Source organism: Hibiscus syriacus, unplaced genomic scaffold, assembly GCF_006381635.1.
Source record: "Hibiscus syriacus cultivar Baekdansim isolate YM2019G1 unplaced genomic scaffold, ASM638163v2 tig00000340_pilon, whole genome shotgun sequence".
Taxonomy (NCBI): domain Eukaryota; kingdom Viridiplantae; phylum Streptophyta; class Magnoliopsida; order Malvales; family Malvaceae; genus Hibiscus; species Hibiscus syriacus.
In genome coordinates, this window is record NW_024061783.1 from 4,786,606 (window position 1) to 4,858,694 (window position 72,089).

The 72,089-nt window shown below is 33.2% G+C and overlaps 1 protein-coding gene and 4 pseudogenes across 1 annotated transcript; 3 read left to right on the top strand and 2 right to left on the bottom strand.

Annotated features, from left to right (window-relative positions):
• LOC120203612 overlaps positions 1–903 on the top strand; it is an 11,902-nt pseudogene extending 10,999 nt beyond the window's left edge.
• Positions 904–22,815: 21,912 nt separating this feature from the next.
• LOC120203621 lies at positions 22,816–26,949 on the top strand (annotated as a pseudogene).
• Positions 26,950–34,967: 8,018 nt separating this feature from the next.
• Positions 34,968–36,587, bottom strand: LOC120199329 (ABSCISIC ACID-INSENSITIVE 5-like protein 1). The gene is made up of 4 exons (XM_039200445.1): positions 35,540–36,587; positions 35,386–35,457; positions 35,268–35,297; positions 34,968–35,150 (listed from the first exon to the last, which is right to left on the bottom strand). Exons 1-4 carry the CDS (start codon positions 36,512–36,514, stop codon positions 34,968–34,970), a joined length of 1,260 nt encoding a protein of 419 aa, XP_039056376.1. The 5' UTR covers positions 36,515–36,587.
• A 1,197-nt stretch (positions 36,588–37,784) lies between these two features.
• LOC120203637 lies at positions 37,785–53,388 on the bottom strand (annotated as a pseudogene).
• A 5,019-nt stretch (positions 53,389–58,407) lies between these two features.
• On the top strand, positions 58,408–60,337 carry LOC120197636 (annotated as a pseudogene).
• Positions 60,338–72,089: the final 11,752 nt, after the last annotated feature.

A 72,089-nucleotide genomic window follows, 5' to 3' on the forward strand; every position in this document is an offset into this window, starting at 1 on the left:
CGATTTCTGAGATCTGCTTATCTGATATCTGAATTATTGATTTGAATTCTGATTTCCGTATTTCTGCATATGGTTTCTAAGTATGAAATATTTGTTATGTTTTAAGTGATTAATCATTGTTTTCAATTTAATACATTCATTGTCATTTGGGGGGTATTGTTGAAGGAAGATTATCTGCAGACTTCTCGGCTTTGTGCTCAGGGTCTAAATGGCATGTGCGGTTGGGTGTATGGTTCTGGGGAACCTACACAACTATGATGTGAACGGATGGGGGTAGTGTTCATGTTTTAAAAATAAAAATAAAAACATATTGCATAAACCGATTTCATTGAAAGATTTTATCTGTATATTTTTCTTATATACTGTATGGAGCACACTGAGCTTTTTAGCTCATTCTGTAGTTTTTACCCTTTTTCAGATAGTAGCAGACAATAAGCTAGCAGATTTGGCATCAGTGGAAATCAACTACTTATTTTGTACGAACATATATTTCTATATGTTTTTCAGTTATGTTTGGTGACATGTATTTGCTATAATTTTGGACATATCTGTATTATTAATATAATGTATTGTAAGATATAAAAAAAAAAAAAAACCTCTGAATGGGATATGTGACCACTTAGGTTTGAGTCTAACTCACAGACCGGGTCTAGGGGTTACATGGTTACAGGTTCAGCTCATGAGGAAGTATATACAAGTAGAGGTGCAGTTTGAGTACGAGTAAAAAATTTCTCAACGACATTTCTAAAGTCAAGCTCTGTATCAATTGTAGCAGATATACAGGTAGAATTTACAGAAAGTAAATCCCAAACATCTTTCCTTTTTGTGCCTTATGATACATTGATGGTGTTTCTTCAGTTTGATAGGAAATCATATGCTATCAAACGAATACTGCTGTTTTTTCACTCGGTCGTTCTGCTCCTTTGCGGTATGTTTTTGGCATAAATACTGTAAGCATGCAAGAGATTGTTATATTCACTTGCAATCTTATTCCTATTAAACTGCAAATCTGCAATGAAGGAGCTTATTGGCATTAGGCAAGTGGCGATGCCTGCAATTACACTTGTTTGGCTAACTTACCTACTCGAAGAATTGTTTCTTACTACATTTCGATTTCAGCTGAAGAATGAATTCATGTTGTAAATCTGCACGAGTGTTCCCTTGTCGATGAACACTAATACCCCTTTTTTTTACTTGGTATTCAAAGGAAACCAATGGAATTTGACAGCGGCAACACCATGTAAGTACGCACACACCTGCAGACATGCATGTGCATTAAAAAGGAAGAAAGTATACTACAATTGAGAAGGAAAAAAAAAACTCCCGACTCTGTCGGTGCCGCACTTCTCTTTGTGTTCTTGAAAAGAAGTTGCAGATGCTGAAATCCGAATTTATGCCAATTCGATGAAAACACTTTCCTTCTTCTTCACGTTAAATCATTAGAATTCTACTTATCTAAGGTGTTTTTTTTTTTTAATTTGAACTTTGACGAGTATTAGGCGAATGCTCGAGTTTGAAGGGATGATTGACAATTCAAAAGATATACTTTGATTATATAAATTTAGTTGTATTTGAACTTTATCCAATAATATTTTAATAACAAAGTCGTTGGTTTATACCAAATGATAAGATGATGATGATAATAATAATCAAAATAAGATTTTGAAGTAATAACAACTACATTTGGTGCTGCTTGCCATGTCTTATTCATATTGGTTATATTAGATAATATAATTATTATTGGTATAGTTGTATCAGATAATACTTAAGTGAGTTGGTACTGTGCCATAAAAAAATTAAAATGTAAACAACACAAGAAGGTTTGTTTACGCGATTCAGATCAATCGATCAATGATCTTATCTTTATAGAGAAACGTTCACTATAATATTTTCTGTACAAAATTCATCACTCGTGAACTGTAATCGTTTTCCGTATAATATTATACTAACTATTCTCTCCTCTGTGTGCTTGGGGTATGATGGGGGTCCAATGCCAATGATTGATTTACATGAACATGATAATATCCCCCGAGCGATGGAAGGTCAAGATTGTCGTAACCAGTTTTCGTCCGGGCACGAAATATTATACTTGGCGGGAAAATTGATATGAATAAATGGTTTTGAAAATAATTTGAGAGTCGCCATCGGCCTTTTGGGTCAGGTAGGTCGAATACCTAAAAATTATTTTTTTTAAAAGAGTTTTAAGAAAACATCAATTAAAAAAAATGAACTGATCTGCGTTTATAACCAAAAATTCGTTCTTTTTAATAATAAAAAGGGGTTCGTGGTCGGTTACGTTTAGGGAAGGATTAACACCCCTACAACGCCTAAAATTGGTACTTTTTAATTATAAATTGTCTCTATTATTAAAATTTAAAAATTCAAAATATATTTAATTTATAATCCTATTATTTCAAAATTATATAAAAAATATTTAAAAATATTGGAAAAGGACTTCTAGGTGCCTTAAGACAGCTCTTTTCTTTGATATTAATAAATATTAATTTGAATAAAATTAAATAATAATTTTTTACAATATTTAATTTTAAAATACCAGAATAGGACATCCAGTTGTATTAAGACTGCCCTTTTCTTTGATATTGACAAATAAATGTTAAAATAATTTATTAAAAAATAAATTATTATTTATTATATATATATTTATGACTACATAATAATAATAAAAATATTTAAATATATAAACAAGTAAAATTAAAACAATAAAAATACAATTAGAACTATATATTTAAAAGCAATAAAATAAATGAAAAGATTTAAAATTAGTGACTAAATTATAGGAAAATTAAATTAAAACCTAATTCATAATTAATCAAAATTAGGGATTAAACATACTATTTTTTATTTTTTTAATTTAGTGACTAAAATAAAACTATATAAAATTCGGATATTAGATTAAAATAAATTAAAACATATTATTCAGATTAAAATATTAATTATTAAAATTATAGGACTAAATCTGTTATTTATCCTATATATATTATTTTAATATAAAGGACTAAAACAAATAAAAATGAAATTAAAGAACCGAATTAAAAGGATTATAAACTCGATTTAGTGACTAAAATGTAAAAGTTACAAGTTATAATGGCTGCGGACGGGATTTAACAATTTAAATTTGCACAAATAGTCCTTCCCGAAACGACGTCGTTCGGGAAGGCCTATTTAAGGTCTGAAACGGCTGGCCCGAAGGGCCAGCCTTCATTTCTCATTTTCTCCTCTTTCTCTCTTCTCTGAGAGAGAATTTTCTCTCTCGCTTTCTCTCTAAAACAGAGAGAAGCCAGCCGGACGGTAGCCGTCAGCCGGCGTTCTTCCACCGCCGGCCACCGTCAAAACCGCCGCCGGCCACCACATCCGGTGGCTGGAAATTACAAAACCCACCCCAAATTAAAGCCTGGTTTCCCCTAAAGCTAAATCCGAAGGTTTTTTAGCCTAAAATACTACTGAAATGCGTAGATCTAAAATCTATACCTTTGACCTTTGACTTTCCGACGGCTCCAAAGAGGCTCTGATGACCAACTGTTCCCTCGGTAAGTTTCTCTTCTCTCTTTTCCTTACTGTTTTAGTGATTTGTGGTTGCTGGATGTGTTTTTTTCTTTCTCTCTGTTGGGGTTGTTGTTCTCTGTCTTGTGGTTTTTGCTCTTGGTATTATTTATCTCGCTCTATCTCGGTCTGTTGTCTCCTCTTTCTTCTTTGCAGGTTGGGTGATGGCTTTATAGCCATCACCGGTGCTCATCTCGGACTAGTCCGAAGGGTAGAGTTCGGTGAGTCACCAAACCGTAGGTGGTGACTCACCCCATGGTTGGAACGTGGACGGCGTTCCTTGTTTCCTCTAGATGTTTCTGTTGAAGCGTGGCAGCAGTTGATGAAGGGGTCAGAGAGGCGGCCGGCGTCGTGGCCCTAGGGTATCATAACCCTAGGGTTTCCTGCTGGAACCATCTGGATCGTTGGATCTTGCCAGATCCAACGGTAGCAGGCTGAGGCGGCTGGGGAAGAGGGAAACCCTAATCTGGTTTAGGGTTTCCATTAGGCTTCTGGATTTGGGCCAGTTGGGTCCTTTGTAATTGGGCCGGTCCAATCTGGGCCTGTTTGTAATATTAATAAATAATATATATTAATAATAATAATAATAATTATAATAATAATAATTATAATAATACTAATAATAATAATAAAATGAGTAAAAAAAATTTTTTTGGTATCTTCAGCTGCCCCTCTTTGCTCATTCTTGTGTTAACAAGAATATGGCAAAGACGAAAAGATAAATTTTTTTTTATCCAATTGGCTTCACTTGATAGCAATGTTGAATAAATTCTTCTCTTTCTTCAGATGAGTTCTTCTCATTATGAACTTTCCGTTGGGGATGATGTTGACATATTTCCTTCTGTGATAGAGTCATTCCAAAGGTTGAATAAGTTCTTCTCATTATGAACTTCTTCTTTCTTTTTCAGATGAATTCTTCTCATTATGAATTTTCTCTGTAAAGGTGATCTATTAAGTGATGAATTCAAGCAAAAGTTGAACAAATTCTTCTCATTATGAATTTCTTCTTTCATATGAGTTCTTCTCATTATGAACTTCTTCTTTCTTTTTCAGATGAATTCTTCTCATTATGAACTTCTTCTTCCTTCTTCAGATGAGTTCTTCTCATTATGAACTTTCTCTGGAAAAGCTGATCCATCAAGTGATGGATTTGAGCATAAGGTTGAACAAATTCTTCTCATTATGAATTTTTTCTTCCTCCTTCAGATGAGTTCTTCTCATTATGAACTTTTTCTGGAAAAGCTGATCCATCAAGTGATGGATTTGAGCATAAGGTTGAACAAATTCTTCTCATTATGAATTTCTTCTTCCTCCTTCAGACGAGTTCTTCTTATTATGAACTTCTCTGGAAAAGCTGATCCATCAAGTGATGGATTTAAGCAAAAGGTTGAACAAGCTCTTCTCATTATGAACTTCTTCTTCCTTCTTCAGATGAGTTCTTCTTATTATGAACTTCTTCTGGAAAAGCTGATCCATTAAGTGATGGATTTGAGCAAAAGGTTGAACAAGCTCTTCTCATTATGAACTTCTTCTTCCTTCTTCAGATGAGTTCTTCTTATTATGAACTTCTTCTGGAAAAGATGATCCATCAAGTGATGGATTTGAGCATAAGGTTGAACAAATTCTTCTCATTATGAATTTATTCTTCCTCCTTCAAGTAATGAGTTCTTCTCATTATGAACTCTACCTGGAAATTTTAATCCATCACATGATGAATTCAAACAAAAGGTTAAACAAATTCCTCTCATTATGAACTTCTTCTTCCTTCTTCAGATGAGTTCTTCTCATTATGAACTTTCTCTGGAAAAGTTGATCCATCAAGTGATGGATTTAAATCTTTGCTAAAATCTTTGAAATTCCTGTCAAAATTCAACATGGATGAGAATGAATGAAAATGCACCTATTTTTGCAAATGCCTAAATATGATGCATGATTGTTAAGTTATTTGATTTCAGATTGGTGAACTGAATATTTCTTCAGTTGTAGAAACCTAATAGATCTTTCTTCTACAAATCAGATAATCTATCATATTGACAAATGTAGATGTAGATATAATGTCACAAAACCTCTTGAGAATAAAACTCAATAGTATAGGCTCTTGAAAAGCTTGCATTCATGCAACATGTTGATTCTGATAACAACTCATCTGATTATGAAGTGACCTTTTCAGATGATTTCACAGATATCGATAGTTCTTTTAATATCGAGAAATCTTGAATTCTGATTCTGATGATGAGAATAAACTGTTATTCTTGACAAAAAATGGGATTCTCAGAGGCTGAAACTTCAATAACCATGGAGAGATGTGGTTCAGATTCATCAATTGCAAAATTGACAAATTTTATATGTGCTGCTCAAATGGCTAAGGCTGCTGACGCATTTCTTCCGGTAAAAGGTAGGAAGTCATTATGCAATGATCCCAATTACAAGAAAAGGCGAAACTTGGGCTATGATTTTTTTTGGAAAGGAAATAAGCAAAAGAAGCTTTAAAAAACTTCTTAATGAAGACGATCATGCAGTTCATCTTTTAATTCCAATGATTGGTTCTGTGGTTCCTACTAAACCAAATCAGATAACTCAAAGAACACTTCCAGAAGATGCTATGAGCACATTATTCTTCCAAATTCAATGATTGGTTTTACCAAAACAGATCAGATAACTCAAAGAACACTTCCAGAAGATGCTATGAGCACATTATTCTTCCAAATTCAATGATTGGTTTTACCAAACCAGATCAGATAACTCAAAGAACACTTCCAGAAGATGCTATGAGCACATTATTCTTCCAAATTCAATGATTGGTTTTACCAAACCAGATCAGATAACTCAAAGAACACTTCCAGAAGATGCTATGAGCACATGGCATTTGTTCCAGTTAATGTTTGGACTGGGATATCACAGTACTTATTCGATGTAAAGCCAGAATTTGTAGATTCGAAGCATTTTCATGCTACTACACTGAAAAAGACTATATTCATGATTCTGCCAATTGAGAACAGATTTTCTCTTATTCTGCTTCCTCTATGTGCTGATGCTTTTCCATTGACAAAGAAATGATGGCCTTCCTGGGATCCAAGAACAAAGTTGAACTGTTTACAAACATGTACAGGAAGTGCCAAATTGACAGAAATGATCTGTAAGGATCTTGAAGCTTATGACAATGAGCCACATTCGAGTGTTCAGAAGTATGTTCTTGATGAGTGCTGAAAATGGAATCTAGTATGGGTTGGAAGGAATAAAGTTGCTCCACTTGGATCTGATGAGGTGGAAATGCTTCTAGGTTTCTCTAAAAACCATACACAATAATCTGTATAGAGACATGTTCCATGGTGGTATCAATGTCTTGTTTCTTCTTGCTGGAATCAGTGCTGCAGAAGTTGTCTTTTACTGGCTTGGCATACTTTTGAAAGCAGATGTGCAAGAACTGAATGATGATCGATTGGAGCAATTGATGAGTAGATTTGTCGAATTCGACCTTGTTGTCAGTTGTATCTAGCAGAACAACCTTATTGTTCATGGCTTTAAGATGGTGATGATTTGCTTACTTTGTATTTCATGTATTTAAAAGTATTAACATAAAGTGATATTCAGAAATCTTTAACTTATTTCAAAATTATGTTAATTCATAGAAGAATAAATTGAATTTTTGAAAATAAATTTGAATCTCAAATAAATTGAACTTGAAATAGATAGAATTGTATTCAAAGTTATGACAAACATAAGATTGATAAAAATTCAAATGTCTCAACAAATTATTAGCATAGGTATTTCTAAATTAATCAAGTTGACACAATTTAGAGAAATGATGTAAGCTTTTGTCTGGAAGATCTCAAACGTTGTCAAAATGCTTGTAGATGTGAAGTTTCTCCCAAACTGTCAAAATCTTAAGAGGGTTCAATTGCCAGATGCCTAATATCAACCTGCATTTGAGCCGTCTTTTTAGGTTTTCAACTCAAATCCTTCCTTTGGTTACAAGATGCCCTTTGCGGGTTTTCACCTTGACCCCCCTTTTTCTTCTTTTTTCTCTTTTTTCTTTTTCTCTCTTTTTTTTTCTTTTTTTCTTTTTTCTTCAAGCATAATATTTCTTGATAGAATCTGAGTTTATTGGATTTCTCAGAATTTTTCCATCCATTTCTACCAAGATCAACGCTCCTTCGGAAAAGGCCTTTTTCACAACGTATGGTCCTTCCCAATTAGGCATCAATTTCCCACGGAAATCTTTATGTATAGGCAAAATCTTTTTTAGTACTAGATTACCCTCTTGGAATTCTCTTGGATGTACTTTTTTGTCATGAGACTTCATCATCCGTTTCTGATACATCTGTCCATGGCAAATAGCTTTCAATCTTTTCTCTTCAATAAGGTTCAATTGATCAAATCTAGCTTGGATCCATTCAGATTCATCCAATTTTATTTCTCTCAATATTCGAAGCGATGGAATCTCAACTTCAATTGGTAAGACTGCTTCCATCTCGTAGACTAAAGAAAACGGTGTTGCCCCAGTAGATGTTCGAACAGTAGTTCGGTATGCATATAAAGCAAAAGGTAACTTCTCGTGCCAATCTTTGTAAGTTTCAGTGGTCTTTGTAATGATTCTCTTGATGTTCTTATTTGCTGCTTCAACTGCCCCATTCATCTTTGGACGATATGCCACTGAGTTTGCATGTTTGATCTTAAACTGTGCACAAAGTTCGGTCATCATTTTGTTGTTCAGGTTCAGAGCATTATCTGTAATGATCCTTTCTGGTAGGCCATACCGGCAAACTATCTCTTTCTTTATGAATTTGCAGACTGTGGACCTCTTAATATTGGCATATGAAGCAGCTTCAACCCATTTGGTAAAATAATCAATTGCCACAAGGATGAAACAATGTCCATTCGATGCTTTTGGTGTGATTGCTCCAATGACCTCAATTCCCCACATAGAAAATGGCCAGGGTGCTGTCATTACATGTAAAGGAGATGGGGGTACATGAATCTTGTCTGCATATATCTGACATTTATGACATTTCCTTGCATAATCAATGCAATCTGTGTGCATGGTAGCCCAATAATATCCATATCTCATTATTTTTCTGGCCATGGAAAGACCATTTGCATGTGTTCCACATATTCCACTGTGTACCTCTTCAATGATGCTTTTAGCTTCGCTGGTATTTAAACATCTCAATAGCATTTGATCATTGCTTCTTCTATACATAATCTCCCCATCAAGAAAATATCCAGCAGCCATTCTTCTCAAGGTTCTTTTATCAATTTCCGATGCATTTGGTGGATAACTTTGATTTTTGATATATTGCAGAATATCATGATACCATGGTTTACCATCTACCTCTTCTTCCACACTATAACAATGTGCAAGAATTTCATATACTTGCATTTTGATTGGCATCATATCAACTTTATTAGTTGCCTGAAACATAGCAGCTAATGTAGCCAAAGCATCTGCCATTTGATTTTCTTCTCGAGGGAGATAATTGAAGGTAACTCTCTCAAATTCTTTCACTAATTCAAGGGTAAAATTTTGATATTCCAACAATTTGGGATCTTTTGTTTCCCATTCTCCTCGCAATTGATACACCACTAACGATGAATCTCCATATATTTTGAGACATTTGATTTTTCTTTCTATAGATGCCTTCAATCCCATGACACAAGCTTCATATTCCGCCATGTTATTGGTGCAAAAGAACTCCAGTCTACTTGTAAAGGGATAATAAATATTTTCTGGAGAAATTAACACTGCCCCGATTCCTCGTCCCAAAGCATTAGATGCTCCGTCAAAGTAAAGCTTCCAAAATGCAGATGCATCATTTGTTCTGACTTCTTCATTCATGGATATGTACAACAAATCTTCATCGGGAAAATTGAAGTTCAAAGGCTGATAATCATTTGATACACGACTGGCCAGAAAATCAGCTATTACACTTCCTTTTATTACTTTTTGGTTAACATATACAATATCAAACTCAGATAATAACATCTGCCATCTAGCCATTATGACTGTCAAAGCTGGTGATTCCATTAAGAATTTCAAAGGATCAAGTTTTGATATCAACCAAATAGTATGGTATAACATATATTGTCTGAGTCTTCGAGTAGTCCACACCAAGGCACAACATAGTTTTTGTATTGGTGGATATCAAATTTCACAATCAGTAAATTTTTTACTCAGATAATAAATAGCTTTTTCTTTCTTTCCAGATTCATCATGCTGTCCTAGTACACATCCCATCGAATTTTCGAAGACCGTCAAGTAGAGAATTAACGGTCTATCAGGCATTGGTGATACTAAAATGGGGGCATTGGATAAGTATTTCTTAATAATATCCAAAGTTTCTTGACATTCTTCATTCCAGACCTCAGGATTATTCTTTCGAAGTAATTTAAACACTGGATAACATTTGTCAGTTAATTGAGAAATGAACCGAGATATATAATTTAATCTTCCCAAAAAGCCTCAAACTTCTTTTTTTGTATTGGGTGGTGGAAGATCTTGAATTGCTTTTACTTTATCTGGATCAATCTCGATTCCTTTTTTGCTGACCACAAATCCCAAAAGTTTTCCAGAAGTTACCCCGAAAGTGCATTTTGCGGGGTTGAGCTTTAATTGATATTTCCTCAATCTCTGGAAAAGCTTTCTCAGATTTTGAATATATTCTTCTTCAGTTTGGGATTTGGCAATCATGTCATCTACATATACTTCAATCTCTTTGTGCATCATGTCATGAAACAAAGTTACATTGGCTCTTTGATATGTTGCCCCTGTATTTTTCAATCCAAATGGCATCACTTTATAACAGAATGTGCCCCACATGGTTACAAATGTTGTTTTTTCCATGTCTTCAGGATTCATTTTTATCTGATTATATCCTGAAAAACCATCCATAAATGAAAACCATGCGTGCCCTGCAGTATTGTCCACCAATGTGTCTATGTGGGGTAATGGAAAGCTATCCTTCGGACTAGCTTTGTTGAGATCTCTGTAATCCACACACATTCGAACTTTCCCATTTTTCTTCGGTACGGGAACAATGTTGGCTACCCATTCTGGGTATTTAGCTGCCTGTAGGAAACCTGCATTGATCTGTTTCATCACTTCCTCTTTGATCTGCAATAACATTTCTGGCCTCATTCGTCTGAGCTTTTGTTGGACCGGTTTATATTCTGGATTGATTGGAAGCTTGTGTATCACTATATCTGTGCTTAAACCAGGCATATCTTGATAAGACCAGGCAAAGATATCTTTGAACTCTTGAAGGAGATTTATCAATTCTTGTTTTATCTGGATTGTCAGAGTAGTACCAATTTTCACCTCTTTCATTTCTTTATCTGTTCCCAAATTCACATTCTCAATCTCTTCTTTATGGGGTAGAATTTGTTTGTCTTCTTTTTCTACCAATCTTAATAGTTCAGTAGGCACATCACATTCCAGTTCATCCTCACACCCATTGATTTCTTCCAGACATATGGGTTGCTCTAAATTAATCTCTTGATTAAATTTAGGAATAAACATGCTATTAACATGGTGACACCTGCAAATTTAAGTCGGACATATTTCCGAAAGAATATAGTAAATTTATGAAATAAATAAATGTAAAAATGTAAGAAAATGTAAAGAATGATTGCCATCTGAAAATTTTAAAGAAAATTTCTTATATTTAACATAATTTCATTTACAAGATAACAAAAAGTTTTCATATTTTTGAGCTAAACATAAAGATTAGTTCTGAATATTACTCTGCGTTAATATTAAAAACTATAGGAAGATATTCAGTGGTCCAATTGTTGAGTGTTTCTCCAGGAAAACATGGGCGAATCCTATCCAAGTATTTGCCAGTCTTGTTGTCATTCATGATCATGTTGATAAATAATCCATTCATAGCTTCTTCAACTATGTTTTGATTTTTCGTCAACTTTTCTTCTTTAAAGGCTTCAACAAGCTGCTGTTCTACATTAATTGTTCCCCCTGATCTGAATGTGGTCTTCAACTGTGGGAAAAACATGTGTTCCCAAAGGATTTCTTTCCCTTTCAACCTTGCCTTTCTGTCTTCACGTCTTCTTTTCATCTCTTTGTTCTTTTGCTGAAAATTGGGCTTAAATCCAAGCCCAAAACGATCTTTCTTCATCTGTATATTTACAGGAACCGAAATCCCTTGAAGATTCTTTCCTAACCCTTTCCCAGCTTTAGCTCCGATGCCTAAAGTTTGTCGTACTGTCATCTTGGTGCAATCATATAATTTGGGATATGGAATTTTGCTTCCTTCTGCAATAAAGGTTGCATTGACAAATTCAAGAGCTCGGAAAGAGCATTCAAGTGCATCATCATTGGTTTCAATATATGGAACATCACTTGTTACAGACGCAATGATTTCTTCTTCAGCTCCGACGCATATTAGTTGTCTATCAACAACAAATTTCAATTTCTGATGTAATGAAGAAGAAACGACTCATGCTGAATGAATCCATGGCCTCTCTAATAAACAATTATATGTAGGGTGGATGTCCATCACCACAAAGTCAATATTGTACACGACTGGTCCAATTAACAATGGTATTTCCATTTTCCCAAGCACCTCTTTTTGAGTACCATCAAATGCTCGCACTACATTCTGATAACTCTTCATGTGTGATTGATCCACATGCATTCTTTGAAGTGTGACTAGAGGCATCAAGTTGAGAGCGGATCCATTGTCAATCAATACTCATGGCAACACATGACTATGACAATGTGTCGTGATGTTCAAAGCTTTTACTGACCCCATTCCGCCTTCCGGTATTTCATCATCCGTGAACGTTATGTAATTGTCAGCGGCTATATGTCCCACAATTCTGTCAAGTTTATTGAGGGATATATCCTCAGGGATAAATGTTTGATTGAGCATTTTCATCAAAGCATTTCTATGTGCTTCTGAATTCATCAATAGATCAAGAATAGAAATTCTCGCTTGTTGTTTGTGTAGTTGTTCAACCACACTATACTCACTATGTTTCAGGAATTTCAAAAATTCTTGGGCTTGTTTTTCTGTCACAGGCTCATTGAATGTTGGAGGGGATTCATCATCAAATACCTTCTGAGGTATTGCCATGGCTTTTCCTTTTGCTTTCACTTGTTCTGAAGCATTGGATGTTTCGGGAGAGTAACATCTCCCACTTCTTGTAAAGAATCCGACTTCGCTTACTGCTTCAGACGTCGATGTTGTACCCAAACTCTGTATTTTCTCTTCTGTTTTTTCTAGAGAAACAGATCCTCCTACCATTGAAACATTGGTAGTATAATTCCAAGGTACCCTGCGGGTATCTTTGTATGGAAATGGTAGAGGAGTGGTGATAACTACATTCGGATTTATTGGTACAGGAATCACCGTAGATGATTTCACATTAATGATCACAGGATCATTTATTCTTTGACTAGGTTTAGAATCCTCTGATGAGCAAACATCATCTTCTTTTTTCCCTGGTTCTTCTTCGAAGAATTCTATTTCTCTGTTGTTCATCAATTTTTGCACCAAATCCCTAAACTCAGGACATAGTTGAATTTTATGCCCATTCTCTTGATGATATTCACAATAATTCTTGCCTTCATTCTGCTTTGGCCTGAATTGTTGTGGAATTATACCGACTAAAGAGAGTTGTTGGAATACCCAAACAAAAGGAGATTTAATTTCAGAAATGTCAGTTTTTGCTTTCTTTCTGTTCTCTTCCTGAATTGCATTCACGTTTTTATCTCCATGATTTGGCAATGGATGATTTGATGCAGATGGTGTATTGAATTCCAACTTTCCAGTGTTGATCAAATTTTGAACCACCCTTTGAATGCCAAACAGTTTTCAATAGAATGACCCGTAATTCCTTCATGGTAAACACAGTGTGCCTTTGTATCATACCAAGGAGGGAATGGTGGTTGCATGGGAACCAAAGGATAGGGCCGTATGACATCTGCTTTTAACAGCGAATCATAGATCTCAGCATATGGTACTGGTAAAGGTGTAAAAGACAACCTTTCATTTTCCTTTCGAGATCCTCTGGACTCTGCTCGATTAGTGTTTGTTTCTTTTTTCTTAACCCTTGGCTGGGTTATTGTAACACTTTTCGATGAATCCTTGTTGTAAGAATTTGCATTATTGACTTCATTCTCTTTTTTCCGGTACATAGGTCTTTTGGAACTAGACCCCTCATTTGATTCAATTTTACCACTTTTCAAGACATTTTCAATGAGTTCTCCAGAAATGACCAAATCTGCAAAATTTCTGGTTGCATTCCCCATTAGATGATTTAAATAAGGAGCTTTCAATGTATGGACAAATATTACTGTGACCTATTTTTCTGACAAAGGTGGTTGAACTTGGGCTGCTGTGTCACGCCATCTCTGAGCATACTGTCTAAACGTTTCGTTATTCTTTTTCTCCAAATTTTGGAGAGTCCATCTATCAGGGACCATGTCTGTTACATGGCGGTATTGCTCTAGGAATGCTTTAGCCAGATCTTTCCAAGATCTAATGTTGGCTTTGGTCAATTGAGTATACCATTTTAAGGCTGGTCCTGTCAAACTATCCTGAAAGCAGTGAATTAACAATTTCTCGTCCTTCACATATCCGGCCATTCTTCGACAAAACATAGTAATGTGGGATGAAGGGCATATAGTACCGTCATATTTATCAAATTCGGGAGCTTTGAACTTGATGGGGAGGATTAAGTCTGGAACCAAACTCAACTCACTGGCATCAAACCCATAGAATGATTCAGTTATTTCCAGGGATTTCATTCGTTCTTCTAAGCTCTTGATCTGTCTGGTCAATTCTTCATTTACTTTTTGTTTCTCATTCAGCTCATTCAAATCTGGGATTAGATGCTCAACATTAAAATCCCCTATTTTCACATCTGATATAAGTGGATTTTTGCTTGAAGATGCATGATCTTCTTGTCGATTTTCCTGTGGTTTGGCTTCTTGAAATGCTGATGTACGAGCATTAATTTGTATAGGTGTAGTACCAGAGTGATAAATTGGTTCTGGTGGAAAACCTAGAGGATACATAGGTTCTTGTTTGAAAGATATAGGATTTTCATGCATTTTTCCAATGATAGCCTGCCTTTTAAACATGTCTTCTATTTTCTGCATCATGCTGTCTTGTGAATTTGCAATACTGTCTTCAATTTTTTCCAACTTCATTCTCATTTCTGCTTGTTCTTTATTATGCTGTTCCTCAATACGTTGTATTTTATCCTCCATAATTCTCTTAGTAGCTTGTCTAGTACCGTAGTGATGTTGTATTTCTCTTTTGGCCAGAATAACTGCGATTGAAAAATCTTTTAATATTATTTTTTCCAAATTTTAATTAATGAATTTTATCTTAATAATAAATATTATACATAAAGAAAATCATGAAAAGAATAATGAATGTATGCAAAATGCATGTATGCAAAAAGGTATTGATCCCAAAAAGTTAATTGTCATAGAACAACTTTCATCGGCATACAAAAGTTTCTTTATAATAGTTCATAACTACAGATAAGGCGTAGCTTTCCTATTAAGCTCTATAATTTCTTTCATTAACCATGACACCTTCTTTCCGCACTTAGAAACTGGATCAACGTGATGCTCAATTATTTTGGCTTCAACAGCTAGTTCCCCAATATATCTAGTAACTTCGCTCATTTGTACCATGGCCTCGAACACCATATTTCTTCTTTCTTCACTTCTTTCAACATAGAAATCAGTTGACTTTTGCCATTGTTCATTCGTTCCTTCAAGAGTTTGCTCTAACTCAGTGATTCTGACTTGACAATTGTGCAGAATTTTTTCAAAATCTCTAATGCGTCTTCGCAGTGAAGCACTTTCCTCATTACTTTCTTTGAGATCATTAGGTCCTAGACGAACCTTTTCTTGAAATAATGATTCTTCAAGTTGAAAAATGTAAGCGTTAAACTCTGAGTTTTTGTTTCTAGACTGATCCAGATCTTCTTCAAGTTTTGTTCGCGCTTCTTGCGTTCTTTGATTAATCTTCTGGATTTGAACATTCTTGTTTCTGCATCTTTGCATCCAATTGCTAGCCACTTCTTGCTCTACCTCAATTTTGGTGTTGAAATTCTTTCTTTCCAACTCCCATTTTTCTTTTTCAATATTGAACTCGTCAATCTTTTGGCCCCTGACTTCAAGTTCAGCAATCAGCTGGTTCATTTCAGATTCAAATCCCTGGAACATGATATTTTTCTCACCTTCAAATTTATCAAAGATGTCATTCTTCATTTCTTCTAAATCTTTGGCTCGATCCCTTTCTCTTTGCATTTCATTCATAATCTCGCGGTGTTCAGCCTTGTGTTTTATAATTCGCTCTCTTCTGTCGACCTCAAAATCTTCCATTTTTTGCTTTCCTTTCTCAAGGCTTTTGAGTAGACGGCTATTCTTTCCTTTCAGATCTTCAACTCGACTTTTCTCGATGTTCAATTCTCTGGTCATCTGTACCGTTGATTGGCTTGGTCCTGATGCTTTCCGGGATTTATATAACTCTTGGTAATTTTTCTTTAATGTTCTAAATTCACCATCAATTTTTTCTTTGTTTTCTCTCAACATTGCACATTGTGATGAATGAAAGTCAATATCAACACCCAACATAGCTTTATCTCGTCTCATTTGCTCTAATTCTCTTGACCATCCTTCTTTTTCTGCTTCAAACTCAACTCTCAGGATTTCAATCTCTGATGGAATCACCTTAATGCGATCTTCCATAGAGATATCCTCATTTTGATCTGGTAGAGGAATATTTTCATTTTTCCTGACATATCTCCATTCCTCATAATCAGGAGTTAGCATTTCTTTTGCTGCTTTAGCTCGGATACAAAAAGTTGTTTTCCAAGCTGTAACGGCTTTCATGATATTTCTTTTATAATTTTTGCTGTGGAATGCGAACTCAGATGAATGTAATCCAGCGGTGACAGGTACAAATTGACGACCTTCATACTGTCTTATGACCAGAAGTGGTGCGTATCCAATTCCTTCCCATAATCCGAGTAGCATTATCCAATTGTAATCTCCACATTTGTAAAAGAATTCCCTTTGGATTTGCCACGGGGCTCGCCAAACAATGTCATTGCTTTGCAGATTTCGAAAGGCATTAATCCACATATCTTTCTTAATTTCTTTCGGCCATTCCTGCTCCAGAAATTCTTTTAATGGTGAGTAATCCGTATTAAAGCGTCGGTATGAAATATTTTCTGTCCTCTAGAAATGACTACTGATCCAAACATATAACAACTGGGTACACCCTGAGAATCGTCCACCTCCTAGCTTTCTACAAGCATTTAACGATCTGAAGGTCTCTGCTAGAATTACAGAAGCAGGATTAATCTTTTTCGGTAGTTGTTCAAACAAATCTACCACTGCAGCTTCAACATATCCCAATACTTTTGGGAAGATGACCATACCATACATACCCAGAGCAAATAAATCAAATCGTACTTTAATATCTGGATGGCTCTGAATAAGTTCTTTAATGTTGGTCCAAGCAATGCCTTCGCTTTCGCCTTTTTGTTTTGTACGGGATGCCACCCATTCTTCTCGTACATCGGCAATCTTTTCTAATTTAACTCGAAAGGGTTGAGTTTTAATTGACTTTGAATAGATTCGATTCTCCAAAGCCCCTTCGATATGTAACAAAGTTGTGTACTCTTCAATAGTAGGGACCAAGTCCTCTTTATTGAGAGTGAAGCAATGGTACCCTGGATTCCAGAATTGAATTAGGGCTCTGAGTAATTCATCATCAACTTCGACATAGAGCAAATATGGGATGTCTCCGTAAGTCTGATAAAACTGCAATTTTTTGTTTGAATCCCAATTTTCCCAAATACTTCGCAAATCTTGCATATCATTTTTTTAGCGAAACTGGAGCATAAATGGCCAAGTCAGATACATAATCATCCTGCAGACTGTCTCCTTCTTGTCTTTGTAAGTCCTCAGCCCACTGTCTTACTTCTGAGTTTAGAATTATTTGATTTGAACACTTTTTATCCATGTATGAAGGCTTTCCAATAAGACAATTAACACGAGGATCAATGCCTTTTATCCTGTATGATGCTATGCAAACAAAAGAAATAAAGAACACACAAAAAGAAATGAATTAGTTTACATAATAAAGAAATTTAATAATAACATTTACCTAAATATTTTTATTTAAACATGCTTTTTCATAATTTAAATAATTTAAATATACATGTAATTTAATCAATAAAATAAATAAATTAACAGGAAAGTTAGAATTCATTTCTCCTGTGTGTACACCTATTTTGGACAAAATTTCGGCATGACTTCAGATCGGAAGAGTTTCTAGGGTTTATTATATGTAAGGTTTCAGATCTAAGAATAAAGGTACCCGAATTGTCCTTGTTAGTCCCCCCTTGGGTTGCTAACCCTCAATCCTAGTCCATTACAGACCTAAACGGACCGAGTTCAATTCGAGGGGATACATTTCTCTATGACTAACACGGAGAATAAATTCTCACGAAGACATAGAGCATATGAACCCCGAAAGTTACTTGCTAGGTCTGACACGGAGAATAAATTCTCACGAAGACGTTGCTTTCACTCCCACTTAAAAGGGACAAACTCAATTATAGAGCTTTATGTTATGCAATGCAAGTGTTGTGTGTGAGGAGAAATGTTCAAACCTTTGACAGAAAAATAAATAACGAAATAAAATACTTACAAGTAAAATGAAACATATAAATATTATGAAAATAATAAGTAAATATAAAAATTTTGAAAAGAAAGAATTAAAAATTAAATATATGAAACTTTTAATTTTTAATTAATAGAGATAATTTATAATTGATTTTAAAGTTTGACCAGACCCCAGCAGAGTCGCCAAGCTGTCGTAACCGGTTTTCATCCGGGCACGAAATATTATACTTGGCGGGAAAATTGATATGAATAAATGGTTTTGAAAATAATTTGAGAGTCGCCATCGGCCTTTTGGGTCAGGTAGGTCGAATACCTAAAAATTATTTTTTTTAAAAGAGTTTTAAGAAAACATCAATTAAAAAAATGAACTGATCTGCGTTTATAACCAAAAATTCATTTTTTTTAATAATAAAAAGGGGTTCGTAGTCGGTTACGTTTAGGGAAGGATTAGCACCCATACAACGCCCAAAATTGGTACTTTTTAATTATAAATTGTCTCTATTATTAAAATTTAAAAATTCAAAATATATTTAATTTATAATCATATTATTTCAAAATTATATGAAATAATATTTAAAAATATCGGAAAAGGACTTCTAGGTGCCTTAAGACAGCTCTTTTCTTTGATATTAATAAATATTAATTTGAATAAAATTAAATAATAATTTTTTACAATATTTAATTTTAAAATACCAGAATAGGACATCCAGTTGTATTAAGACTGCCCTTTTCTTTGATATTGACAAATAAATGTTAAAATAATTTATTAAAAAATAAATTATTATTTATTATATATATATTTATGACTACATAATAATAATAAAAATATTTAAATATATAAACAAGTAAAATTAAAACAATAAAAATACAATTAGAACTATATATTTAAAAGCAATAAAATAAATGAAAAGATTTAAAATTAGTGACTAAATTATAGGAAAATTAAAATTAAAAACCTAATTCATAATTAATCAAAATTATAGGGATTAAACATACTATTTTTTATTTTTTTAATTTAGTGACTAAAATAAAACTATATAAAATTCGGATATTAGATTAAAATAAATTAAAACATATTATTCAGATTAAAATATTAATTATTAAAATTATAGGACTAAATCTGTTATTTATCCTATATATATTATTTTAATATAAAGGACTAAAACAAATAAAAATGAAATTAAAGAACCGAATTAAAAGGATTATAAACTCGATTTAGTGACTAAAATGTAAAAGTTACAAGTTATAATGGCTGCGGACGGGATTTAACAATTTAAATTTGCACAAATAGTCCTTCCCGAAACGACGTCGTTCGGGAAGGCCTATTTAAGGTCTGAAACGGCTGGCCCGAAGGGCCAGCCTTCATTTCTCATTTTCTCCTCTCTCTCTCTCTTCTCTGAGAGAGAATTTTCTCTCTCGCTTCTCTCTAAAACAGAGAGAAGCCAGCCGGACGGTAGCCGTCAGCCGGCGTTCTTCTGCCGCCGGCCACCGTCAAAACCGCCGCCGGCCACCACATCCGGTGGCCGGAAATTACAAAACCCACCCCAAATTAAAGCCTGGTTTCCCCTAAAGCTAAATCCGAAGGTTATTTTAGCCTAAAATACTACTGAAATGCGTAGATCTAAAATCTATACCTTCGACCTTTGACTTTCCGACGGCTCCAAAGAGGCTCTGATGACCAACTGTTCCCTCGGTAAGTTTCTCTTCTCTCTTTTCCTTGCTGTTTTAGTGATTTATGGTTGCTGGATGTGTTTTTTTCTTTCTCTCTGTTGGGTTGTTGTTCTATGTCTTGTGGTTTTTGCTCTTGGTATTGTTTTTCTCGCTCTATCTCGGTCTGTTGTCTCCTCTTTCTTCTTTGCAGGTTGGGTGATGGCTTTATAGCCATCACCGGTGCTCATCTCGGACCAGTCCGAAGGGTAGAGTTCGGTGAGTCACCAAACCGTAGGTGGTGACTCACCCCATGGTTGGAACGTGGACGGCGTTCCTTGCTTCCTCTGGATGTTTCTGTTGAAGCGTGGCAGCAGTTGATGAAGGGGTCAGAGAGGCGGCCGGCGTCGTGGCCCTAGGGTATCATAACCCTAGGGTTTCCTGCTGGAACCATCTGGATCGTTGGATCTTGCCAGATCCAACGGTAGCAGGCTGAGGCGGCTGGGGAAGAGGGAAATCCTAATCTGGTTTAGGGTTTCCATTGGGCTTCTGGATTTGGGCCAGTTGGGTCCTTTGTAATTGGGCCGGTCCAATCTGGGCCTGTTTGTAATATTAATAAATAATATATATTAATAATAATAATAATAATAATATTATTATAATAATACTAATAATAATAATAATATGAGTAAAAAAAAATTTTTAGTATCTTCAAAGATCATGAGATATATCCCATCTGATTGACGGCTTCACCCTATGCCACCTGCCTAATAACTCATAATCACATTATAAATACACATTTATCAACCAACTCATTCCAATCCAGATTTTGAACCAACTTGAGGGTTCACTCTAGTTTCAATCCATTATTTTCTTTAAGTCATACAATATGATAAAATGACGGATCTAAAAATATTTTTAAAATCAACACAATTGATACAAAGATAATTATCAAGAAAAAAAATCAAATTTCACGTGAATCACATAATATAATTCTCTTCCCAGGCTCAAAGCACAAGCAATATTAAACAAGATATAGTAATGCTGATAATTAAGGGTAGGAATTGTTTCTTTTTTTTTTTTTTCTTTTGGGTTAGACAGCCTGCAAATTATGGGGTAGTTTTGAGGATATACATGCAAACAAGCTACATGCAAACAAGCATTGAATTGTATGTCTGGATACAAAGTTTTGGGACAGTGCCAACAAAGAGACCTCACCTAATCATGGGGATTAAGCCCTTAAACAGGGCATTGTTTTGTCAAGTCTTCAAATCATGGAGTAATTATAGCTTGAGAGACTATCCAATCCCAAAGAAAGAAAAACAAATTTCTAAAAATGCGGCAATGGGGTTGGTTAGGTGATGAAAGGGAAAGGGATGTTGACCCATCAACAAAAGGGCATCATTCCAAATAAGTCCATCTCAAAGATCAAAGGAATTATAAATACACAAGTGGTGGCTTTTTTTTGGATTGTTCATCATTATTTTAATGTCGTGGTAAAGAAAACGAAGGCCATTATTTGTCCAAAAAGTAAACTCATATAATCTCACACCTCCTTTTTAGACGGCTTAATGCTGCCTTACAACCATACTTGTTTTCCTACCTTGATAATTAAATATTTTTAGTACCTTCCAATCGATTAATATAGTTCATCTAAATAATTCAAGAATGTGAAAAAAAAAGTTAAAGGGTAAATTTTCAAATTGATCACTTTTTTAATCTTTGTACATTTTTGTTCATCGAATTTTAAAAAGTTATGTTTTGGTCATATATCTCATCAATTGTTATATTTTGGTTATTGAATCATTAACTTTTGTTAGTTTGATGACAAGACATATTTGACAGCTGAATTTTAGATGAATCCTAAATTGGCATCTAAAATTTAGATGACATAGCATTTTGACCCATAAAACTTTAGGTAAAATATCAATTTGACCAATAAATTCGAAAAAGTCTCTTCTTTCAACTGTCACTCATTACTGTGGTCGTTAATCACTATTGACCTTCATCGATCATTGTCACCAACAACGGTTGAATCTCAAATTTTCAAATTCATTAAATTTGACCTTTTAAGCGTGAATTTGGTGTCCGTTTCACCAAATAATGTATCGGACTCAATAGATCTAGTTCAGAACCCTTTGAGTTCCTTTAAAATTAAATTATAATAATAAATTTATCATTAATATTTCTTTAAAAATTAATAATTAAATAATTAAACCTACATCATAATTAAATTATTTTTTTTGCTTATAATATTTTTAAATAATTTAAGAATGTGAAAAAACAATTATTAAGAAAGAAAACCTTGTACTATCTATTATCAATGAAGAATTAAGTGCTATCCATTTATTACATCATTTTTTAATATAAACGTCCCATTCTAAAAATAAAACCTTATATGTATGTTTACTTTATTAGCATAGTACTTTGTAGAGCTGAAGAGGTCCATGAAAACAAACCAATGAGAAAGAACAGGCGGTTAAAGAGAGAGAGAGAGTGGAGTTGGAGTCAGTGATTCTAGTGGGTTCTTCTGAATAATTTTTTTTTATTTCTTCTAAACTTCAAAGATCCCCACAACCAAGAGGGAAGGGTCAGGGCCTGTGTGCAGTACCATAATAAAAGGAAAAGAGTTCCAGAATCTGATACAATTTCCTACGATCTTACACGACAACAAGGTGCTGTAATAAAAGCAAAACAGAAAGACACACCCTTTGAAGGATCTAAAGTTAAAAGCTTTTCATCTTGTCTTCCTTGTGCACATTCTTCTTCTTCAGCAACCTTTAGATGAGGTAAGCTAAACCAATACCGACTTTGGGGTTTTCTTTGTTTTCTTTGTGGTTTTCGAGTTTGTTCCATTGTGCTGCAACTGCAAAATGTTTTTTTTTGTTTCAGCTGTTTCTGGTTTGGAAAATTGTCTAAAGAACAGGTATTGCATGGCGAACCATAGAGTTGGAGAGACCGGTTTGACTGACTCGGGAACTTCGAATCACCACATCATAATATCCCTTATGCAGTTCTTCATGGAATGAATGTTCCCACAAGTTTCATGTATGTTCACTCCTTCTCTTTCAAATTAAATCCTTTTCTTTTCCTGGTATTTTTCATCAAATTCCCATTCCCAGCCATCAACAAGGTTCCTCCTTCGATTTCGGAGAGCTAGAAGAAGCAATCGTACTGCAAGGAGTCAAAATTCGAAACGATGAAGCTAAACCACGTATGATCCTTCCCTTTCCCATATCATTAACACATACGATTTCAGTTCTTACTTCGTCATCAATATTCGACACATGTCAGTAAAAGCGCAATGGCGATATTAAACACGACACGAAGGTGTGAGAGAGAGAAAAGAGAGAGATTTGAAAGTGTAGAGCGAAAAAAACAGGTGAAGAGGAAGACACTCGAATGACGTGGAGGAACCAAACATGGAAAACAATGACCTGTTTAGCTTAATTTTTATTTACTGACTCCCCCATCGGAACTGTTAAAAAATGATATAAAATAGCAAAGCAATATAGATACAATCTTGGTGGTCTTTATCTTGGTTGATCTTCTGAGATTGTACAGTTTGCTTTTTGTGTGATTTCTGTGCAGCTTTATTTACACCAGGCAGACCGGCAGCTACCCTGGAGATGTTCCCTTCTTGGCCAATGAGATTTCAACAAACCCCAAGAGTAGTTTCTTCTTTCTAACCCATTTATTTGACCATTTATTTGTACTGGACATGATTCACAGTGGACCAGTTTATGTGCTTTTAATAGGTTTCTTATACTCAAAAGAGTTGACAAAAATAGTTAATATTTATATTTGATTTCATCCAGGGAAGTTCAAAATCAGGAGGGGAAAGCACTGATTCAGGCTCAGCAGTGAATACAATATCCAGCAAAACTGAGAACCAGCTTGAACTGGAATCTCCAATCAGTAGTAACAAAAAGACAACTCCTTTGGAACAACAACAGCAAAAACAACAAGATATGGCGAGTGAAATCTCAAGAACAGCGAAACTACCCCAAGAAAAGGTTCTTCTTCAAAGTTAAAGCCTTGTTTTTTCTCTCTTACTATATTTCCTTTCCATGTCCCAACAACCGAGGAAAAAGTTGGTATCTTTTTTGTTATTATTACTGTTTTGATCCTTCTCTTTCTCTGGGCCTATCTTTATTCAAAGGGGGTACACAGATCCCAACAAACCCTCAGAAAATCAAAGGATTCTGAGTTTTTTTCCTGATCCCTGAACCATTTTTGGACATGAAAATAGAGAGAGAGAAACACAAATTACACATCGGAAAGCAAAGAGAGAACCTATACTACTACTACAACCTTTGTTTTTTCACTATAAAACCATGACCCCACTTTTACTCAATCCCCATGACTCACAGTTGAGCTTCATGTTTTTATACTGTAGAGATCAGTTTGAGAATTATAAGAAAAACCCTTCCCCCTCCCCCAAGATATACACCCAAAACTCAGTATCCAAAAATGGCAGAATTTGATGATTTTTGCTACCCCTATTATGTTAATGATTACATGTTACAAGAGCAAGAGTCACATCACCATCAGCAATCAGCTTCCCTTCCCAGAAATTTTGTGAGATCACTCTTAATCATTGTTTTCTTTGAAAAAAAAAAAAACCTTGGCTGTTTAAGTTATCTAGAGAGTTTAACTGTTAGTAAAATAACTGAAAGTTTTTTTTATTATAAACTCATTTATCATATTTTTTAGTCTACCAAACAATCAAATGCTCTCATTTTCCTGACAAACTTCTTGTCTGGGTTTGATAAGAGACTTTTAAATCACCAACCACTGCATTTTTCTTCTTCTTTTTACCCTTTTCATTATTTATTATGATAAATTTTTTTCTAATTATGTTGCAGAAAAGGGGTTCAACTTCTGAGAAACAGCCTGATGTAAAGGTACAAAAAATATCTATCTTTATTTCTCTTCTTTTTCAAAAATCATTTTAGTTAAATCTGTTTAAAATTGCTGTTTGTTTTTCAGACACTAAGACGTTTAGCACAAAACAGAGAAGCCGCTAGGAAAAGCCGTCTTAGAAAAAAGGTTGCATAACATGGAAACATTGCATGAAAAAAACCAACATTTGTATGGTTACTTGTCTTAAGTAACTAACTGGTTTACTTGTCTTAAAACAGGCTTATGTTCAACAACTAGAATCAAGTAGAATAAAGCTAACCCAACTGGAGCAAGATCTTCAAAAAGCACGATCTCAGGTTTTCCTCTTCTTTCCCTTTACAGAAACATATGATTTTATCTGCAAAAGAAACTGTTTCTTTTGTTTATTGTTTTTTCACTTTTTGAATATTGTGATATAGGGATTTTTCTTGGGAGGTTGTGCTGGTGCTGTTGGAAATATCAGCTCTGGTAATTTCAAGACACGCTTTTATAAAACACTATTAGAGTATCAATTTAATGTACATCAACTGGGATTTTATATGTCATGTTTGTTTCATTTTAGGGGCTGCAATCTTCGACATGGAGTATTCGAGATGGTTAGAAGATGATCAGAGGCACATGTTGGAGCTTAGAACTGGACTAAATGCACACCTTTCCGACAGCGACCTTCGGATAATCGTAGACAGTTACATTTCACATTACGACGACATTTTCCGTTTGAAGGTTGCTGGCGCAAAAGCCGATGTCTTTCACCTTATAACGGGCATGTGGACGACTCCGGCGGAACGCTGCTTCCTTTGGATGGGAGGTTTCAGGCCTTCCGAGCTCATCAAGGTAACAAGTTCCCGAATGCATCCTTATCTAAATTTCGACACGTTAATAATTCATGCCATATTGGAATTTATCTATAAAAATACTGTTTTTTTGCAGCCATTTTATCTTTGTACCGGTTCTGATTTGTTTTAATCATTGATCAGATGTTAATATCTCAATTAGATCCATTAACTGAGCAGCAAGTGATGGGGATCTATAGCCTCCAGCGTTCTTCACAACAGGCGGAAGAGGCATTCACCCAAGGCCACGAACAGCTCCAGCAGTCACTGACCGACACCATTGCCGGCGGTCCGGTCGTCGACGGAATGCAACAAATGGCTGTTGCCTTAGGCAAGCTTGCCAATCTTGAAGGCTTCGTTCGCCAGGTATCATCATTTACTTGACCTGTCTCGAATGATTACCTAATGTTTAATAATATTGTGAAATTTAAAACGTCCAAGTCTAACTAAAATTTAATTATAGACAAAATGGTACTTAGAAAAGATAGGTTGAATTTGTTGATCAAATGGAAATAGTTTTAATAAGGGAAATTTTTTATATTGCTCTAGTCCATTACAATGAATGGGATTGATTGGGTATCTTTATCCATAAAAGTTGCTGTCAAAAAGGTGGTTTGATAGTGATATCTATTGAAATAAAAACCCTAGCTTCAATGGAAAGTCATGATTGATTACCTTATAACAAAACAAAATTACAAGAGAAGATGCCACTTTTCACCTTGTTTAATGAATGATTAGAAATTTTGAAAATAGACCTAATCCTAAGATGAACATGAACTTCAAAGCTTTACATATTAAACTTGTATTTGTGATGTAGGCTGACAATTTAAGACAGCAAACCCTTCACCAGTTGTCTCGAATATTGACGGTCCGACAAGCGGCACAGTGTTTTCTGGTGATCGGAGAGTACTACGGACGTTTGCGAGCACTCAGTTCCCTTTGGGCGTCTCGTCCTCGAGAGTAAGATCTCTTAATATTATATAAAGCATCTTCATTTGTGTAAAGAAACCCTAATGTACAAATATGCATGAATTAACCATAATTTTCTATTTAGTCATAATTTTATTTTCCTAAAAAAGGGCTGGATATGATACGATATTAAATAACATGCAGTTTCGTGAAAGGTTTACCAACTTTTACACATATTCTCAAAATTATTCTCTTTAATTTGTTAGTTCATGTAAATATTATTCTAGTTATTGATTAGTCTAATTAATGATGAAAGTATGCATGGTGCAGGAGCATGATGAGTGATGATCACTCGTGCCAAACAACAACAGACTTGCAAATGGTCCAACCCTCACAGAATCATTTCTCAAACTTTTGATATGTGTTTTCCACGATGAAGCTGCCATGCAACATATTATATATTATCGGATTTTATTAAGCTACTCGAGTTAGAGGATATCTTAGGCCTTTATTTGGCTTTGCTTTTTTTTTTTTTTAGCATTAACTTTATTATTGTAAATGAAAAATCAATTTTAATGGGCACCAGGGAGCTAGCTTTCTCCTTTCTTTAAAGAAATTAAATTATCATCAAGCAACGGTCAATGTTAAATTACAAGCTATTTATATATGAGAGATCTTGTAATGAATTTAGATTGAAAATTTAAATCAGTCTAAACTCGATTTGATAAGATAATCCAAGATTTGAGATCAAAAAGGCATAATGTTAAAAAAAAATTTCACCTTTTTGATAGCATGTTTTATTTTAAGATAAAAATGTCGTAATGCTTAACTAAATAGTCACTTTAGCTCTTATTCTTTATTTTTACAATATTTTGACCCCTAATATTTCAATTTAATTAAAAAATATTTCTATTTTAGTGTTTCGCCCGATTTTGAGTAACGATTTTCTTCAATGGATGAGATTTTTTGCCCTAAATGAAATGTTGGGGGTTAAACTGCTAAAAAGATATGGACCAAAGTGACTATTTAATTACACATTAGGATTATTTTTTGTCGTTATGCCATTAAATAATGGCTTATTGGGTAAATTGACACCTGAACCATGTCGAAATTTTCCTTTTGATTCTTAAAGGTTTTTTTAATCAAAAGTGACTCATAAAATTTTACTCCGATTAGAAGCTACAAATGAATATAAGAGATAAATATTGTTTCACACAAATCAGCTTTATTTAAGAAATGTTGTGTTAAGAGTTGTGACAACAAGTGTTAAGTAATGAATATATTTGAGAAAAATCTTCAGAAAGGTAGGAGAGTTGTGACAAAAGTTGTTTATGTTTTGATTTTCAATAGTTCACATAATACCAACTAATTTAACTAAACTGTGTTGAAAATGTACCGAAACTTAAAAAAAACGATACCAAACCATCTAATATATATATATATATATATATTAAATTATTAAATTTGGTTGCTGCAAATTATATATATATATATATATATATATATTATTTTAAAATTTGGAAAATACCTAAACATAATTTATTAAAAAAAATTAATATCTATTTTTCTGTACTGTTATTTTAGTTTTGAATAAATAAATAATTTATTTATTTTTTTTTTAAAATAAAAAAAATTATTTGTAATTTTTATGTTTGGTTGTACATCTTTTTTGAATTGAGGACTTCAATCAAGTTATCAAGTATTTCATTTCAACTGACATTTTTTTTAAATATTTTCAATTTAATTACTATTTATAAAATAGTTTAAATATATATATATCTTGATTATATAAATTTATTTATTTTTATTTATGTACGAACCAAGTAGCCTCCGTGGTAAAAGAATTGTTGGTATTCCTTGAGTATCCGAGTTTGAGCACCATGGGTGTGAGCGTTCAATGTCAAAAGGTTAAGAGTTATCTTTGAATAGATGGCTGCATTGTACTTAGCCCTTATACAGTCTTTTGTTGATGTTTTTGTTTTGTCTGAGGAAAGAATAATTTTACTATTGTCTTAAACTTAAAAATTTTCAAATATTTGAAGGGGTTTTTTGAAGTAAATTTATCATATTTGAGGGCGAACATCATGGTCTAACCTTGATTATAGATGATTTAAATAGGTATATAAAAAATGGCTATTGTCTATCCATTAATCATCTATTTCTAAGTACACAAAACACGAATAGATTGATATATGAAGTCAGTTTGTATCCTTGACTTCAGTAGCTGGCTCTTGAATGATGTCGAAAGCTAAACATGAAAATAAATAAATAAAAAGTTGTTGAGAGAAATGGATAAAGCTAAAGACTTGTAATAAAATTATTATTATTATTATTATTATTATCATTAGAAATTAAAGAAAAATGAAATTGTGGGAAATGTGGGGTCCTTTTGTATTCTCTCCGATTAAACCAAGTGGTTGTGATGAAGCAAAGAAAGCTTCTTCTTTTCTTTCCCTTTCTAATTAATTTAAAAAAGGGCAGCGACAAATGCAAATATCAGTAGAGTGGACCGAAGACATTGTTGTGTATTTACATTTGTATTCATGTCTAAATTATTACATTTATTTGAAGTTATGAGACAGACAAACCAACAGACAGGGAGGGAGGGTTTTGTTTGTTTCCTTTACCTTAAACTCTGAATTAATGGAGTGCTGGGCAAAAGTCATTGATAATATAAATATATCCCTCTCTTAGAGTGGTACTTATAATAAAATATATGTTAGATCTATCTCGATTTAATAAAATAAACATAGTTTTGTACAAAAATATTAAATTATAATATCTGTTTCAACTCTATGTATGAAAATGGGAACTTGTGAATATTTTTATATTCATTGGATAAATATAATAAGGAAATGAAAACAGCATGCATGGTGCATGCAAGCGTCTTGAAATGTTCGTTTTTTCACACGTATTATATCATCATGTATAGGGTTAAAGTTGTATCATTCAAAATTTTGTTGATCTGATTTAAAATAATTAAAAAGTATTCATTTAAAATATTAGATTATAAATGAATCGGCTGTAGCGGGCCGACGAAAAAGTATTAATTGTTTTGGTGAATTACATAAATAATCACTGAACTTTACTCTCTCTCCAATTTCACTATTTATTCAATTTCCTCACTGAATTTAATAAAATTAACATTTTTGATCACGTAATCGTTAAATATTTAACGGTGTTAAAACGATGCCGTTTTAAAAAATTAAAAAAATCACCGAAAAGACGTTGTTTTACATCTATATAACAACTCAATTATAACATCGTTTAGTGAGAAAACAATGAGTAACCAAAAATACTAATTGTGTTAATTCAATGAGGAAATTGAATGGATTTAAAGTATAACGAGTGAAATAGGAGAGAGAATAAAGTTCAGTGATATTGATGTAATTTACCCTAAACTTTTTATGTAAGTTTTTTTTAAAATAAAAGTTTACTCATGTAAATAGATATTAGGGATAAATATTTAAAAGTAAATTAATTATATCTTAAATTGATGCACATTTTATTTTATATATGTTTTTACTCTTTTATATGTAGTTGTTGTCCACTAATTTTGTCTAGTAATTCAGATCGAGGGCAAGTGACGTTTAATTTTGTAAACGTTCCTATGGTGGCCCAAATCCAAACCACCATAACCTGTCACCCGTTATACAGCAGCCTGTATAATTTTAAACCCCAAAATGGGAAGCCCAACATTGGAAGATACCCAACAGTAGCCCACGTGTTGAAGAACTTAAATGGTGGCCGGCGGCGATGGAAGCTTGGAGTTTTACGGCTGCTCGGGCGGTTGAGGGGAGGAGAGATTTGGGAGAAAAGGAATAAAGAGGGAGGCGGTCGAAAATTTTAAAATAGGATTAGGGTTAGGCTAATACAAAATTAGATATATAAATATATATTGGGACTTTTGGCATAATTATATTTTAGCCATTGGAACTTTAGGGAAAAATTAGCTTTCGGTCCTCCCAAGTCTCCCTCGTTTTTACATCTTAGTCACCTGCAGTGACTGTTTCAATTTTTATTTTTATTTTACGTCCTGATTTTGCAGCTTTCTCATTTTTTAATTGTTTGTACATTTTAGTTTCAAAAATTAACAATTGTGCTCTAATCTCTCTACTTTTGCCGTATTTTTACACTCAACTCACTGATTTAATTATAATATTGCATGTTTAATTTTGCATTTGTTTCAATTTAGCCACTAATTTAATTATTATAATTAGTTTAGATTTAGTCCTTGAACATTTCTATAAATTTTAATTTAGTCCCTAGATTAATTTTTTTTGAAAGAGTTTGATTTTGTATTTAATAGACGAGTCTAATACAAAATCGGACACAAACACGAACCTCATTAAAAAAACCTCCCTAAACCTAAATGGAGGAAAAAGAGTGTCCAAGCTCGTATCAGAAAATACACACCACAAGTTGTTAACCGCATGCAATATGCAAAAAACGATGTAATTACAATCTGTCCAAAACAATGGAAAAAAATAGCAGCACAGACCCTGCTTCCTCTTTCGAAACACCCAACTACAGGGGCAACAAAACACACACCGCCCAGCTCCCCAAAATACATAGCAAACGACATAGAACAGAAAGCATAAACGACAAACCATTCCGACACCACAGGAGCGGCATCACTTAGCAGCACCAAAACAAAAACGGCTGAGCTGCTTCTATCTCCACCAACGGCTGCAACATTCGATCCTGCGATAAGCACCACTCAAAACATTAGACTCATAACTAGCCAAACAGCTGCATCGACTGCACGCAAACACAAACTGCAGAACTCCAACGCCCATGACAGATCAAAGTAAACGGTGAAACACCAAGGCAACACCCAAAAAGAAGCATATCCCAACAGAACCTTAAAGAAGCACTGGTAGTAACAAACCAGCTAGACGAGAAAAGGAAAATAACCCCATAATGCCTATGCTTATCATCTGGCCAACAAAGCCGCTCATTCACACCATTATATGATTCATATCGCGTTTCAACCATAGAAAATTCAAATGGATATGTTGTTCTCTCGTATATACCCCCAGGACAATCCAATTCACGTTCGAGAGGGTGAAGTCAAAAAAGTTGCCTCTGTCAAAATACATCTCTTCCTAACGATATTTATCTTAATCTCGGAAAAGGAGTACCATAAGCGTTTGGCCATTTTCCTATTTTATTGGAACCTTTTTGCGATTCCTTACATCGGAAAATTTGAGAAAACCAATTTGCCATAAAGCTCGTAATCTCCTACTTTTCTTTGAGAAAACCATGTCTCTAATAATTGTTTAACATTCTCTGGGAGCACCATATTTACTTTCCACACTCTACACCAACAATGCCAAACCTCCCAAATTGTAAAACGGTGAAATAGAACATGATTAATATCTTCCGGCACACTTTTACAAAACAGACAGCAAGTCTGGTCATTACAATTGATCCCTCTCTTTGCCAATTCTACCATAACCGGCTGTCTCTGATGAACTGCTTTCCACATGAAAGATACCTTTGGTGGAGCAAATTTAAACCACACCAATCTCCAACATGGATATTCAATCACGCCATCGGTTGCCTCTTTAATACAAAATGATTTCGGATTATAACAACCATCCCGAGCTCCAGACCACACTAATTTGTCGATACATTGTTCAGAATTTTCTGTTATGTTTAAAACATTCATGAATTCATTCCAAATTGGCTTTTCCCATTGAAAGAAAGCTCTTCCCATCTCAAACCGCCATTCCCAAACTCCATGAACCCAACACCCAAAATCTTTGATCTTTCCGCATTTTTTCCTTGATAAACTGAAAATTCTCGGAAAAGCATTTTTCAGTGAAACCTTTTCAGTCCAATAATCTGTCCAAAATTCAATCCTATTTCCGTTACCCATAACACACCTCAATTCAGAACAAAATCCCGATTCACTAGACCCTGCTTGATTAACAATATTACGCCATATCCAAGAGGATTTGTTGTTATTTACAGCTTTTGGAATGATTGAATCATGATCATAATTATATTTTGCTACAACAATCTTCCGCCATAAACTGTCATTTTCCACACTAAACCTCCAAATCCATTTATTAAGTAATGCACGGTTCCTAATTTTGACATAAAAAATTCCCAAACCACTGTGTGTTTTCGGCCTATAAATTCTGTCCCGACTAATCCAGTGAATCCTCATATCAGTTGATGAATTCCAAACAAAATTCGCTATGCATCTATTTAACGTCTCAGCTATAGCCTTTGGAATTGAGAAAATAGACATGTAAAACACAAGCAAATTAACTAAAACAGACTTAATTAGAGTTAACCTACCACCAAAAGATAACAATTTGCCTTTTCAACTCTGAAGCCGATTTCTTACTTTGTCCATAATGGGCTGCCAAATAGATTTTGAATTCATCCGATTCCCTAAAGGTAGACCCAGATACGTTGACAGAAGCTCAGCCCAACCCCAATTTATCGAATCAACCCAACTCCTTACTCTACTCTCTTCCACGTTAATACCGAATAACTTAGTTTTTTCCTTATTAAGCTTTAGTCCAGCAGCTACTTCGAATATTTTCAGTATCCGATTAATTATTTTCTTAATTAACCTCAATATTAATTTAGTTAAATGCATTTGTTTTGTAATGATTAATTATTTTATTTGTATTATTAGTTCCAACCTTTTAAGTGAAAACATATTTATTAATTTTTATTTATTTAATTGTTATTGTTTCTAACTTTTTTTCTTTTTGAGATTATTTGTTTCTTCCTTTATTTTATTAGATTTTAAGGTTAGTCTTTTAGTTTAAGTCCTGTTAGTCCATAATTGCATTTAGATTTTAGATTTAAACATTAGATTTAGATTTCTCATTTTAGTCCTTTAAGATTAGGAAAATTTTAATTTGGTCTTTACCCCAAGGACTCAAATTGATTTTTTCGATTAACATAATGAATCGGGTTAATAATTAGAGCCTTGAGCTCTAGATTTAATTCCTTAACTTTAGACTTTCCACATTCTAGTTCCTAAACTTTTAATTAGATTATCCAATTGACATAATTAACTAGGTTAACAACTAGAGCCTCCATCTTAGAAATTTTCACTTTAATCCTTTAATTTAGGAATAATTCAATAATTGGCTAAAAATTTAGGATTAATATTAGAGACTTCATTTTTAGGTTTAGTCCTCTAAGTTCTCTAATTTTCATAATTTGACACTTTAGGTTAGGAGAGCCTTAATAAACTCACCTAGTATTATTAGGTTTTAACTGGTTGATACATTGCACCCGATTTTAAATATAAGTCAATGTTTACTTATTAGCGAATCAATAGTGTATCTCTCGCAATCATGCTTAGGGAGTGATTACTGATAATTCCCGAAGTAAGTTAACATCATTTTCAAAACTGCATCATAATTACTCAATTCCCGAGGCATTGTTCGTTTATTAGAACAATAATTGATCTTCCGCATTCATGCTAAGAGGTGAATATTTTTTACCTTAATAAATGAATATCCTCTTTAAAATTTACATCCATAATAATTTCTAAATTAAATAGTCTCGAACTCAAATTTTCTAAATTATTAAACTCAAATTTTCTAAATTATTAAATATAGGGTAATTGACTAGGTATCAATTGAGTTTTCTTCCTTCACTTTCTCCAAGTTCCAACTAGGCAAAGTGAGATTTAACAAATAAAAGGAAATAGAAATTGGAAATTTTAGAAACTAACATGACAACCCTAACACGAGAGAGAGGACCTGGAAGAAAGAACTATTGAAATTGAGATGAAATTAAGGGAAAATAAGATGAAATTAGAGCGTCTAAAGATCCAATTACCTGAGAATCAACGCAGTGAATCGAAGATTAAAATCAGGGAAAATTTTAGGGCGAAAGGAAAAAGAAAGAAAGAAAGCGGGAATGATTATTATGTAATACTGATGTGTATATACAAAACATAAAATTTCTTTTAGGCGAATACTAAATAGTTTAATACGTCGTCGTCGGTTACCAAATAATTGAGAAAAATACACTTGCACCTTTCTAAGTTTATAAAATTTACAATTTGAACCTTAATTTTTTTTCTTTCTCGTTTGAAAAAATAATTTCGATTGACAAATCAAAATTAAAAAAGGGTTTATTAATTTTAAATTTTAATTTGAGATCTCATTTTAAATAAATTTCAATTATTTGATTTTGCTGTTATTTTTTTGCATGTAAGATTTTAAATAAACATTGAATACTGCTACTTATTATTCTTTTACCATAATTAATTTAAGTGCTTATTATTACACACACTAGTATATTCTTATGATCCCTTCAAAGAGAAAAAAAACTAAAATATGGGTTTTAATTTGGAGATATTCCTAGTTATTTAGATATACTTACATTTGTAATCTAAACTAAACTAAGCTAAGCATACTGTAATTCTCTATTTCTCGATTTTCTCATCACTTTCACCATCCCAAGCTCACTGCCCTCCTTAATGTCCTCATCTTATCTGCAGCAACCTTCCTTTGTGCTGGTAATTTTGACTGCTTTCTTTTCAGAACCTGTTCTTCATCGCATATGAAAACAAGAAAGACATTGAATTTATGATGATTTTCATAGAAAATAAGTATGCCAAATGCATGGGTTGCCTATATCATGATTAAAAACATAACGGATGTTGTTGCAGTCATTATAACAGTTTCGGACAATGTTAGCACTATTCTGATAGTGGACCACTATTTAAATCACTGGCAGCAGCAACTCACCTCTTGCTTTCGCCTTTGCTCGTTTTCCTCCTGCACAAAGTTAAAAACCCAGAAACACTTTAGGCCATTTTTGATAAAAATGGAGTAATTTCAGCTTTTTTCGGAAGTATTTGTTTACCACAAGCTGCTTAAGCTTTTCATTCTCCTGTTTGAGTTGACTAAACTCTAACTCCAGCTCCACTGTATACGCCTGCAATTCAAGAAAGTAGAGGCCAAATTTAATGGATAGTGAACAGGCAAACCACGGCAACCGGAAATACTTAAGTATGCACCTGTTTCCTTGCTCGAGATCTTGCTGCGGATTCTCGATTCTTAATCATTCGGCGTTGTCGCCTTTCCACTACCACCTCCGGTGGACCATCTATGATCCTCTTATTGTTCTGTATCATGACAGGCTCTAACATACGGTTGGCGCCGTTACCATTTTCAGCTACATTAGAAGATTCACCCATAATAGCTTTACTCTGCGTGAAAATCGGGTATGTGGTCGCATAACCATTGCCTGGTGCTGCCATGTTGCTGGCAACAATTTGGTGGCCTGGGAATCCTAGCCCCATCACATGTCCCATTCCAAAGTTTGCATCTATGTTTCCATTGTTATTTTGAATAGATGTCAGTATTTTTGGTTGAGAAGATCCGATCCTGTGCCCCAGTCCATAGTTTGCATCTAAACCTGCACCATTGGTCTGTATAGGACCTATAGGTGTCACCTTCTTTTGTTGGGAAGAAGCCGATGATGATTCTTGAACAACTCCGGCTTTGACGAGAAAATCCTCCAAAGTCATCTCTCCGAGTGTTTGTTGGCGCTGAGGTTCGTGATCGGAGACATTAGCTTTCCCCTGTGGTGGTAGGTCTTTCTGAATCTCGAACCAAACCTCGTCCACTGTTTTCTTGCAAAGCGGGGTAGGGATTGAAAAAGAGCCTTGCCGTTCTAATGTCGGTTGGCCTCCATTGCCTATGTCATTGCAAGGATCGTTTCGGTCAACCTGTGGTGGGGCTTGGTTTTCATCTACATTCCACAAGTTGGCAAGGAATTCATCCATGTTCATGGACCCGAAAGCCTTCCCACTCTTTAGTTGGATCTCGTCGAGTGTAAGCGAGAAAATCGAACCCTGTTTGTTTGAGGAAGAAACCGATTGATCCTGTGTTAACTCATCGCGCTGCTGCTGCAGCGACTGCGGTGCTTGTTCCGGCAATGCTGTCTTGATACCACCGTAGGCAACACTTTCTGATTCAAAAAGTGCCATTATTTGACCACCAACAATCTCGTTTTATATGGTTCAAGCACTACCTTTATGATCAAACTAAAACAAAAAGAAAGAAAAACCTCGAACAAGTTCCTGCAATAAGAAAAACACAGATATTACACATGGTTCATAGCAGCAGTTGAATTCATCATATAGTTAACACGCTTTAAAACAAAAATGCAGATAAGTAACAATAAGAGTTCAAGAGACCAGAAAAGTGACATGAAATTTATAAATTCAGTAACTATCAGCAGTAATTTAGTCACTAAAACTTTTTCTAATTTAATTTAATTTGCATGTGCTTGAGTAGCAACGTTTTTACTTCCCCAAAACTGAAAATATAAATATAATTACCAAAATAATTATATTCAAGGTACAACAATTACTGCAAAACAAATTGATCATAAAACATAAGCCTGGGGAAAACAACACATATAAATTGAATATCAAATCTGACCCTTTGAGGGTCACTTTTTAAAAGTGTATAAAACAAGTTAAGCTCTGGGTCAAGAACTAAGAGCATTTCAAAATTCTAAAGATAATTATATCATGCATGCATTTGGATATACCAAATGAAGAGAATGGCAGCATAAGATTAAGCTTTTGTGGCTTTGAGAAAACCAAACATCTACATGCAAGAGCTTAGATCGACTATCCAAGGAGAAAGAAAAAGGAAAATGGGAATGCAACAAGAAAATCATGAATCAGAGATATGAGAAATAAAGGAAGTAGTAATGCATGTAGAAATTAAAAGAAAATGTAAAGAAATTATACCTGAATGCGACCTGCTGGCATAGGAGAAGCCTGGGGAAAATTCAATCTTTTGTTTTTGGGTACTTTTTAGTGTTGGGAAGAACCAAAAGAAGGGAATCTGTTGAAGAAGAAGAAGAAGAAGGGGAAGTGGTGAGGACTGTAACTGCTTCAATGGTGGTCACCTTAATACATGCAATGGAGGGGAGGTGTCGGTCCCACTCCTGGGCACAGTTTATGACACGTTTGTGCCACGTGCCTCTTTGTTTATGCCGAATTTCCCTCCTTCTCCCTCTCTCCTCGTCAATCCTTTCATCAGCTCTCAAAAATTTAACCTGTCTCCTTTGGATTACCATGAAGAAAATGAAGGGCTTTAATATGTAGTTTTCCTATCATACTTTTATACAAATAAATAGTTTCTCCAATTAATTATATTATACTTTCTCAAATTATCATTCTTATTTTAAATTAATCTTTTAACTTTTAACTGTTTTAATTTCGTCTGTAAATTATGATTTATTCTAAAGTAATCCTCAAATCTTTGAAAAATTCAATTTTACCTTCAAAGTATGATTTTCATTTCAGATTGGTCCTCGTACTTATGATCATTTCAATTCTATCTCAAACAATCGATGTATAATTAGATAATTAATTGTACAATTGATTAGACTATTAATATTACTTTTAACTTTTAAAGAGAAAGAAATAAATACTTAATTTTCTTCACTTTTCTCGTATAAAAAATATTTGAAAAGGAAAAAGTATTTTTCCTTAATAACTCCAATCCAAATATAAGAGAAAGGAAGATTTGAGCTAATTACAAATAAATAATGTTCAAAACTATTGATATGAAGATTTATGAGGCAGGGTACCTATAAAAGAGGGCGAGAAAGAGTTGGACATTGGTCTTGTCGATACGTATTTTCGTCTGATTTTTATTTATTTATTTTTATGATGTATAGTTAATGTGTTTTATGGTATATAGTAAATGTATAATATATATATACTATGTTATATACTTTAACTATATTACATATAAATGTTAACTTGTTTTTTTTCTCATTCATTTACAGATCCAATAATAAAACATAAACCCAACAATCCAGACGCGACCTGACTGGAGCAACCATAACCGATCCGCGACCCGGATCAAGTAGAGCTCGACCCGAACTGGTAGGTTAGGGTTTCTAGAACCCTAGTTTCTCATCAACGCCGCATCCGCATCCCTTTTTTAAAACTCCTCACACCTCACGCCTCCCTCGGCCGATTTTCTCGGACACAACAACGTGATTTCGTGGGACACCAAAACAAGCAACAACAAACACAAGTTTAGTCCCATTAGGAGTCTACCGAGATAAAAATAGTTTTTTTCCTAGGCTATAAATTGATGTAAATTCACACTAAAAATTACACACGAAAACACATGAATATCCGAGAAAAATACGAAGAAATCACACGGAAAATACAAAACAAGGATTGTAAACTTTCGAAAGCAAGGACTTAAAAAAAGGGTATTATTTTTACCTTTGTTCGGTTGGTTTTTTTCATGCATACGCTATCTCGCTTTTCTTTTAGACCCGAAAAAACCCAAAAAGGGTGGTTGGCCGATGATCGGAGGGAGGGCGACCGAGACTTTTAATCTCAGATCTAGTCCTCCCCGAGGCCGTTTTGCAAAAATAAATCGAATATTTGAGATGGGGGAGGGAGATCTTTCGAATGGTGTATTTTTTGTGTGGCCACCATCGATGAACGGCGGCCGGCGAGACGGTGGCCGACTGGTTTTTGGGTTGGGGGGAATTTTGATATGTTTTGAGGAGAAATGAAAAAATGAACGATGCTTGTGAAATGTTGGTATTTATGCAACCCGGTTTTGACCCGCAGGTGGACCCGACCCATGCCAAAGGGTCTGCGTGTTTTCGATAAAAAGGGGGAAATCCCCATTTTGGTCCCTCGCTGTTTTTAAAACTTCCATTTTGCCCTCTAAATTCCCATTTTAGCTTCGATTTCTTTCCAAATTATACCATTATTTTGATTTTCTTTTAATTTAGTCATTTACTATTATTAATATATATATATATATATATTATATTTTTATTATTTTTTCTTTTCTTTTTATTTTATTAAATATTATAATATATATTTTCTTTATTTATTTTATTTCTGTTTTTTCAAAGTTCTATTTTCTTCCTTATTTTTATTTTTTCATTCTATTTTGTTTTTTCATTTTACTTGTTTGATTTTATTTATTTATCTATTGTTTCATTTTATCTTTATCTTTATTTCTCTTTTTTATTTTATTTTATTTTATTTTATTTTTGTTTAGTTAATTTGCTTATTTAGTCTTTTTTAAGTGTTTTTTTTTATTTTTACCCTCATTCAAGGTTTTATATTTTATTTTGCTTCACTTTCATGTTAATTTTGTTTTTTTAATTTTAATTTATCATTTTATTATGTTCTCTCTTTTCAACTTAGCTACATTTTAAGGTATGTTTTCTTCATTTTTTATGTGTCTATTTGTCTTTTTCCTTATGTTTGAAGTATCCTTATTTAATGTGCATTTATTTATTTTGATTTATTCAGCATATTACGTTATAAATCTAACATTTTTAACTTTTAAAGGGTTTTCGTTCAAATCGATCGGAGGTAAGTAATTTGGATCAAAATTTTACCTTTTAATTTAACTTGCAATTTTCTTAATTAAAGACAATTGGAAATTAATTAGTACCGAAAGGGCAGTTCAAGGTGCTAATCATTCCTTGACTGCAACCGACTCTCGAATCCGACATATCTTTGGTAAGATGCAGATCAGGTAAGAAACCAAGGTATCCGATCAACTCATTTTGTTCTTAAAATAAATGATCGGTGGCGACTCTAACCATTCCATTCAAGTCGAAGCCCAAATCCGAGGCCCACCCGAAAGGCGGTTACGACATGTCTTCTCTTTTATGATATCTTATTTTATGTTTAAATATATATTATTTTATAATTATCTTATATTATTAAAAAAATCTATTAGAAACATCAAATATGTTGTAATGTGTATTGTTAAGATATCATTAGAAAAACTTTTCATTAAATATTGATGTTATTGGTGTAATTGAACTGAGTTTGAATGAACAAAATTATGTTCGTGTTCGTTTGATTATTTTCTAAGTTCCTTATATTCGGTTTGTGTTAGTTTAAATTTTAGTATAGTGTTCGTGCTCGTTTATTTATTATTTACGAACGTATTCGTTTATATGTTTACGAACGTGTTCATTTAGCGTTACATGTTCGTTTAATGTTCGTTTAATGTTCGTTTATCGTTTCCTTTATATGTTCAATTCTTAGTTTTTCCCTTTCAAGCTAAAGAAAAAATGATAAAATTACACAATTAGTACTTAAACTCTTTAAAATTCATTATTTTAAATTCAATTTTTATCATGTATTCAATTTAGTCACTACCATCACCAATATTTAAAATGTTAAAAAAACTAGATAAACGAGTTTTTTCATGAACATAAATAAACGAGCTCATAAATGAGCTTGTTCAAGAACATAAATGAATAAATAGATATTTATTCATGTTCGTTCGTTTATTAAATAAATGTAAAAAATTAAATAAACTTTTCTTAATGCGACGAGCTCCTTTGATCTGATATAATAGGTGGGCCATTCATGTTGATAGGTGATGGTATCAATTTTGTTATTGATTATCGAACAATGTTTTTTTTATTGTCATTTTATTTTTTACATTTCATTTTTATTTTTTTTATTTTTAATTTTCAATAAGTCTACCTTTATTATACTTTTCAGTTATCTTTATGACATTTTCTTTGTCTTTTGATTCGTTTGATTGTTGTTTTTATTTATCCTTTTAAGGGTCGATTCGAAATCACACAATTGATCAAGATGATGTTTATCTGTTATCATGTTAATCTTCCCTACTTTGGACCCTCAGATTGGATTTGGATATTTGATTTGCATTTGTGGATAGTTTTTCATGTCGGTCGACTCTGATTTGCGATTTTATCGGTAGTATTTCAATAGCTTGATGCCCTTTTACAATTTGTTTGTCGATGTACTTAGATCTTCTTGTATCTATCATTGTTCGAGTTTTGGTTAAGTTTCTTAATCTTTCCTTGTATGATCTTTATGTAATCTTGAGTTGTTAATTTGTGTCAATAATTTTATGAAAATATCTTAATTATATGCTTAGTTTACTATTATGATTATAAATATTCATTGTAATTAAGAATATTTCTTTTTAATAAAATTAATGGCTTCTATAAAAAAAATGTTACTTAAAATTTATAAAAGAAAATTACTCACTTTCTCATCATAAGAAAACCCCACTTCTTCTAATTATTTCCTAAAAAGATAACCCACTTTTTGTTGTTTCACTTACATTCCAAAGATTGTTTAAGATTCTAAAATTAATATAAAATGTGTAATAACTCATAATGTTTTTCGAATTTATAGATTTTCTGGGCATTTATTTTAGTTCTGAATTTGGAATTTTGTAACTTTTGTGAATTTATAATTTTCAATTTTACACCTTTCATATATATATATATATAATATGTTTACTATTAAAAATATCATAACATTTAATTAAAAGTCACTTTTGTATTCATTCTTTAACACTTTACCTCCGACATTTATCTTAAAATAAAATGACTATTGGTTGGGTAGAAATTATTAATTAATTAACGATTAATGTTTGTCATTGATGTGAAATTGCCATATCACTATTTTTCACATGTAACATATGACACATAATCATTTTTCGACACATGATATGTGTTATGACATTAATTTTGACACGTGATATATGTCATGTCATCACTTTCAACATACGTTACATCATTACTTTTTTACGATTGATGTATTTCTTATAATCACTTTTAATATATAGTATATGTCACATCATTACTTTCATTATATGATATGTGTCACATTATCATTTTTGACACGTGATATATGTCATATCATCACTTTAGATATGAGTAATCTCACATTAGTGATATGCGTTAACCCTTAGTCAACAAATGATTACTATTCACCTAAGATACATTTTACCTTAAAATAAAATATTAGGGGTCAAAGTGCCTAAAAAATGAATAAGGACCAAATTGATTATTTTATTAAATGTTAGAAATGAATTGGAGTATTATGCCTATCTGAATATACACTAATATAAGTACTTACCATGTCTATCTCTTAGCATGATTTTTTTTTAAACATGAAATGCCAGCTTTATTGAAATATAAATTTAAAAACGTTCCTCGAAACTATTGGGAGACAGCAAACATAAAACAATAAACCAATTGAACACGTGTCCCTAAATGAAACGAATGAAAAACATAAACTAATCTGCCATTTTCTCTTCTTCCTTGCGAGATAAAGTGATGATAAGAACAAAGCAAGAAGAACTAAACTTCTCCAAAATAGAGCCTAGGAGACAGAACATCTCAATACTCCTCATCTATGGGGGATCAATCGTCCTACTATCTTCCGCCACTTGAAGCTCCACCCAATAGGGCCTTCCTCAACCCAATAATGGTCTTCCACCCCGAACTCCATAGCAGCAGCCATCAAGTGAGCCGCTTTGTTGCCCGATCTGGGAATGTACTGGAATTTGCATGCACGGAATGATTCGCCTCTCTTTCGAGCTTCCCAAGTTACCGCTGTAATACCCAAATTTTGGTTTGCGACCAAAATATAAAATTTGAAAGTTTAGTAACTAAAATAGAAAGTTAAAAAAGTTTAGGGGCTAAAAGGGTAAATTTTAAAAGTTATGTATTTTGACATTAGTTTAACCTCAAGGATGAAGTTTTCATGGGAGTCAGAATTTTGATCCAGAATTTGTGTTAAAAGTTATAAAGTAGTAAAGTCCGAAAGAAAATCAATAATCGAATCGAACCGAAATTTTACGAAAATTTGAAGAATGATAGATAAAGGTTGGAAATATTATTTCCAAATTTTAGAACAATGCCATTTAATGTAGATAAGTGGAAATGAAATTGATTTTACATATTTAGTTGAAATTGAAAATTTAATGACTAAATTACAGTTTTTAAAATTTTACAAGGCAAAGGTGGAAAGTGAATTTTTATTTGTTCATATTTGACTTTGAAATATTAAAATGGAAGATATTCCAATGAAAAGTTGAAATTATCACATTTTATTAAGGGTAAAATGATAATTTCACATTAATAGAATTTTAAATTCATTTATATTGACAAGTGTATTATGTTTTAATTGAAGAAAAATTAAAAAATTTCAGTTTCTTCCAACCCTAAACGTGAACCACCATGACTATTAAGGTAATAATTTTTAAGTTCATTTTTAAGTTTATTCGATTGATTTTTGGATTAAGCTATTAGATAGAGAATTAATCCCCTTGAACTTCTCTATCATTTGATATAAATATTACATAGAGATCATGCTTTTATGATGAGTTTGGAAATTAGGGTTTATGTAGGTTTGTTGATTTTGAGGATTTGATAAAAGATTTTTGTGTTTTTTATATTGGAGATTTATTCTAAAGCTTGTATGGTGATTAAAACTATTTGAAATTGGGTGAAATTGTAACACCCTTAACCCCATATATCTCGATATACGAGATAAAGATGTCACATCAACTCATAAAACATTTACTGAACTTAAATTTTCCTAAAAATTTGTCACATTTTAAAATGTTTATATTTTAACTTAAAAACTATTTTATGAATATATCAACTTATAAATAAATTATTTGTCATAGAAAATAACTCTATTTGTTAACCAATGATTTTACCGATTCATGTCTTTTCGTGAAATCCTTTTAAAACATAATAATATAATTTGTTCGTTTCATGCATAAATACTGATAAAACTAAACTAAGTAAAATAAACTAAAGTAGTTATAGTTTATTATTACAAATTATTTAAAATAAATACGATAAATATAACTACTGACATAATTATACATTCCACTAAAAGTCAAAAGTAACATCATAGATGTCTTACTGATACTGATAATAGGTATGTTTTTCCAAAAAGATGTTTCGGTGGCTCCTTACTGCTCGTACTTATCTTTATTAGAACCTATGCATGAAAATCATCACGTGCTAAGTATAACTTAGTGAGAAATAATAATCTAAGGTGAGAAAAATACGAAAATATCATAAATATAAATAAAATAATTCTAATTAAAACATTAAACTGACAAACCAACTTATCCAAGTCGATTTCTTCACTGATACCTGAATTTTGTTTCAAGTCCTGAACTCATGAAAATTATGATAATCAATATATGATAAAATAAGCATATCATGCTTTCTGTCAACTGGAAACAATTCAAACTTTCATATTCATTTTCATAGCCCAATGCATATTTATGAAACATAAGATTCGTGAGTAAGGTGAGCAATATGCACAACACGGTGCAAAATCATAACTGATATTGAGATATGACGCACTTCAGTACAGTCATAATCTGAACACCAACGGTGTTGGACATTGGTACACAAATTTACCAAAGTTGATATGATAACTGATATTGGTACACAAATGTATTAAAGCTGATAACTGAAAAGTACTCAACTAATGGCATTCCAAGTATACCAACAATTCTTAATATACATACAATGGGATCATGTATCATAATAAAATCATTTATTATTCAATAGCTGATCAATGATAACGTCTAAAATCCATCATAAAAAATATCATGCTTAGGCAGTTCATACCCTAAATCATTCATAAAATGATATAAAATATTATAGAAATATTCTTTATAAACTTTATAAAACATACTGTAATTTGAAATGAGGTTGACTTATCGCAAGTCGTCCCTGATCAAAATAATTAAATAAATAAAATGCACTCACCTTTGCCTCACTATAGTACCCTTTACGCGATATTCATAATCACATGCTTTTCCTTTTCCTTTCGAATCGTTTAGATTGATAGATTTATCGTGGTATGACAATATCAAATAATAACACAAAGTGTTCGAACTACATAATAGTATCGTACTAGCATAAGTTGATTTTAATATTCGAAAATTTATAAAATAAAAATCGGGATTAAAACTATATCAAACTAAATCACATCTCCACTATAATTTCTTACTTCCCAAAATACTCATACAAATCCATGAATATTTATTTTCATCCTTAACCTTCGTTTTTTTTGCTAATTTACACAATTAAGCCATAATTTAGTTCATAATGGTTCTTCACCATTAAGATCATTGCACATTAACTACTAAAATTCCAGCACTTTAATAAAATACTCAAATCAATACCTCAACATTGAAAACATTTATAATTTCAACTCAAACTTTCCTAACTTTCGATTTTCAACCACCTAACTTTATAAATTTGTAATTCAACCCCAACACAATATTTTCAAAATTCAGCATACTAATAAATTTTCGAGCATTCAATAATTTATCCAAATAATACTTCTACATTTAATAAGTTGCAAACAAGTCCCCAAGGTTTTGGGACCTTTCGAATTCCACCTCAAATTTTACCAAATTTGCAATTTGGTTCCAAACAACTTTCCAACTAAATTTCCAGAATTACAAATATTAAAAATCAACATTGAATCCTTCAAGTATTTTAATCTTACGATAATATCCCAAAGTTCCAAAAACTTGTAAACTAACCCTTTTACACTTTTAAGATTCCAAATTGATCCAAATCAATCTCCAAATAACATAGAATACTTCTAATATCATTTCTAATCCATAGGACATTTTTTCAATATTTTCCCCCAATTTTCTTCCTATGGCCGAATAATTCAAGTCACCTAGGGGGACTTTTTGTTCAATTTCAAGCATTAATCCAACCTCCTATGATTAAATTCATGCATTTCCAATCATCACAACATCAAATTGAATCAAAATCTCATCATTCTCACAAACCCTAACATGGCCAAATCTTATATACACATGTACAATTAATTCTAATCATTGTACTTGCTTTAGAAATAATCAATAACATTAAAAACATAAAATCCTTCAACAACTCTTTAAAATCACTAAACTCTTCATAACCCTAATCATCAAATCTCATCACACAATCATATTCACCATGAAATTTTGGTACCAAATGATAGAGAATTTCATGTAGATTAATTCTCTATCTAATAATTAAACTCAAAAATCAAGTAAATAACTTCAAAAATCAAAATAAATTTTTTTACCTTGGAGAACTTGGAGTTTCGGCCCTTGAAGAGAAGAAAGCTGAAAATGCTCAACTTTTCTTGATTATTCTAATGATAGCCTTAACACATGGCTTAATATTACTATAATTGAATTTTTTATTCAATTATTGAGAAATTTCTTTTTTGCAATTAATGAAACTTAAAAATTACAATTTACATTTTCATATTATCCATTAAAATATTCCTTTGTCAAAAATGAATCAACTTGGCTTTGAATTTTCACTTTGGCCATGCAATTTTTGAAAATTGCTTTCTAGTCACTAAAATTCCACTGTTTCGGTCAAATATGAAAAATTGCATTGTTCTGAGCCAAATTTATCTGATCTAAAATATGAAAATAATATTTCCAACCATTTTCTAACATTCCTAAAATTTTCATAAAATTCCGGTTTGATCCGAATATCCGATTTCAATACCGAACTTTACCGCTTTATAGCTTTTAACACAAATCCTGTACCGAAAATCTGATTTCCACTAAAATCTTTGTTTTAACACAAAATGTTCATTTACATGTTAAAATATATAAGTTTTTAAAAATTACAATTTCAGTCCCTAAACTTTTCAAACTTTATTCTTTAGCCATTAAACTTTCAAAACTTACAATTTAGTCACTAGAAAAATTTGGGGTATTACATAAATTCCATTTGGCCATGACCTAGGGTTTTGAGAAAATTATTATTTGGTTAAATTATGTTAGGGCTTTGATTGTAGAAGCCTTGAAATGTTGTTTAGAGGTGGAATCCATGCTTGAATCAAGTGAAAATCAAGAACCCTAACCACTATGTTTATTCATCCCTAAGGAATAAACTGGGGTGAAATTGTGAAAAATTTCTCTAGGATTAGAAATGATGTTTGAAAGGTTCTACAAGCATTAGAAAGTTAATTGGGTTATTTTGTAATTTTATGAAAGTTGGGGACCTATTCGACAATTATGAAAAATTATGGAGTTTATGTGAAAATGTTATAAAAATGATGTACTATGCTGGAATTGAAAGTTATAATATTGACTTTGATGTTAGAATGTGAAATTTGACTATTTTGGAAAGTTGGCAAAGTTTGAGTACTAAATGGAAAATATTGGGAAAGTTAGTGACTTAAGTAGTAATAGTGAAGTTGTTGAAGTATTGGGATGAAAATTATATGCTGGAAATTTAATTAAGTTGTTTGAAACTTGAATTGAAGCTAAAAGGCAAAGGACTACTTGGAATAAAATGGAAAGTCGATATGAATTCTAAAAGAATTCATAAATGGTAGTTAAAATGGAAAATTGAATAATGTTATGTGAAGTTTGGGTGAATTTGGATAAAAAGGGATTTATTGGTCAATTTGAAGTATTAGGGTCAATATTGATGATGTGATATGAAATTCGTATATAATAAGCATCGAAAGGTTTTTAGGAATTTATTTTCTATTGCGTGCCTATGTTAGTAACATTCTAACATATGATTTGAAATGTATATGTTTTGTAAATGGTTTTCATTTAGATTATGATTGAAATCAAGATCAAGCAATGTTAAAGCTAAGGAGAACATTAAGGACGCAATATGAAGTGCTAATAAGATTTACAAGCTAAGGAAATAAGGTGAGTGCAAATTTAATTTGTATTTATGTTATCGAGCAAACGTTGGCTTGCAATGAGCCAGTGTCAGAGTTGTTATGGTAAGAAGTGACTTCAAATGTTGTTTGACTTTGTGATATATATATATGCATTTGGTAAGCTAATAGAATTATGAACAAGCTGAAAATGCAAATTAGTGAAATATGCTTAGATTTGTGATAAGAACAGTAAGTTTAGAAAATCACCATAAATTCTACAAAAATGATTAGAAGATGATTTTTGTACCGTTGGATTTTTATATGAGACTAGTTTTGTTTAAAACAAATGGCTACTTATTTAAATGATTATACAAAAAATATGATTTTTTAATCGAGGATAGGTTAAAAAACCGGGTAGCAGATTCCGCTCAAAACAACTTCTATAAGTTAAATTTGAAAACTCACTATAATTGTACAAATTGAACTAGAAGAAGTGCCTTATATGATTAGATTCTTATTCGAGTCTAGTTTTCAGTGGTATAAGCATAATAATTTTTAAGTGTGTATATTAATATAGAATAATATTTATTTGAAGGTAGTGCAAACTGCCAGAATATGAAATTGTGATAAATTTTGTGATAGAAGTGAATCAAAATTAAAGAATCAAGCTTAAAGCTCAATGAGACTTATATTTTGACTTGTATATAAAGTATTAATGTTAGTGCAATTTATTTATTTAATTTTTATGATCGAGGATGACTTGCGATAAGTCAGCCTCATTTTATTTTCAAGTATGCTTTATAACTTTGAATTATGGAAGACTTCTATAATATTTTCAATAAGTTTTATGAGTGATTTAGGGTATGAACTGTCCAAGTACAATTTTTATGATGATGAATTTTTTAAGGTTTATGATTATCAAACGTTGATTAATTAGTGATTCTATTATGATAGATATGCTTATTATATGTTGTATTGAGAGTTGTAGGTACATTTGTCATGTTATTAAGTTGAGTACTTTCCAGTTAAGTTATGGTATATTCGTGTACATTATGATCTACACCGTTGGTGCTCATGTTATGATTGCACTTGAAGTGCATTACATGTTTCAGTTAAGATTTGCACCGTGATGTGCCCTGTGCGTACCTTAGGTTCTACTCACGTACCTTGTGTTCTCATAAATATGCATTAGACTATGAAAGTAATTATATATGAATGAAAAAAAATATGAAATAGTTGTTATATATGATGTTGATTTACATGGTTTTGATAAAATCATGAGATGATGGTTTTGATAAAATCACGAGATGGTGATTTTCAGGTTTTCTGAAGAGGAAATATGCTTAAATAACTCAGTTTGAAAGTTTCAATGCTTTTTTATTAAATTTCATTTCTTTTTATGTCTTAAAATATTTTATTGCATTTTATGTTTTAATTCACTTATGTTCGAATAAAGAAAAGGACGTGAAGTGAAAAACTTTCCGAGCATCTTTTGGAAATCAAACTTACTAACAGTATCAGTAAAACATCATATCTTTGACTTATTAGTGACATGTACATTATATCTGTAAGGTTGCTTTACCAAATTTATTTTAAAAGGGTATGTAATAGTAATTTTGGACTATATTAATTTTGGTTATTTTAGTTATAATCGTATTTATGAATAAACAATATAAATGTTGGGTTTTATATGGTTTTTAAATCAACCAGTATTTAGGCAGTTTTATATAGTTATGAAGCAACACTAAAATACCTAATTGCTACATAAAATCGAATTTGTTTTGAAAGATAAATTATTATTTTTATGAATATATAAGCTTAATAAAACATTTAAAGTTGATAAAGAGATATTTTACAATGAAACACAATTTTTAAGCAATTAAGTTAAATGAATGTTATGAAATGTTAATGTAACATCTTTAACTTGTAATTCTATTCGTATATGTGTTATGGGTGTTACAAGCGTACTTATTTTGAAAAATCAAGTGCCTTAGAAACAATTTTTCCGATTACCGCTCGAGAATCCCCTTACACAACGATCTCTTAGAAGCCCATCTCAACTGCAAAAATGATCGCATGTATCGCTGCTTTCGCCTCTGCCATGAACGCCGAGGTAATGTTTTTACTAAAACGACGTCATGATCAAAGTAATCTACCTTCACTGTCACGTGCAATAACCCCTGACCATGCCTCTATTTTCTTCTGCACAAAGCGAGCATTAAAATTTACCTTGACGTGAGAAGGAAACAGTGAATTCTTGCGAACTATGAGGGACTCATATTGTCCATGAAGTTGAAGATTTGCCCTGGAAAAGTCAGAGCATTGAGTGCGAACCAAGGTAATTACATCCTCCTTTCTTGTAGTATGCCCTTGATGAATTAATTTATTCATGGCAAACCAAAGAGCCAGGTTGATACCAATTTTTTTTGCCTCGTTCAGAGATGATTTTGGTTTTATGAAAAAAGAAGTTTATCTTAATTGATGAAAATATTAGGGTCTATTTGGTTTTATAAAATATATATTATTTTCGTTTTTATTTTCTTAAAAAATAGAAAATGTCGAAAAAATGTGTTTGATTGTAAAATTAAAAAAAATGAATTTTGGAAAATGAAAACAAAAATAAGTAAAATATGAAAACATCAAAATGATATTTCAGTGTTTTCATTAAAATTGTTTTAGATATTTGAAAAATAGAAAAACACGAGATTTAAAATTTTAACTTAACATATCCGAATTCAAATACTTTTAACAATATTTTTTTGACTTAATGGTATATGTAACCCTTAAATTTTTGCAAAAAAATAGTATGGTCTATTAATTTTTTTTATACTCAATTTGGTCTTGAAACTAATTTTGTTAATAATTTAATTTTGTAGTATTTTTATATTTAATATATTAATTATGTTAATAATTGTTTATATTTTATATTTTAAATTTAAATATTATTCTTATTTTTCTAAAAAATTAATTAAGTCCTTAAACATTTTAAAAGAATCAACTAGACCATTGAACTCAGTCGAAAAATCACCATCTACCACATCGTCTATCATGTACTATCATAACATGATCGTGAACAATCACATCAATATTATAGATTGTCATGTAAACTTTGTGAATCATCATGTAAGCTTTGTGAACTGTCATGTGATGTCGTGACGATTAACATTTGATTCCATTAATAGAAGGGTTATATTGTTTTTTTCTTAGTTTAAGGTCGCATTGAGTGTAAAAAAGTTTCAAAGGCAATACTTTATTCCAAAAGTTTGAGAGCTTTAAATACCACTAAATATATATTTTTATTTTAATGACACTTTTGTTTTACAATTTATTTTTTGTGTATTTTTTAATTTAATTGATGTCAAAGATACATTATCATTATATTCTTATTATAACTAAAATATTTTTTGTTACAAAATTTCTTATCAATTTTATTGTTTTACAATTTGCTATTAAATTTATGTAATGCAATTTTTAATAATTATATTTATTTAATAACTATTTATTGATCTCTATTTTTTTAAAAAATAGATGCCAAATAAATTTTAATTATTTTTATTTCTGAAATGAAATTTTCATTTATATTAACCAAACATGTTTTCTAATATTCAGAAAATTGAAAATGAAAATTATTTTCTAAAAATGAAAAAAAAAATTTTCTAGAATCAAATGAACCTTTATATTTCGAACTATGTATTTTTTTACATAAATTTAAAAGTTCTTTTAGAACATATAATTATACTAATTTTAATTGTTATTATTTTTTTATTGAAAGATGATATACGTGATAATATTAGATAAATTTTATTATATTTACGTTGGTCTAGTTAAAAATATTTTTTTGAATTCGTCACTGAAAATGGTGAAGTTACCCTAATAAAACAATTGGTGATGTTACAGTTTTATGATTTTATCTCGGGCTTATATTTATGTTTGTGTCTGAGTTGGGAGTATTGTATATGTACGAGTGTCTGTATATATTAGATATGCATATACAAATTGCGAAATCTTTTCATGTTTATCAATCTTGTGAAAAAGGGACCATTGGTGGCCGACAAGTCATCGACGGCGGAGTTGTGCGGCGGTGAGATTTGTAACTAGGACCGAAGGGATTTTGAACTAAATGAAATATTCAATTGAAACATAATTACAAAGGATTGAGTGAAAAGCTCATTTTAGCTCGTTACAAACGTGGCTTATATAGTCCATCCTCTAACCATATTCTAACAACCACTAACATACTTATTAACAAACTCTTAACAAGCCTAATAACAAATTTGATTATTTAATTTGTTCTAACAAATCTACCACCACATATTTACACCGTCACAATCAACATTGAAAGAATGAAAGAAACTGTGGATGATATTTAGGCGACAACTTTATCTGCACTTGGTCTATACAGGTGATGTTCTTCTCCGAGCAGCAACGCACGTAATATGGCCTCGCGTAACCCGTTGTAATGCACGACTAAGTGTCCACCATCGGGAACTTCATGGTGTTGGATCCATGGTAGCTTTCTCGAAACGCATCGTTGAAGTTCGAACGGGACAATCTTGTCTTCGCGACCCTGACAGATATGAACACCGCTCTGGTTTTCGAGGAATGGATTAGTCAGTTCCATTGGATCGAAGTCCAATCACCGTAACAGACCAGAAAGTCACTGCACAGTGTATCAAAAACAGATTGTTCTCGCAATCTTTCCTGTTCATGTGTGCAAACATAAATCGTCAACATAATGAGTCCTCGACAACGGGCGTCCCGAGTTTAAACACAGGCTGATGTAGAATGTTTAATATTTGCCTTGGTAAGCATGGGGAATCCTTCTGTTTTCTTCAGGTCTTCCATATCTCTTTTATTGAAGAACACCGGCTTTTCTTCCACGACAGATGATGAAGGGAAACATTTTCGAGTAACCGACCAGTGTAGCAGGCCAGGGGTATATTTTGCTATCCAATACATCTTCACAATTGTTATCCTATCATCTTCTCTGGTCAGGCTCTCGGGAAAGGAGGGCCATCGATAATTGATTACCGGAACCACCATCGCAACGCCTGCTACCCTGCAGGGATAATCAATTGGCAAGTAGATTGCTTATGGCACAAGTTACAACAAAAAACCTTGGTTTGCGTAAGAAAGTTCTTAAAGTAGTTTGCCTTTCTGGTATATATTTGAGGCAACTCCAGATGGGGTATGATCCCATTGAGACTCCAATCACATAAAACTTTGGTCCTATCTGTAACTGATCAGCAAGCTCTTGGAGGTCGAATGCTTCACTTTTAACAGAGCGCTTTGGATTCGGATCACTTTCGCCTTAGCCGGCTCTATCATATAGCAGAAAATATATTCCCAATTCTTCTATTAGTTCCTGGAAACTTGACCAATTGTGAGGTTAATTTCAGGCAAAAGATGCCATAACAATCATCGACTGTGATTAAGTCTGTTTGTAATGCTAAACAAGCAACATCTCCAACTCCAGGTCAGTTACATCAATACTTGATAAGTCTTACAAGTTTTATAAGAAAAAGATAAAAAATCCTATCATATTCATGTTCGACACGTATTCATGCATGCATATGGGAGTATGGTCCTCCAAGTATATGAAAAACACTCTATTAACTCACCACACTCCTATTTATAATGATTTCCCCCCTAAAATGACCGTTAATACTCGTCACGTCCACATGACGAGTTCTATCAATTTAAAAATCATAACGTTGGCAAACGACTATAAACTTCTTATTTAAACTCAAAGAACTCGTCACCTCCATCTGACGAGTTCCATGATTTTTTTTTGATAAAAACACTCCAAATTAAAAAATAATAATAATAATATTTTAATCGAACTCGTCACTTTGAAATGATGACTCTAAATAAATAATTAAATATTAAATCAGACTAATCAGTCAAATAAAATATATTTTATGGTAAAACTTATCACATCGAGGTGACGAGCTCTTTGAACACCGTAGCAAATGTTGTAGATTCTAAAATAAATTTTTATATACCCTTTGGACTAATTAATAAATCTATTTGCCCCATTAGGGAAAAAAAACCACACTTTTTCTCCATTAAAACCTCTCTCCCTCACCAAATTCGAAAGAAAGCAAAATCCAAACTTTTTTTTTCTGGAATAACGAGGAACATTAAATTTATACCGTCTTATTGTGTTTGTTCTTAGCTTCATCAACAGTAGTATATCATAAAATTGTTGAAATAGATTAAGAGTAAGCACATCCACCAAATATTGGTTAAGGTGATAAAAAATAATGTTTAACGAGATGGAGAAAATTTAAGCATGTAATTTCATTTTCGATTAAGATAAATAGATAAGGGTCCAAGGTTGGTGGTAGTTTTTTTTTTGGGACATAAAGGTTGGTGGTAGATTAATTATCTAAAAGACGAGGTGGGAGCATGGGACTTGGGGGAGCATCAAACAGTGTTAAAAAAGAAAAGGCAAGGGGCAAAAGATGATGGAAAAGCCTGCAACAAATGTAGAAAAGGAAAGGGTTAAAACATGTTTTATCCCCTGAAAATCCGCCCACAAAATCCTGTCGGCAAAAAATAAAATTAATATGCTAAAATAATTGATGAATGCTTAAGCTTGGCTACTAAAAAGAACCTACAAGAGTTGTTATTGCATAATTGGGGCTGCCTTGTCTAAATGGAGTATGCACAAACATTTGGTGATGGCTAATGTAGGACGGGAGGTATTCAGTTTCTGTTTCTTCTTTGTTTATTTATCGACATTTAATCTATAAATCAATTAATTTAGATCGAATTTTAAACTTCAATCTTTTTTATATCTTTGATTTGAGAAACTTTTTGTCCTTGTGATATTGATTTTTACGTAAATTTTATAGTTAAAAGTTTCATTGCAATAATTAAGGCTAATTAGGTGTAATGGCAAATTCATTATGTCAAAATGTTGAAAAACCATGGGGTATATCACACCGATTGCATAAGATTATATATGTGGCAAAATGGGTAAGTTGTTCAGCAGCCTATGTTGAAATTACGCCTGCATATACCTGATTTATATGACTCTAATTTATTCATCATTACCTACCTATAAAAGTATTTCTTACCTACAAATTAAATTGGACTTTTGCATATATATTATTCTTAACATTTCCAAAAAATTATTTAATTTTTTACCAGTTAATTCTAGTTTTTTTTTTTTTTGAAAATGAGTACTTTGTATTAATAAATATACAAGGTACACCACCCATGACCTCATTAAAAAACCTCCTTAAACCTAATTAGAGAAAAAGAGTAAACCATGAGGTGAAAGAACAGGAAGCCAGAGACAAGCTCCTAAGAAATCAAACACTGCCTCAGAAACAGGCTACAACAAAGACACATCAAATCTGTTGCTATACACACTGAAAACAGAGATGGGAACCAACGGAAAAGACCACAAAGAGAAGAACAACAAAACAACATAGCACAAACTTCCAGCGGAGAAACATCCAAGCACATTGACAGCTGAAACAAAGAGCGACCTCGAACTTCAACTAAAACCTGAAAATCAATGGGACTATACAGGCCACAGAAAGACCAAAATTCCAAAATACTATCCCAAAATCTCCAGAACGAACAACAATCGATCATAACCTCCTTTGCCAATCAAACAAAACTAAGAAAATCTCCAAGATCGAAAACAATCGCTAAAATAACCCCAACAAAACTCTAAATAAAGACAAAAGCTTCTAAAGAACCACCATTTCAGGACTACCGACCATAAGTCTGAGTTGCCTATCCACATACATTGCTTCATGAGCTTCAATAAAAGCTTCAACCCACCTTTGCTTTAAAACAGAATCTGAAATAGATGTGCCCGATAAATCGGATAAAAGATTGATTGATTCAAATTTAATTTCTTCAGCGCTCGATCTCGTCTTCTTTTCTAGCTTTAGATAGAACTTTGCCCTGAATTTCCAGCATTGATCCAAATTTCTTCAACTTTAATTTTTTGGTAAAGGCCGACACGACAATATCAACGACTCCTCAAACCCACCCAACAAGAGACTTAGATAAAGGCCCCTCATCTACATTTCGAGAAGAAACTAACTCTACATTCGATCCAACAACAAAACCCTTGTTTGACGAGCTATCCAAAGGCGTAAAAGAACCCTCGAAAGCATTTTCAACGAGAGCAACGTCCAATGCCACTACTGAACCGACATGCATGTTCTTAAGTTCCTCCACCACTTTTGAGTTTCCCTTAAAAACCGGATTATCACAAGGTGAGTAATGTCCCTCGAAAGCATTGACCACATGATTCTCCAATAATAATTTACTAATGGAAAGATCGACATGTTTAAAATAATCCACGCTCCTTATACTATCATCAAAAGCCTTGGAATTACTCCCATCAAGAGGTGAGTTCGGTCCAACCTGCAATTGCACAATACCATTATTAGCAGTACACACTGCCACCTCAGACCCATCATGCGCCCCATTCCTAAGTTCCAGATTATTGAAAAAACCGCTCCTCAAACAACCTGAGTCATGCCCAGCTGTCCCACTAGACAAAGATGGAAAATTAGAATTAAAACTAAAATCATTTGCCCATAACTCTTCAACTCTGGGACCAGCGCCTATATTCTCCTCGCCTGGAGACCTGTTATCACCTTTATCGATCAAATTAACAAATAAATTGGACGACACTTCATTCACCTTCCCATTAGTTTCGAGAGTATCACATAAATCCACCATAAACCCAACGTGCTCCCTATTAACGTCCACCAAATCAATATGCGTGCCATTCCCTTGACAAACGAGACCATGCGCATCTGCCCCACTGCGCAATGTCGAGGAATCTCTTTCCCTAGCCCATACCTCTTCGGAACAAGGAGCTACGCTAACATTCTCAGCTTCAGAACACTCACCACCACCCACAAACGATCCATCCCTGAACACTTGATTATCTTCATGCATTACCTGCATTTGCGAAGACAATCCAACACATGCCACCAACTCGGAAGATTGAACTGGCGAGACGCCAACAAGGTCCCCTACCGTGGGAGACGGGGATGCAACTTCCATTTTCATCAAAGGCGAATCTTCCCAAATAGATTCCGGGCTGAAACGAGGTTCAAACTCAGAAACATAGACAGTAAACATTCGCTCCCCTACTTTCAAATTAAGAGAATCTTCCACTCGAGTTGGGCAATTCGTAATAATCTGAAACAACGCCCTGTCAAAGGATCCGGGATTTAAAGTCCCTTCATCAATGGAGATAAGAGTTCCCATTTTTTTGCTATATTTCTGAAAGTTGAGTGACTCCACACAAAAGGTGGAATCCCTTTGCATTATAACCATGCCTGACGGCTTCTGCACTGAAAGTTTTCCGACCACACTTCAACATTGTCGAAGCAGTTTTTTAACCCCCATCTGATTATTCAGAGTAAAATCCCTACTCTCTTCATCTTCAAAGATAATTAGAATAGCTAAACCGTTTAGCCTCATGATTCTCGGACCTAAAATGCATTCCTTATGCATGATAGAAGCCAACTCATTCATTTTCGTAAATTTTCTACAACAGCCTACCAAACTATCTCTAAGAGTTATTAGCTTATCCTCCTCAACGACACCAACAATGGGAACCTATGATAGACTAACAACCTCCTCTCTACACTTGACTTCGGCTGAATTTGCATCAACACTCTTCTTTCTCCAGTAGGCCTCCCGAGGTTGAAATCTTGCCATGAAAATTCTCACCTTATTTCCTTGAATCCTTGATTTATCAGCACAAATGATAGCTTGTTTCGCATCCTCCAGTCTATTGAAGCGAACAAAACCGAATCTGCTTCCTCCCTTACTTCTTTTATTAGGGATGAAAGAATCTACCACCTCGCCATATTTATCGAATATTAACCAAAGACCTTGAGGTCATTTGTTGTAATGTTTTTTGGGTTGGACATATTTCATCATACGCTTAATGGAAAGAAATACCCAATATATCTATAATGGAAGAAGCTGTTGAAAGGATTTCTGGCATTTTTTGAAAAATTTTCAAAGTATTTTTTTCATCGACACTTGATCATGAATTAATCTCTCAATATAATCGATATCATGTTCTTGAGATGTTAACACTTTATCAGTTCTAAGATTTATTTATCGTATCCGTCATTGACTTGTAAAAGACCTTTTAACCATATACGTGTGTATTTACATTGCAGATAGTACTGTTGTTGGATTCTCTATTTATGCATGTCATTATCTTAAACCCCACCACTAATCTGCCTTCCATATTTTCAGTCTCTCATACTCTCCCCCTAAATCAAACAAATGAAAAAGGTGGAGAAAAGATAAAAGGGGGAAGGAAGAAAAGATAGAAGAGTGTAATTTGTCCTAAAAGGCAAACCAAGCCAGCTGCTATATTTTTTTCAAGGCCAAAGGCCTTTCCCCACATAAAGATGAAGACGGGTTTTAGGGACTGCCATGTTGAAGAATTCCAACCTCCTACTTACATTGAATGGCTCAAGCCATCTTATTCTTCTTCATCGATGTCATCGTCGTCATCTTCGAATGATCAGCGAGTTTGTTTTATAAACACGATGGCTATCTTGATACAAGATGATGAGCAGCATGGGAAGGAAACTGTTCAATGCCTGCCTCTTTTAAGCAGGATGACAGAGAACAAATCATTGAAAGAGACTATTGTTAAAGAAGAAAAGATGGAGAAAGCTGCAGTTTCTTTGCACATTGGGTTGCCTAACAGTAGTGCAACAGATTATGGAGATGACTGTAATCCAGTCGTTAAAAACAAGTTTTTAAGGAGGAGAAGGAAGAAGAAGAAGCCATCAAGAAAAGCTGCAGCTTCCATGGATGTTCTTTCAACACAGAGAGTAGGTTTTGGATCCCAACACCAGCACAGATTTTCGTTGGCCCCATGCAGTTTGCTGTTCAATATGTAGCAAGACTTTCAATAGGTACAATAACATGCAGGTCAGTCAAAATTTTCATCTTTCCAGTTCATTAATCTTATGAACAAATTATAGAACATAAAAGAATGATATTGATGATCTTCTTTTCCATCTCTAAATTAACAATGATCTATTGCCTTAGAATAATAAAGTGGTAGGAATATTTAATTAGTTGAAATTAATTAGGAAAATCTAAAAGGAAAGGTGTGAGGGCCATGGGATTTTAATCTGAGCAGCTTCATTTTCACAGCTTTGGATTCTTGTTATCGAGTAAAATTTCCACTCTTTAATCACTTTAATTATTCAGCTTTTAATTAAAAGGCATATCTTAATGTTACTAGGTGTTGCCTTTTTTTAGATATGTAATTATGTCTTATATATTCTTAAACATCACTAGATGTAAATTAACATCAAATTCTGAATTTATTTTCTAATTTACTTTTACTTTTCCTAGTAAATGGTATAAAATTTAAAAATTGGTACTTAATAATTTTTTTTAATAATCCGGACAAATTATAATGTAGTAGTATATATTTAGAATTTTTCCTAGACGTCTATTGACACACTATGTAGACATAATTGTTCTAACTCAAACCTTAAGGTAAATCAATATTTCCTTCTAATTTTGAGACCAATTGATTTGTTTATCGATCGATTTTTTAAATGTTAAGAGTGTGAAATTATTTGAGGGAAAAACAAAGTAAAAGGAGACTGAATATTGTTGGTACAGATGCATATGTGGGGGCATGGATCTGAATACAGGAAAGGGCCAGATTCACTTAAAGGAACACAACCAGCCGCAATGCTGAGGCTGCCATGCTATTGCTGTGCTCAAGGCTGCAAGAACAACATCAACCACCCACGAGCCAGGCCACTGAAAGATTTTCGGACACTTCAGACTCACTACAAGAGGAAACACGGCGCAAAGCCCTTCGTGTGTCGGAAATGCGGCAAGCCGTTCGCCGTCAAAGGTGATTGGAGAACACATGAGAAGAACTGCGGCAAGCTCTGGTACTGCACCTGTGGCTCCGATTTCAAACATAAACGGTCCTTGAAGGATCACATTAGGTCATTCGGAAAGGGCCATTCTCCTAACCCTTGGCTCGACAAGGAATACGCCACGGGCTCCAAAGATGAACTCACTCACTGAGTCACTAGGCCGTTCCATTTCCAACTACACTTTAACTTGCTTGCGTGCTTCTGAATTAGGTATCGCTTCTTTGCATGCTTCGTGATCGGGAATAAGATGGAAAAGAAAAGGGTTACCTCGAGTAGTGAAGTAGATGAATTTTCTTCTCTTCCATGGAGATTTGAAACCAGTTTGGGTTATTTACTAAGGGAGAAAATTTATCAACTTCATTGCTAATTTGTAATCTTTTACTAATAGGACGGGATTTGTATTGTTTTCCAGACATTCAAAAGTTATCTGATATGTCTTTATCATGTGTCTTGGCTACCAGCATCATCTTAATCTTCAATCAATCAGGTTGTTTAGTATTTATCGTTCCCATGTATATGCATGCATGAGAAGCACTTGGTCCATATATTAAAGGTTTCCCACATGAACACTTTCCAATTAAATTAATTCATGTGGTCAGGGATGAAACTAGGAATTTATTAAGTGAGATTAAAATATATTTTTTATATTTTTCATAAACAAAGTTCTTTTAATCGAGGGGAGCCTGATGAATTTTTCTTTATTAATTTTTAATATTAATTAATACTTAAAAATAATTGGCGGGGCCAAGGCTCCCCTTGGCCCCTTATGTTCCGCCCATGCATGTGATTTGTTGATTCTAAAAAATTAATGGTTAATGATTAATGTGGATGGTAAAATATGATTTTACAATGATTATAGACGATTTTTTTTTTATTTAGGCAAGAAGATATAAATAACTATTTTTGGGGAAAGTGTTAAATAGGAGAAGATGCATTTAGAAGAGTAAGAGAGAGGGAGCTCAAACCCTTCCCACGATCTCACATGAGAGTTTATACATTGGTCTTTAGTATTAATGTCAAATCTAAGCTCATCATGATTATTCATAGATTAATAAAGTAAATGAATGTGTCTACGTGTTTAAACTTTGGTTAAAACCGATTTAATTGATAGAACTAATTTTTTTAATTAATCAATCGGTTAATTTTAGTTTATATTGGTTAAAGGTTAATGACTTTTTAAACTTGGGTTATTGGTTAATTTAGTTCAAAATCCACCGGTTAATCGAATTAATCAAAATTATTAAAAAGCTAATATATTATATATTTATTAGCGTGTTTAAACTTCGATTTTAAAGAATTAATCGAAAACAAATATTTAATATATAATATATATATTATTTATAAGTTTTGGTTAATTCGATTATCCAACCGATTAACCGAACTTTATTTGATTCAATTAATTATTTTTTAAAAAGTTTCGGTCGAAGGACTATTGTTGATCGAAGAATATAAGATACCATAAGTTTTATCTAGCAGAATAAGTTTTGATAAACGAAAAAATTACTGTTATCGTAAGAGTATTTTAAAAAATATATAACAATTAATATTTTAAAATCAACATGCTTTCTTCAAAAAGAAAAGTTTGGTTAAACATTTGATTACCTTAATTAACCCACATCATGGCACCCACCACGCGTATATAATAAAGTTCATGAATGCAATTTCTTTTATGGCTGTAAAGATGACGTCAAACAATCATCTAGCCATAGTCACTGCTTACAAAATTTGGCATTCTTTTGTCAAACCAAATCATCTAACAAAAGATTTTCTATGTATGATTGGGTATTGATTAATTAAGCTAAAATAACGGAGGAATCCTTGTAGTCTCATGAAAATGACTTTGATATATATTTAATTCATATACAGAGTTCACAAAATACCCAGAACAGCAAAATAAGATATTTTGTAATTATTTTCTTTCTTGGAATAATACATTAAAAATAAAAACAAATCAAAATGAAAGAAAATTCATAAAGATGGGTTTTATTTCCCTTGAAGGTACACTTGACCGATTGAAAACGTGAGGTCTATAACTTTTATGGATTACAAGCTTTTGAATTTTTGAAAAAAATAATATTTTTGATTTTTTTTCAACTAATTTATTTTTTACTAAGATTTAATAATTAAATCTAATAATTTTATCACGCCCGAGTTAAAAACTTGGTTAAATTAGAAAATTTTGAGTGATCAAATTATTTTCGAATCAATTTTAATAAATAATATAAAAAGTTTTAGAGTTTTTGACTGCAGACTAAATGGGACAATTTCTGTTAATGAACACTTTTCAAATATTAGATTTTTAAAGAAAAAAGGGGACTATTCTGAAAATTGGTTGAGAATTGAGATTAATTCACGCAAATTAAATACCAGCGCCTTTCCTAATTTTTATTTTCCCCTTATTAAAATCTTAAGAAAAACTCATTTTTTTAAAAAAAAAATAATATTTTCATTTATTATTGAAATTACGAAATAAGTAGTTCACATGTAGTGTTTAAATATGAGTTGTGGCTTTCTTTTTTGTGCCTAAATATGTTCACCCTGTTTGTGTTGGGATGATTTGTGTACGACAATCTTAATATATGGTTAAGGAAAGATGTTATCGGAAACATTATTATTTTATAAACATTTCCAGTAAACGCCAATTAAAACATTATTTTTTTCTACCGAAAATGTTAATATTGGGAGCTACCTAAAATGTTTAACATTTCCAGTAAAACGTTACCTAAAACATTATTATTTTTTACCCAAAATGTTAATATTGAGTTCTACCGCAAATTTGTTAGCGAAAATAATATTTTCGGTAAAAAAAATAATGTTTTAGGTAGTGTTTTATCAAAAATATTAAGAAAATAATAACATTTCTGTCATTCCTTAATCGATCTACCATGTTTTGTTGCAGTCCAATTATCAGGTTTTTGAAACATTTGGAATTTCAGGTATTGCTTGGAGCACTTGCCAATGCCATTACTGCCTAGCAGTTAGGATTACACTTGAACGGATGGTTAGAAGGGGTTGGGTTGGGTTGGTCTGGTCTGCATTTGTGAATTTGGGTGTCGTTTCTATTCTCAAACAAATAATAAAAAATAGCATAAAGAGATCAGATCCATCCCTAAAGACTAAGAAAACTAACAACGTCGTTTCATCTATAAAATTAGTAAAAAGAGTTTTAGTAATAATGAAAGAGGTTTTAGTAATAATTGGAGGATAAGATAAAAATAAGGGTAACCTACTCGGGTGACCATTTAGTTATAGTTAAAAATCATTTTGATCATTGATTCAACCAATCAGACTACCAATTATTTAAATGTTTTAATCAAACCAATAGTCGTTAACTTTTAACGGAGGATGTGACGTGATAGTTAAAAAATTTGTATAATTACATATTTGATCATCAATATTTATAAATTATATCAATTTGATCACAATTTAATTCAATTAAAATAAATTTAATCTCTAATTGGACAGTGACATGTGTCATTATCGGATTGGATGATATTTTCTTAATTTTTTGTTTAATATATTTATTTTTCCTCCAATATGGTGGTGAACGTGTCACCACCTTAACTAGAGAAAAAATGAAATGGTGAAATATATAGCAAGTGAATTTGAACCTATGTAAATCACAATGTGTGTACACAACTAAACCACCAATTTAAGCTCCACAATTGATTCTATAATACAAAATATTTTATTTATCTATTCTAGTTAATGGCAGAAAAATATTTTATATTTTTATTCAACTTATTAAATATATTTAATTTTAATTTTAAAATATATTTTATTCTTATTTAACTTAAAAATATATTTTATTGTTGCAAATTAAAATTTTGGAAAAAAACCCTAGGCAATGAACGAAACTCCCCTTCTAGGCGACTCTTCCTTGCTGTCGGAGGAAAACCACAATCCCAAGCGGCAGCGTCGGTGCAATGAAGCACCGCATGACTTTTCTTTACCACCGGCAGTCGATCACTCTCCCGTTATGGACGTTGATGCTCTTTCCCCGGCAATTCAACCGGCCTCCTATCGCGACATGGTTATTGGTTACGGAGAACCTGCCCGCAGAAGACTTACTATCTCTGGAAGACGATGATATTGAGTTGTTTGACGCAGATTATGAAACAGGTGAAGCCAATGGCGTACCCTTTATCAACTTTTAGGATTGCATTCACAAACTTGCCCTTAAAAGCATGGAATTTACATTGGTTATTAAAATTCTTGGCTGATAATATTGGATACAATACCCTGCAGAACCGCATCCTTTCCCTATGGAAGCCAACTTATCCCATCAAATTGATCGACATAGAAAATGACTACTTCTTGTTAAGTTTGTTGCTCGAACCGACTACCTTCATGTTCTATCGGAAGGACCATGTGTTATCTTTGAACACTATCTTACTATTGAGCCTGGTCAGATGATTTCAACCCTTCGCAGTCTCACCCGAGTCGTCATATGGCTTGGGTAAGACTTCCGGGTCTTTCAATCAATTGGTACAAGAGAAGTCTAATCCATGCAATTGGTGAACGAATTGGTTCAATTATAAAGATAGACTATCAGACTGATAATGGTCGCCGGGGCCGCTTCGCTAGAATGACCATCATGATCAATTTGAAAAAGCCTCTAGTTTCCAAGATTGAAATAAATGGCCGCATTCAAATTGTTGAATATGGTCTCTTCCAGTGGTGTGTTTTAATTGTGGCATATATGGCCATACATCTGATATATGCCTAAAGAACAGCGTGATTGCTCCTGGCCCTAACGAACCGGTGACTCTACCCGTCACAGCTCGTCCTAATCCTACTTCCAGCACCCCTTATGCTCCTTGGATGCTAGTCGAAAAGCGACAAAGACGTCCAAACTTTAAGGAGCTCTCTGCCACGATTTCCAAAGCTAAACCAGTAGGCACTGGCAATCAATTCACACCTTTAGATACAACAGAAGACTCATCTCATGTGAATACTACTGACCCCCCTGAAACCCTTCCCGCTGATCGCACTATTGTACCTAATCCGACCATTAAAAACGGCCCCACCAATAACGCCAACAAAGGGAATTTTGTGCGCCCTCCCTCTGTCCCAAATGCCAAGGGTAAGATGGCCTCTGTGGCTCGTAAACCATCTCCTATAGTCCTCGGCCCAAAAAACCTAAATCTTGCGACCAACCACCCTTCTAATATATACTCAACCCCTCTAAGCATGTGGTTGTTGTGATTAATCCAAACGCGTCACCTCTAATCTCCAGCATCCAAGCTACTTCACCCGCCTTTTCTACCGGTATGACCATGGACAACCCCTCTACACCAGCAAATTTGGCAGCTACGGATATTCCCCTGACATACAATCAACACCATTGAATTCGGCTATGCAGCTAGACAATTCTGATGTGATAACACCAAATGCTGATAATGCTCCTTTGAACGAGATCGAAGCTTCAATCGCTATGGTTGAATGACTAGTAACCTGTTCGGTCTTATTCTCAATTATTTTCTTATGGATATAAGTATTTTTGTGGAACACCCAGGGGTGTGGTAGTCAGAATTTTACTCGAGTTATGAAGCAATATCTGCATGATAATAAACCAGACATTTGCGTCTTACTTGAGACTCGTATTAGTGGGTCTTCTGCTGACAATATTATTAGTCAGCTAGGCTTTCCGAATTCTTTCAGAGTTGAAGCTGTTGATTTCTTAGGAGGAATTTGGCTTTGTTGGTATGACAATATCCATGTTGAGATCATCCTGTCTCATTTTCAATTTGTTCATTGTCGGATTACCTCTACTCTTGGTCGTGGGCAACCGCCGTTCCTTGCTACTTTTGTCTATGCTAGCCCCCAATCTACTAGTCGTAAAATTTTGTGGTCTTATTTACGAGGTCTTACTTCGGTCATCACAAAGCTATGGGTGGTCTTGGGCGACTTCAATGCCGCTCATTTTCTTGATGATCGCAAGGGTTGCTCCCCTTCCTCCTTTACGGATTTAGCTTTCAAGATATGGTCTTTGATTGCTCCCCGAAGGATCTTAGTTATCACAGAATGACCTTCACTTGGTTCCGAGGTAACTTTTCTGTCCGACTTGACCTTAGCCTGGTAAATTTTTCTTGGCTTGAAAATTTTCCGATCTCTTCTCTCGAGCATCTGATTTGCATAAAGTCTGATCACCGACCCATCTTGCTTTCCCTCCTCTCTTCGCAACTTATGAAACACAAAGCTCATTTCCGTTACCTTTCAGGCTGGAATTTACATGCTGATTCGATCATTTTGTGAAAGATTCTTGGGCCACTAACCTCCCTATTTGATGTGATCCCAATCAGCCCTAACTTTCTTCTTGATCTAATTATATGATTGAAGTTCACCAAGGGTGATTCAAAGAGAGTTCTACCTTACTTCATCCTACACCTGCTCATTTATGCACTATATTTCATCATATGTTTGTATTTACCTCTTAGGATATGCTTATCATAGGATATCATTCATTGCATGAATTTGCATGAGTTTTATTAGTCATATGACATTCATTGCATTTAATAAGTGTTTTTTCATTTAAGCATGCATTGCATTTAAAGCATCTAGTTCATTTAGGGAAATATTTCATTTATGCATATTTAGATCATTTAGTAAGCTACTTCATTCATGCTTCTAGTTCATTGAATAAAGTTAGTTCATTAATTAAACTAGTTCATTCATCAAACTAGTTCATTTATTAAACTAACTCTTAATTGTTTCATGCATGTTTTCAATTAAAGATTGAATGAAGTTCACCTTTGTGTCTAGGTGCATGAGAGAAGTTGAACGGTTTCAACAGATGAAAGAATATCAGTTAGAATGTCTTCTATTTCTGGATGCGATACAGACGTTTTTGGGTCCAGAAATCAATTGGAAATTATTCATCTATTGTTTAGCTTTCCAACGCCTTTTGAATCACCTCAATCCGATATCGGAGCTTGAGATATGATCGATTTACTGAAGACAATGAATTTTCATTACGGGAATTTTATACAAGGATGATTTGAATGAGTTTGAGCCAAGGAAGAGTCCTTTCATCTTCTACCAAGAGACAAGCCATTTAAGGTCATCTTAATTCACCAATTCAAGGCATTCAAGGTTGATGTTATCACCCATTAAAGGCCATTCATGTTAAAGCAAGGAGACATGCAATAACCAGTATTCAAAATTTATCATTCAAGGCTTTTATCATCTTTTGAAGGTTTATCATATTCTACAAGGGAACAAGCAATGAAGGCTGATTTTATTTCATTTAACCACCAAATTAAGTGATAAAATCAGCAAGGAATTTGAAGAGACAAACTGATTTGGACATGTAGGATGTCCACATTCATCTTATGACTTCATTTATCCTATTTTCTTGATTTGCAAGAAACGCAAGGCAACCCAAGAGTCACCCCTCCTTTTTGGATGAATTTAAGGATGGAATTATCTCAAATTAAAGCTTTATTCATCCCAAAATGATCTAGAATATTCAGCCAACCTTGAAGATAAGAAGACAAAGCATTCAAGTGCATTTTATTGCTAAATTGATGAGAATGTTTGCATCTTTTGAGTCTTTTCATATGCTACTTAGAAACACTATAAATAGACACCTTTGGGATCCTTTGTAGACACATTTGAATATATAAAACATCTTTGAGAGGTTGCTTTCATTCTTGTTCTCTTGTAGAACTTTATCGGTTTCTAGATAGTCTTGTAGTCTTCATCCATTTCCTTTTGTTATAGCGTTGGTTCCTAGCTCATCTATAGCTAGTGTGTCGCGTCCCATACCCTACCATTTTGATTCCATCCTTTTATATTGTTGGTTCTTAGCTCCAAATAGCTAACGGGCCACAATCCGCTTTAGCCTTACGACACTTACCACGATAATACTATTTGCCACGACAACACCATTCATACTTCACCATCTATTTTCATTATCATTAAACCACAACAACCATCACCTTTAAACAACTTCCTCATTCTTTTCATTCCATCATTTCAATTATTATTTCATATCACTTCTTCTTATGTTTATATTTATGCAATTTCAGAGTTTAAGCTATCATTACGGGGTTTCTTACTAGAACCACGATCGGGCATTCACATATATGACTTGAAACATATAATCGAGATCATATCATTTGGTATCAGAGCTAGCCGATTCAGTAAGCGTATTGTATCATTTTCTCTCTCCCGGGTTAGTAAAAAATAATAAAAAATCAGAAAAAATTTGAAAAAAATAAAAAGAAAAGAAAATTTTAAAGAGGGCGAGAGCAATCTTTTTCATCCTTGAAAAAAGTAATTAAGAAGGTTTCGTATTTGTTTCATCATTTCTTTCATTATCTTTACGATTCTATTACTATTCTCATCTTCGTTCTTTCTTGTAGCCATTTCTTTCTTTACTCACATTATTCTCCAACCAAGCCACAATTGTTTCAGCCGAAGTCTATGAGACGCCTTTTAAACCTCGAGGGAGTTCCACTAGAACTTTAAAGGAAAGCAAGAGTAGTAAAAGGCAAGAGTGAACATCAAGGGTAAAAGCCATCCCGAGTGAAACACGAGTAAAGTGATATTAATTTTTTTCTTTGGAGTGTATTGGTGAGGTTTTTTTTGTTGGTGAGGTCTATTTTTCATTTTTTATTACTAATAATGTCTCGTACTTCTAGAGGTAATTCTCATATTTCAGAAGGTGACGACCAAAATGATGTAGGTACACCAAACTTTCAAATACAATCCATGACACTAGAGATAAGGAGTTTGTTTCAAAAGCACCTGACCCAATCTCAAAGAAATATGAGCGAATGATCGAACGACCTTCTTGTTCACAAACGCATCCATCGAAGATCAAAACACAACTAAAAATGAGAGATGATACTCGATCCTTTTCTAGTTCTACACCTAATTGCAGTAGAAGATCTTACAAGAAGGACCCCAATTTTCTAACACTAAGCAATGTCAAAAGTTCAACACGAAGTGAGCCAAGGATTTTTGCATCTTTTAATCTAGAAAGTCTAGCTCGTCTTCAAGTGTGTTTTGATAATTTTGTCAAAGAAAAACAATTGCAAGAACAACTACAACAAGAAAGTGTTTGCAAAAAAGAAGGAGAAATAAGAGTTGAAAAAGACATTGAGAGCAGAGATAAAGAATTTTGTGAAAAAAATAGGGAAAGGAGATTTTCAAAGAAAAAGAGAAAAAGAGTGACATTGAAAAAGAAATTCAAAAAGAAGATGAGAGTGAAAAGGATGAGTTTGAAAAAGAAATTGTTTGTGCAAAAGAGAGAGAGAGAGTCAAATTTCATTTTGCACTAACAACATTAACCATTCTTCTTCTATTCCTGAATTTTCATTGTTGTGGGATGACAAGAAGAGCACTTCAAGAGACATGTCATACACATTGCCAATTCTAATGATGATCGAACATCGTCCATGCTTTAATCATGTTTCAAAGGAGGATCAATGAAGTTTTCTATCACCAAGGAACTGGTGCCCAATAATATCATCAAGCATCCTCCATGGTTTGATTTTTCCATTTCTTTTGTTATTGAATTATTTTCTTCTAACTTTCATTTACTTTCCAGAGGAATGATTCAAAAACAAGGAATTGATGTATTAAGTTGTGAGGATAAGTTTCTTTGCAATCTTGAGATGAAATTGCCACTCAATTTTGCAAATAGATGATTTGAAGAAAATGCTATCCACCTACTCAAGAGCCATCATATGGAATGAAAAAAGATTAAAGGAGATGGTGTAACCTACCTACTTGAAGGAGTTCAAAGGTCAAAACTTTCCACCCACCCTCATGATGATTAAAAGGAATACAAAGAAAGAGTGCAAAGAACATACATCTATTCGGATGAACAACATGGAAATGAAGTGCACAAGCAAGAAAAACTTAATTCCAAAGAATGGTGTTTGTGCAAAACAAGAATGAAGAAGTTCCTAGCTAAAAGAAAATCGAGATTGTTTCTTTTTGTAGCAAGCATCGATTTGGGGACAAATCACTTTAAAGAGGGAGGGAATGATGTGACCCAATCAGCCCTAACTTTCATCTTGATCTGATTATATCATTGAAGTTCACCAAGGGTGATTCAAAGGGAGTTCTACCTTACTTCATCATATACATGCTCATTTATGAATTATATTTCATCATATGTTTGTATTTACCTCTTAGGATATGCTTATCATAGGATATCATTCATTGCACGAATTTGAATGAGTTTTATTAGTCACATGACATTCATTGCATTTAATAAGTGTGTTGTTCATTTAAGCATGCATTGCATTTAAAGCATCTAGTTCATTTAGGGAAGTATTTCATTTATGCATATTTAGATCATTTAGTAAGCTACTTCATTCATGCATCTAGTTCATTGAATAAAGTTAGTTCATTAATTAAACTAGTTCATTCATCAAAATAGTCCATTTATCAAAATAGTCCATTTATTAAACTAACTCTTAATTGTTTCATGCATGTTTTCAATTAAAGATTGAATAAAGTTCACCTTTGTGTCTAGGTGCATGAGAGAAGTTGAACGGTTTCAACAGATGCAAGAATATCAGTCAGAATGCCTTCCAATTATGGATGTGATACAGACGTTTTCAGGTAAAGATATCAATTGGAAATTATTCATCTATCATTTATCTTTCCAACGCCTTTTGAATCACCTCAATCCGATATCGGGAGCTTGAGATATGATCGATTTACTGAAGACAGTGCAGACTGGAATTTTCATTACGGGAATTTTATAAAAGAATGATTTGGATGAGTTTGAGCCAAGGAAGAGTCCCTTCATCTTCTACCAAGAGACAAGCCATTTAATTTCATCTTAATTCACCAATTCAAGGCATTCAAGGTTGATGTTATCACCCATTGAAGGTCATTCATGTTCAAACAAGGGGACATGCAAAAACCATCATTCAAAATTTATCATTAAAGGCTTTTATCATCTTTTGAAGGTTGATCATATTCTACAAGGGAACAAGCAATGAAGGCTGATTTTATTTCATTTAACCACCAAATTAAGATATAAAATCAGCAAGGAATTTGAAGAGACAAGCTGATTTGAACATGTAGGATGTCATGTTCATCTTATGACTTCATTTATCCTCTTTTCTTCCATTTGCAAGCAAAGCAAGGCAGACAACCCAAGAGTCACCCCTCCTTTTTGGATGAATTTAAGGATGGAATTATCTCAAATTAAATCTTTATTCATCCCAAAATGATCTAGAATATTCAGCCAACCTTGAAGATAAGAAGACAAAGCATTCAAGTGCATTTTATTGCTAAATTGATGAGAATGTTTTCATCTTTTGAGTTTTTTCATATGCTACTTAGAAACACTATAAATAGGCACCTTTGGGATCCTTTGTAGACACATTTGAATATATAAAACATCTTTGAGAGGTTTCTTTCATTCTTGTTCTCTTGTAGAACTTTATCGGCTCCAAGATAGTCTTGTAGTCTTCATCCATTTCCTTTTGTTATAGCGTTGGTTCCTAGCTCATCTATAGCTAGTGGGTCACGTTCCATACCCTACCATTTCAATTCCATATTTTTATATTGTTGGTTCTTAGCTCCAAATATATAATGGGTCACAATCAGCTTTAACCTTACAACACTTACCACAACAACACCATTTACCACGACAACACCATTTGCCACGACAACACCATTTGCCACAACACCATTCATACTTCACCATCTATTTTCATTATCATTAAACCACAACAACCATCACCTTCAAACAACTTCCTCATTCTTTTCATTCCATCATTTCAATTATTATTTCATATAATTTCCTTCTTATGTTTATATTTATGCAATTTTAGAGTTTAAGCTATCATTACGGGGTTTCTTACTAGAATCACGATCGAGCATTCATATATGACTCGAAAACATATAATTGATATCATATCACTATTTTGAGGCAATCGTCGCTTTTTCTGAGGCGACCACTACTTGGAATAAAGACATTTGTGGAAGCATTAGTAGAAACAAATAGATTCTCATGGCTCGACTTCGAGGTGTGCAACGTTGCTTCCGCTTTCGTCGTTCGGGTAATCTCCTCTCCCTCGAACATAAATTACTTCAAGACCTTGAAACTCCCTTAGATCAAGAAGAACAACTTTGGATCCAGAAATCAAGGGCTGACTAGATCAAGTTTGGGGATCGTAATA

Bases quoted from the DNA above. Each gene is read 5' to 3' on its own strand.
- LOC120199329 (XM_039200445.1), bottom strand. From the start codon at position 36,514: ATGGCACTTTTTGAATCAGAAAGTGTTGCCTACGGTGGTATCAAGACA. The intron at 35,298-35,385 runs GTAAACAAATAC...AACTTTGTGCAG, and splicing joins AAAAGCTTAAGCAGCTTGTG to GAGGAAAACGAGCAAAGGCG. The intron at 35,151-35,267 runs GTGAGTTGCTGC...ATCATGATATAG, and splicing joins AGCAAAGGCGAAAGCAAGAG to GCAACCCATGCATTTGGCAT.